The sequence below is a fragment of the Cupressus sempervirens genome, chromosome 8, assembly GCF_028749045.1.
Source record: "Cupressus sempervirens isolate cs-2001-9-10 chromosome 8, ASM2874904v1, whole genome shotgun sequence".
Taxonomy (NCBI): domain Eukaryota; kingdom Viridiplantae; phylum Streptophyta; class Pinopsida; order Cupressales; family Cupressaceae; genus Cupressus; species Cupressus sempervirens.
In genome coordinates this window covers 658263667-658335755 of record NC_143125.1, presented here as the reverse complement: position 1 = coordinate 658335755, position 72089 = coordinate 658263667, and the positions used below count along the sequence as shown (strand labels likewise).

Sequence of the window (72089 nt, the reverse complement as noted above, 5' to 3'; positions counted from 1 at the left end):
AGGATTGAAGAGGGATATGAGGAGGCTCTAAATTTTTGAGGAGTCTTGATGAAGTGTGGAAGGTATCTTAAAAGTGGGGACAACAGGCATCCAAGAAAACCCTACCAAACCCTCAATTTTGTTATTTTTGTTGTATGGCTTGTACGCACCTAAGACCTAAAAATCCTTGAGAATTATTCCTATGTATGAATTGTTCTTAAGGCCAGAGGTGTTGAAACTCTAAGACAAAGGAGCTATTGGCCTTCAAAATTTGGGTGGAGGCCTAATTAGGGACTCTCCTTATAGCCCTTTTGTGAATAAATCTTGAAATTGAGTACAAACCCATTGTTGTTATCCATTGAAGAATAGTAAAAGTGTTCCAATAACACCTTAGGACATCATGGAAAACTTGGTTGGACTAGGGAGTGATATGGTACCCTAGTAGACCTATAAAACCTTTGGAGGGATATTGTTCCTAGAAGAGTAAGGGAGTGATGTTGCAAGTTTAGATCAGTTAACTTGGTGAGGAGGTTGGGAAAGGTCAATGGATGTTCTAAGTAGAAAGAGATCCTATATAACACATAGGTGTAGAGAAAACACCAAGATCCACATATAATATACAAGGTTGCATGGAGACGAGGGTACTTGGGGTACCTGGGTATGGGTACGGGTATGAGTTTATCTATTTTTTATAATAGGGGATGGGATTACTTGGGTATGTCAAACTTTATTTTTAATTATACTTTTATATTTATAGAAAACCTAAATTTATGATTCATGACAATGATTTTTCAAATCAAGAACAGTGATAAAGTTTGCAAATGTAATGTATTGTTTTCAGTTTTAGATTTGTTATATGTTTGTAATAATAATTTATGATAAATGTTTAGATGCATAACATAGAAGGTAGGCTTTAAACATGAACAAGAAGATCATAAATCATATGACAATGACATATTGTAAATGATAAATTTCATTTATAGCTTTAACACTAATAAAGTTTATTGTTGATCAATATTGTATCATTGTTTCAAATTGATTAGGTATTGAATTAAGCTTGATAAACAAATAATATAGAAGGAAAAATTTAAACATGAACAAGATCATAAATCATATGATGATGACATATTGGAAATGATAAACTTATGCTTGAACAACAATAATGTTTATTGTTAATCAATATTCTATCAAATTTTTGAACTAATTAGGTATTGAATTAAGCTTGGTAAACAATGAGCTAATACACAAACAAAAAATCAAAAATCTCAATCAAGGTCCTTAGCTATGATGCTCTCCACCAAGTACCTGGTACTTGGGGTATGTGTACCTAGTACTTGGGTACGTGGGTACAAGTACCAGGGGTGTGGGTACAAGTACCCATGCAACCTCATAATATATTATGATAACCAATAATGTCATACATGAGCAAACATATAATATATTATGATAACCAATAATGTCATACATGAACGAACATATCATATATTATGTTGACCAATAATGCCATACATGAAGGAACATATAATATATTATGATAACCAATAATGTCATACATGAACAAACATATAATAGAAAATGGTAACCAATAATGTCATACATTAACAAACACAAAATATATTATGATAACCAATAATGTCGTACATAAACAAACATGTCATATATTAACCAATAATGTCATAATTCTAATAATGTCATGCATCAAATTAATGTCATACATCATATATAAAATGTCATATATACATCAAACGTATATCAAATATGTCCACTAACATAAAATCCAACATATATGTTTGCTGATGCCTATACATGTGCGTCTATCAACTATATCTTCTCCTTCCCACAAGGCAAAGGAAACACATCTCTCGAGGTCTTCGGTCATCATGTGGAGGGAGATGATGGGGATGATGGGGTCTTCCTCACATGCTTGCTCGTCCTCTTGTTGAGGCTCTTCTCTAACTTGAGTTGATACAAACAAAGTAGATATGAATCAATAATTATTATACATTGAAATCAAATATATGTACACAAAATTAATTATTTTCATACAACCATCAAATAGTCACTCTGTAACTCCACCTCAAAGGCTCATGGATGATCGGGTATAACAAGACCCTGAAACAATTCAATCAATATAATCACTTATAAATAAAATTAGAAATTTTGATACTAACTATTATAAACAACAACTAAAACCAAGAAAATTCTTTCATACCTTAGTCAATGACTATGAACTAGCCATAGTTGTAGCCACTTCACGATCGATGGACTGTCAAAGATGAGGAGGAGTCTTAGATGTCAAGAGTTGCATGTCATATAATACATGTTACATGTAACATGAAACAAATATAATCAAATGAATTAAATTAACATGAAAAATTGTACCTCTACGAAGTTCATATCACGTCTAGGCTTAGAGTCCCTAGTGAATGTCAATGCTCCTATAGAGGACTGATACACATGCATAAATTTTTTTTTCAATCATTCATATGATTAATTAATAAATATATGTATTAATTTAAATGATTAAATTAATACATACCTTTGGACTCATTGATGGGATGAAAAATGGGGTTGGGGGATCACTACTAGGGCCGCCAACACTCTGATCGTGAATTTTGAACAATGTCAATACATGCTAATTAATTAGTCATTCACTATACATATGAAATGTGATCAAATTAGTTTATTATAATTCTCATTTACTTGTGTGTCAATGCCAATTGTCTCATTTAGGAATTGATCAATAACTAGCCCATCATCCACACTATCTCCAACATGACTGCCAAATGTGCATAAGGATCCCATGATGTGCACATGTGACCGTGATGCACCGAAGGATCCTCCTCAACTAATGGACTCATGCAATGAGTGAGAGTGTACGTCAAAACATTAATAGTCCCTAGGGTGTTGGCCTCTGCATGTTCCTTCACAACTGAAGGAATGGTCACATGCTCACCCTATAGCTTGACAATAGGTTCCCTAGCTATATTTGGGTCATGGTGTGCCCCCAACCTCTCAAATGATGACCCCCAACCTCTACCCTGAGATTCTAATATATCAAAATAATTGGGGATCTTCCCAAAGACAAACTCACAATACAATTTCTTTAAGAAATACATTGGGACCTCATGATTATTTTAGGGAGGGGCATCAAAAACCATCCACCATCTATCCCAACAATTATTTCTAATACCATCATGTAGGCACCAATGGATGGGAAACCGTTTAGTTGTCTCTCTAATAGTATTTTGTTCACCAGGCTTTCTAAACAATGCACAAATGCTACCTTTCGGTATTTCTTTTTTTAGCATCTTTATATGATAATTTTTTTGCATAAAATATTTTTTGTTCATCCCTCTTGACCTACCAAATATCCAACTAACCACTAAAAGAAGCTATGTGGGTCATAATGGACTCAAGGGAGGATGTCAATTGAGCTCTCATTGGATTGGTTTGTCCACAAGCTTTCAACCCACCAATGAGTGCTTCTAATTCATATTTGCCTCTTTCTATTTCATTTATTATGTTGTCTTGTGTTCTAGGAGGATGCCTTCCAATTGGTGCAGGTTGTGGAATTTCTTGTTCTTATTGTGGAGGATTTTGATTCTCATCTTGTTGAGGGTTTTGGTTTGGATCTTGTTGAGGGTTTTGGTTTTGATCTTGTTGGGAATTTTCCAGTTCATTATTCACATTTCCTAATAAGAAATCAATTACAATCTAAATAAATAAACAAATTGAAAGCAAAATTGAAAAAAACTGACAAAATAATACAAAAACATATAAAAAAATGCAAAAAGAAGGCTAGACAACATACGACGTGATAACTATCTCAAACTTCAACGAGGATGAGGCATATTGACAAGGTGGGTGGAAAAAATCTTCAATTTACTGAATTCACATACACACCATGAGGAGAGGAAGTTGCAAAATGAGGAAAAAAGAAATGGGCTGAACGTTTCTAGCCCATTTATGAAATTTTTGGGTTTTAAAAATGCGTGTACGCACTATAACGCATGCACATTATAGCGCATACATGCTTTCTAAAGTTAGAAAAAAAAAGGGTGTCATCTTTTTGCCACCACAACTTGGTGCACTTACCCTATAGGAATCACAATAGTCAAAGTCATCCAATAGTGAGTATGAAGAGGAGCTAGAGGAACATACTGAATTATTTGTTTCTCATAATGATTCAACTATGATTCCAAAACCACAACAAGAAACTCTCCTTCAATTTGAACAAGTGAGAAACAATAATAATGAGGCTGTTTAACATGATGAACATTATATGCCCCAATTACAATGCTTCCTCGCAGAAAGAGGACTCCAAGGAAGAAAATGGATAAATGAAAATGACGAACTTGAAAACTAGGTATGTTGTAAGAATTTAGTAGAATATATTATACTTTGAAACTTATATGACTCCTTGAAGTTGAATAATTTTCTCTATGTTTATTGTTACAATATTCATGTCTTGATATTTTCCTCAGAACTATATTGAAGTCTACTTTACATGAAGTCGACTTTTCTATTTTACTTGTCTTTTGTTCATAAATGGATTGTTTCTCCTTTCAAATAGATATGTAAATTAATATATCTTCACTATTCTTGTAGTTTTCTTCACAAAATTCATTATTTTTTCAATTTGAAAAATATCGCCTCATCTTTCTTTCAAGATACTAGAGAAACGTGAAGAATACAAAATCTTCTTCTTTAGTTGGAAAATATTGTTGGGAAAATGCATCTAAAATAAGTCATTCCACACATGACATGCTGAAAACACTATACTTGAGCATGCAGAAAATGAAATAATTTCTTGTAGTTGTCTTCATAAAAATATGTACTTCAATAACAATGTTGCTAATTCACAAGAGATGATGGTTTTTTAACACATACTATTGATAATGCAAGCTTATGCAAAAGATACTTTTAACATTGAGAATAAAGCATTTCTTGCATAATTTTGAGTTTCAATGTTATAATGTCAAATTTTATCAAATTATTTACTATTATGCCCATCATTGTGTTTTTCTGAGTTCATTTCTGTATTCTCTTTCATTTAAAAATCCTATTTTTTCAGCTACCTATTATGGAATAGAGATCATATTTGTTGTCTAATGTTGGTTAAATAGTTTTTGGGAAGATGGTTATAGAAGAAGTCAAATGCATTTTTGAGAAACTTTAATGTCACACAAGTTGTAATGTTGATGTTTGATACTTTTAGTATTTTATTATGGATAGTATTATACAAAATATCAATGTTTTAGTTGTTTTATTCCAATTTTATAGATTGAAAGTATACAACAATAAAGATCATGATATAAGCTTCCTCAATGATTTCTATAAAATTCCCCTATATGCTCTTATAATAGCTTTACAGGTGTTCATGTATGCAGGCCACACATGTTATAAACAGAAAATCACTTGATGTGCTAGGAAGCTTTGGAAGTTCTCTTTCCATAATCTCTATGTCACTTGGAAATCATTTCAACATTTTGTTAGAAATGATTATACTATACATTAAAAAGTGGGAGAACAATCTTATTTGGATACCTTCAAACCTTAACAATGGGCCTATCCATCTTTTGTAATTCTATTGCTAGGGCTCACTTAATTGATTTCACTGCCTATACTTTATGTGCTACGTGACGATATAGATGTGTTGCATTTTAAAAATAGTGTACAAACAAAATGAAGAGTAAGATATCAATTGATCTATATATGAAATTTACAAGTTGTTTCAATTTGTGCTGGTTTAGAGTTAATTATTTCATGTTAAAAGTTAAGTTCTAACCAAATTGTTAAGGAAATGAAGGCAATTTTAAAATGATAATAATGTTGTTTGATGAGTTCAATAAAATTTTGATGTGTATTTTCATTTTATAGAGTGGATAATAATGTTGTTTGTTGTGTTATTTTAGTTTGAAATTTATTTTTCTTCTGAGCAACAACTCTATCTAATTGGATATTGTTGCAACATAATCAATATTAATGTTGTAACTGGAAACATTGTTTCCACTCTAGTTTATTGGTTTTTCTATGACTACAAAGAGGTTGGTTAAAGACAAAATTTGAGATGATTTTTAAATAAACTGTCTTCATTTGAGAGAAAAACAAAGTTGTCTTTTGTCTAAAATTGTATTTGATAGAGTGTCTTAATATACTATCTTAAAAAATTGTCTTGACAAGAGAAAATCCTTCTTTTCCATATTGTCTTCTCAAGACAATTTCTTAAGATAGTATATTAAAGACAAAGACACATTTGAGACAACATGTGCAACTTTCTATTTGTCTTAGAAGAAGACAATTTCTTTAAAATTCATCTTAATTTTTTTCTTTAATACCCCCCCTTTGTAGTAGTGAATCTTCCCAAACAAGATCAACCTTCCATCTTTGCAACCATAGACCCATCTACATGTCCTTCCAAGGTCTTGGTGAAAACTGCATCAAATTCAGTGATCTGTCAACACACTCAGGAACAACCTTGCTTTGATGCCACTTGATGTAGTGCAAGGTAGGAGAATCCCCAAAAGAGATGTCCTAGCCCCCAACAAATAACCATACAATAGAAACACAATAACAATGCAAGATCTGATATCAAATCACAACTCTTTGTTCATAAAATAACTAATTACATGCAATGTGTTAGGCTGTAAGGCCTTCTCAATTATGGCCAAGTACAAAGCAAGTAAAAGTTCTACAAGATCCCTCAAAATCCAATAGAAAACCTAGCTATTCTAGATCCACACTCTGGTAGAAACCTCCAAGGAAGATCCAACTTGTGCTCACAAGTGCACCAAGCAATCTCCTTATTTTCCTAGCCATGACTACTAGCTCTTCTAAAACTTCGCTCCTCTACCACCTCCTCTTCTCCAAGATGGATGAATAATCACAATCTTGCTATAAATTGCCTCATATTTGGAACTTTGTCCACAAACTCAAGGAAAAACTCACTATCTAGCTACTCTCCACACTCACTCCTCTTTCTCCTCCAAATGAATAATGGAAAGAGACTTTACAATACCCCCTACTTATACCCAACTAAGCCACAAGTCAGTCTAGTAAGCTACAAATTAAATATTAGTTACATTAAATACTTGAAGAACCACAAGTCAACTTCCAATATAAGAAATTAAATACCAAATAGCTTTAAAGGCTTACAATACTTATTAAATACATCAAACTTAATTATCCAAAACCCAAATAGGTCCACTCAACTCTACTAAAATCTATTAATCATGCAAGATAACCAACTTCCTTGGGATGCTCTACATCAATTTGATAGGTCGATGTGTCCTACTACTCAACATCTCTTACTTTCAAAAACTTCAAGGATGTATTTGATTCCTATAAAATGTAGTAATAGATAAAAAGAGGAAAAAAACAAGGTATTTTTTGGTGTTGTAATGCATGCCATGTAGAGAAGATCATATTAAAATAGAAAATACAACTAAGCTGCAAGAAAATTCTAAAATCAAAATAATAGAAAATAAAAACCAAAATAAAAAATACTAAAATCAATCTTATTTTTGTCACTTATCTTAAAATTTTCATAGTAATAGGGTATATTGGTGATCAACATTTAAAGAATATCCCAACAATATTTGACCCAATTGCAAACTAATCTGGACAAGCCATAAACTATAAAATGTTTAACAACTCAAAATGGGAAATAATATCTTCAATCCTATATCCTTCTTCACTTAACCTTACATTTTTACAACAACATGGTCCTTAAATGACTCAACATCTAAATAATTCCTCAATAAATTGTTTAGATAGAGCTTGTGGAAGTGCATATTGGTCTAAACAACAAACTAAATGTAGAATGTTTACAATCTCATGTACTTAAATATTAAATGAATTTAGTGAATTGTGTACCATTCTACAATTTTGGAGATTAAAATTTGGTAATCTTGGATGGGATTATGGCTGTGTCATTCTAAATTTGAAGCTGAACTATGAAGTCAATATTACTATTCAATAGCCCCCATTAAGCAAAGTTGATGTGGGCCTAAAGAAGATATTAATAAATATTTTTGGTTAAATGGTGCATTAAAATTCAAAACTCATGGGTAGATTTTGGCAAATACATGTGTCTCCTGTTAGAATATTAAATGCTATTGTTATTTGCCCCTAGAGCCAAATGCCCACCTACCACCTCTGATAACCTGCACAATAGATAGAAATTTGAATGCGGTAGGTGAGTTTCAAATTTGGAAAAGAGGGGGAAACATTTTTGGAAATGAGACAAAAAGGAATGTATTCAATCATTCATTTAGTTCAGTAGATCAAAGAGAGCAAATATTTTGCAGAGCTGAGCTGAGAAGGAAGAAGGAAAGAAAGTGATCAACAGATCCAGTCATGCAGAAGATAGAAGGAAATTTGTTTCATGCCTATAGTTTCCCGTGTTTCTTTTTTGATCATTCTGTAAGTTTATTGTTAGTTGGATTTGTCCTTTGAAGTAGTGATTGCTCTAGGAACTATTGTATGCTGCCATTAGAGCCGCAAGTTTAAAGTTTAAAGTTTGAAGTTTTACAAGTTTGAAGTTCTTAGGGTTATATTAGGGTTTTTTGGTTGAAGCTGAATGCTCCCAAATTTTGTAATAGTTTTAATCAAAGTTGAATAAAAGGCAAGCAGGCATACTTGAATCCATTGTTCTTCCTCTATTCATTGCATTTGAAAAGTTTATTGTTGAGAGTTTCAAGGTTTGACTCTCTAGTTTTAATAGTGAAAATATTCACATTATAAATCTATCACTTAGTCTTGTCTTATTTGAAGTTCTTCTCTTTGTAGTTTAAGCTGAGCTCAATCGGCATCCACATTGCCGAGCTCACTTGACATCGATTTGTGCCAAGTTTCCCTTCAAGTGTTGAGTTTACTCAGCTCCTTCATGTGCCGAGCTAACTCAGCACCTTCTCCTATCACTCGGAAACTATTGGTGTCGAGCAAAATTGGCACTTGGCAATAGTTAGTGCCGAGTGACAATTTTAAAGCTGCGATTTATTTTTTACATGGTCTCAGAGCTTTGAGGCCCCACATCCATAGTGAGTTAGGGCATATTTTTTTTGGGATATTTCGCATGGTAGGAGATGCAAGAAAGATATGGCAATAACCATTGTCCTTCAATGGACAAAATTATGATACATGGGCAAAGAAAATGAAAACTATTATGGTTGCAAATGATTTATGGGAGTTTGTGATAAATGGGTTCAATGATGTGATAGACCTAGCTTAGTATGTTTCTCTCACAAATCCACAAAAGACTTAGTTGAAAGAGTCATGGAGAAAGGATGCAAAGGCATTAAGTTTGATTGAGGCAACAATGACAGAGGCAATTTTTTCCAAAATTACAGCAGCAAATTATACAAAAAAAGCATGGGATATCCTTGAGATGAACTTCAAGGGAACTGATAAGGTTAGAATAGTGAAGCTATAGATGATCAGAAGAGAGTTTGAGAACCTTCAGATGAGGGACAATGAACCTATTGCACAGTTCAACTCACGAATCTCCACTTTGATAAACTAGCTCAAATCAAATGGAGAAGAATATAATGAGCAGAAGATTGTAGAGAAAATATTAAGGAGTTTACCTCATAAATATGACAATCTTGTCATGACCATAGAGGAGGCTAAAGACCTCACCACATTGACCTTGGATGAGTTGATGGGAACTCTTCAAACCCATGAGCACTGAATAAATAGGTCAGCTACTACTTCCCAAGAGCAATCTTTCAAGGCTCAAAAGAATTCAAGAGGTAGGGGAGAGGAAGAAATGGCTTTGGTAGAGGCTCAAGAAGTAGAGGTCATGGAAGGAATGGTCAAAGGAATGCTAGTGTAAAAAGCTTAGAAAGAGAAAGCAACCAAGTGGGAGCAAGCACCTATCAAAACAACTCTAGAGGAGGTAAGAAGGATTACAACGCCAATAAGAGTAATGTTGAATGCTACTACTATCATAAATATGGAAATTATGCAAGTGAATGTTGGAAGAAACATGGTGATTACTCAAAGCAAAATGCTAATGTGGCCAATACAAACATGGCAAATGCAATCAATCCCACTACCTTCATCATGTGTAACATTGGTGAAGAAGGAAGCCCTGAGGTATGGTACCTAGACAGTGGATGTAGCAACCACATGAGTGGTAATGAAAGTTTATTCTCTTTCATTGATAAGACTTTTATGTCTAAAATTAAAATTGGAAATAATAGAAGTATTCCCATAGTGGGAAAATGATCTATTATGCTCCAAACCAAGCAAGATGAGAAGAAGGAAATACAAAATGTGTATTTTTCCCTTGGTATGAAGCACAAGTTGATGAGTGTTGGACAACTCATTCAAAATGGATATAAAGTGCTAATGGAAAATGGCATGTTTGTCATTCATGAGAAGGATGGGAGTAATAGATTACTTGCAGCAATCCAAATGACAAAGAACTAGATGTTCCCATTGAGAATAGAGACATGTTTCTATTCTCAAGTGAGTGTTGCACCTCCCAAGCATGCATGTACAATAGTACACTAGCAATTAGCTCTTAGGAGTGTGATTGAAGACCCCTCCAAGCTTTGACATCTCAGGTATGGACATCTTCGTTTTGCTAGTTTAAATTTTTTGTCCAAGAAAAGGATGATAGATGGTTTGCCAAGCATTGTAAATTCATATGACAAGTGTGAGGCTTGCATATGGGTAAGCAACATAGGCTTCCTTTTAATTCTAGAAATTCTAGAAGGGTTAGAGCACCATTAGAATTGGTGCATTCTAATTTTGTAGGCCCTATCAAAATTGCTTCTATTGGGGGGAGTACTTATTTTATGACATTCATAGATAATTTTAGTCGTAGGACATGGGTGTATTTTTTGAAGAATAAATTTGAGGCATTTGATAAATTTTTAGAATTTAAAGCCCTAGCTGAAAAAGAATGTGGACACTATATTAAGGTCCTTAGATTAGATAGAGGAGGGGAGTATACCTCCAATATGTTTGTAAACTTTTGCAGGAAGAATGGCATCAAGAAAGAGTTGACAACTAGTTATACTTCGTAGAAAAATGGAGTGGCTGAGAGGAAAAATAGGACCATTGTTGAAATGGAAACGAGCATGATGAAAACAAAAGGGCTTCCAACTGAATATTGGGGAGAAACTATGGCAACAATAGGATATTTGATCAACAAGTGTCGTACAAAATTAGTTCATGACAAGATACCTCTTGAGGCTTGGTCAAGAGGCAGATGGATAGTTGAACACTTGAGAGTGTTCAAATGTGTAACATATGTAGATGTGCCTAAAGAACAAAGGAAAAACCTAGATGAAAAAGGTGTGAAGTGCATCTTCACAAGGTACAACTCAGAATCAAAGGCTTATAGGCTATATGATCCAATTGCCAAGAAGATCATCATTTCAAGAGATGTGGAGTTTTTTGAAAATCAATCATGGGATGGCTCGATAGATGAATCCTCAAGCATTTCAAGTAAAGTGCCTACTATTGAAGAGGAAGAAGATAACATTGATGATCAGCAAGAAGATGGAGCAGAAAACATAGATTGCAGACAAAGGCAAAAAGGAAAGCAACCCTTAACATGCCGAGCATCAACTCCAAGCACATCAAGACAACCACGTGCTAGTATGAAAATCAGTTGCAGTAGCAATACTAAAAATTCAGACCCTACTCTTGCCTCCCTATTGCCAAGAAAGACTAAAAGTCGAAGGAGATATACTAAGATGAAAGGTATGTGGAAGATTATGATGAGAGTGTAAATTTTGCATTATTTTCTCATAGTGACCCAATTTATTGAGGAAGCCATGAATGAGGAGAAATGGTGTAATGCCATGGATGAGGAAATAGATGCTATTGAAAGAAATGAGACATGGGAGTTAACCACATTGCCTCCCAAGAAACAAGTAATTGGAGTGAAATGGGTATACAAGGAAAACTAAATAGGCATAAGGCACATTTGGTGGTCAATGGGTACAAGCAGCAGTATGGCAGAGATTATGATGAGACATATGCCCCAATTGCAAGAATGGAAACCATGTGTGCTGTCATAGCAATTGCAGTCCAACACAAATGGAAGGTATATCAAATGGATGTAAAGAATGCCTTCCTAAATGGTGTATTAAAGAAAGATGCATATGTGGAGTAGCCATCTAGTTAGGAAGTTGTAGGTGAAGAACACAAAGTTTATAGATTGAAGAGAGCTCTATATGGGTTCAAACAAGCTCCACGGGCATGGTATAGTAGGATTGACTCATATTTGATGAGCAATGGCTTTAGCAAAAGTGATGGTGAGCCCACACTTTACATCAAGGAAACAAATGGTAATGTGTTGATTGTTGTCTTGTATGTAGATGATTTAATTTTCACTGAAAATGATAATTTCTTAATTGGTGAGTTCAAAGAGGCCATGAAAAATGAATTTGAAATGACAAATCTAGGTCTCTTGAAGTATTTTCTAGGAATAGAAGTAAAACAAATGCATGATGGCATCTTCATCTCTCAAGAAAAGTATGCAAGGCAGATCTTGGAGAGATTCAAAATGCAAAACAGTAAGGTAGCCCCAACACCAACAATAGTAGGCTTGAAGTTGAGTAAAGTAGATTGCAGCAGAAGTGTGAATCCAACACTATACAAGAGCATGGTTGGAATTTTAATGTATTTGACTACAACTCGGCTAGAAATAATATATGCAGTAAGTTTGATTTCTAGATTTATGGAAACACCAAAGGATTCTCATTGGCAAGAGGGAAGGAGGATCCTAAGGTATGTGAATGGTACCAATGGATTTGGAATTTTGTATACTGCAGAAAATGATTTCAAGTTGGTTGGTTACATGGATAGTGATTTGGCTGGAAGTCTAGATGATAGGAAGAGCACTTCCAAATACATGTTTCATATGGGATCGGGTGCAATTTCATGGGCATCCAAGAAGCAACCTATTGTTGCTCAATCTATAGTAGAGGTTGAATACATAGTAGCAAATGCAACAGCATGTCAAGCTATTTGGTTAAGGAGGATCTTGATAGATTTGAATGAAAGGAAAGAGGATGGAACCTCAATTTATTGTGACAACATCTCATTAATTGCATTGTCCAAGAATCCAGTCTTCCATGGTAGAAGCAAACACATAGAGATTAGATATCACTTCATTAGAGAACTGATGTAGAATGGGGCTATCAAGATAGAATGTTTTAAGTCTGAGCAATAGCTAGCGGACATATTAACTAAGCCATTAGGCATTGGAAGTTTTGTACACCTAAGAGAGTGTCTTGGTGTAGTTGATTTGGATTAGTAGTGATCCTTGATTGTTTGTCTTGGGACAAAGGGGGAGTATTGGAATGTTAAATGTTGTTGTCATTTTCCCTTGGAGCCAAATGCCCACCTACCACCTCTGATGACCTACACAATAGATAGAAATTTGAATGTGGTAGGTGAGTTTCAAATTTGGAAAAGAGGGGGAAACATGTTTGGAAATGAGACAAAAAGGAATGTATTGATTCATTCATTCACTTCAGTAGATTAGAGAGAGTAGAGATTTTGTAGAGTAGAGTTGAGAAGGAAGAAGGAAGGAAAGTGATCAGTAGATCTAGCCATGTAGAAGATAGAAGGAAATTTGTTTCATCCCTATAGTTGCACATGTTTCTTCTCTGATCATTCTATAAGTTTATTGTTTGTTGGATTTGTCCTATGAAGCAGTGATTGCTCCAAGCACTATTGTATGCAACCATTAGAGCTGCAAGTTTAAAGTTTAAAGTTTGAAGTTTTACGAGTTTTAAGTTCTTAAGGTTATATTAGGATTTTTTGGTTGAAGCTGAATGCTCCCAGATTTTGTAATAGTTTTAATCAAAGTTGAATAGAAGGCAAGCAGACGTACTTGAATCCATTGTTCTTCCTCTATGCATTGCATTTGAAAATTTTATTGTTGAGCTTTTCAAGGTTTGACTCTCTAGTTTTAATAGCAAAAATATTCATGCTATAAATTTGTCACTCGGTCTTGTCTTGTTTGAAGTTCTTCTCTTTGCAATTTAAGCCGAGCTCACTCGACATCCACACTGCCGAGCTCACTTGACATCCATTTGTGCCAAGTTGCCCTTCAAGTGTCAAGCTCACTCAACTCCTTCATGTGCCAAGCTCACTCGACACCTTCTCTTGTCACTCGACAACTATTGGTGTGGAGTAAAACTGCCACTCGACAATAGTTAGTGCCGAGTGAAAATTTTAAAGTTGTGATTTATTTTTTACATCTCCATCAATGGTTTCTTTAGAAATTTTTGAAAAAATTATGACTAAGCAATATTCATATTGAGTATGATCTCATGGTGAATAAATTATTTTTTAGTAAATATTGCTCAACCCCAAGGTGGAAAATAAACCAGCCATTATAGAAATCTTGCATGAAACTAGGCGATATGACCAACATTTTTAATAATTACATTCACCAATTTGTCGATGTTGTCAATATCTACAAATTGACAATTGGCAAAATTTTGCCACTTAAAAAACCACTCTCATACACCATATATGAAGCACACCATATAGGGAATGTTCCATATTATCAAATTTTGAGAAACATTAAGCCTTAGGCTGAGTGCTCTAATAGATTTGAGACGTTCTTTAGAAAACATACAAAACAATCTTATATTTTTATCTGTATTTCCTATTAGTTTTGTACATAGTTTGACATAGAAAAAATTAAACACCATGAGTGTGTTAAACTCTATTTTAGCTATCTAATCATAAAGGTTATTTTTATTTTTTATTTTCTGAAGTTTTGCATCTCTAATATCTTCAATAATTAGGTCTATTTTTTGTCAAAAACTAGTGTGTAGTATTTTAGGCATGGGTTTTGACTCTTCCACCAAATTTTAGATAAATAATGTTTAAAAAAAATTCCAATTTAAATATCTAGAGAAAATGAAGATTTTATTGTTTATTAGTTTTCAGCATTTTCTAGAATAAGGGCACTCAAATTTCACATCTTTAGGATTTCTCCACTTTGAAAATTTATTAAAAAAATTCATATTTTCAGACAACAGTTGAAAATCTGTGATAAAATTCTCAACGCTAACTAACTTCTCACTGTAGAAACAAAATATATTCTAGGAAAAAAGCTTAGTTTGTGGCTCAAGCACACCAAATGTTATGTTTTTTTTTTTTGTTGCAAAAATAGTAGGATCACTTTGTGTGCTCCTTTGTGAGGTCATTAATCTCAACCATTTTTTTAATATAATAGTTTAACAACTACAATTGGAGCACTAAACTTTATATTTTGTCACATCTTCAAATTTTGAAGATATATCTTCATTTTCTTGTCAAGGCTCATTATACTGACTTTTCGGTCACCCATAATTTTGCACTTACCCCTTATCTTCCTATCTCTCAATCTCCTCCTCTCCCATTATCTTTCTTATTCTACATTCATGTCTCCAAATTTCTCTTTCGGTCTGATATGTCTCTCCCTGTCTACATGATTATTTTAATAAAAACCCCTCTATCTTCCCCAAGATCTCTCTCTCTCTCTCTCTCTCTCTCTCTCTCTCTCTCTCTCTCTCTCTCCACACACCCACACACACACATATTCTGCAAAAAATGTGGACGAATAGAAAACACACTTCTATGAATCCTTAGACTTGAAATCCTTCAAAATAACACCATGAAAATGCAAGATCTCAAGAAATGACTCATAACCTCTTATGATCAATGTGCAAAGACCTTCAAAGCTTTAAAGTGGTAGCTCTCATATGAGCATCAATCTTTGTCTTCACAAGTACATCCAATAAAAAGAAGATTCAAAATGATCATAAAAAGGCAAGATATCTCCAAGTCTCCAAGAAAGGTTCAAAAATATCTATAATAACCATATCATAAGAAATCATCCTATCAAAATGAAGAAGGAGGTCTCCTTTATATATCAATCCAAAGAGGCATTCCCAAATTGGAGGCAAAATGAAAATTAAATGAAAGGGTATGACCCACTTAAGAGAATGTGCAATTAGCATTTAATTAAGAGATGTATAGTGTAACACTCCATAAAAATTATAAGGTGAGAGGCATTTTTATTTAATTTAAATTTAAAATAATCTCTTTTCTTATAAAATAAAGTGTGTGATAGTTATTTAATTATTTCTTTTAAAATAATAATTGTTTCACATAAAATTAAGTGAGGAGGGGTTTTATTAAAAGAGAGAAAAATCCTTTAAATAAATAATACAAAAATCAAGATGATCAAACCATTTATTTAAAGTAATTAAATTAATTAATTCCAATTTAATCAAGGAAATTGATGTAAAATAATAATGATTAATTAAATAATTCAAATAATTCAAATAAATTGAATAATTCAAATAATTTAATTTGATCAAAGGAAATGATGATGCAAATATTGATTCAAGTATGACATAAATTATGAAACTGGGGCACATACTCAAGGTGACAATTTTTGTGTGCTTACATTTGCCCCTCTTTCTCTAAGGTGTATCCACATACATGACAAGTGCATTAAGTAAAAGAACCATAAGATAAAGTATGTATAATGATTGATTTTTGAAAAATATATATAAAGATTAAGCATCCAACTCTTGTTCCCTCAACATGCCATTAGGGGTCTTACAGTGCTTGGAACACAATATGCCCCTATGGGTCTTATAATTGTAGGTCTGCCCAAAGAGTTTTTAAAAAATATAAAATTCATGAAATATATATAAAGTAAAAAGACAAATATCAACACCTAAGAAAATGAAAAATCACACATTGACTTGCCCCAAGTACAATAATCATCTGTCCCAAGCTAGGCAGAAAAAGATGGGTAGATTTCAAATCAGGTTTTCTAACAATGAAGCTCAATAGAGTGTTCTTGCCCCCTCGTGATCAAAATTGAAATTATGGAGAGGCTAAGAAAGAAAAAGATAGATATGATCAAATTATAAAAAGGTTCACGATGAGAGATAAGCAACATATAGATCAAGAAATAGGGGTTAAATCACCAAGCATGAAAAGAATGCCCCAACTAAGAAGAAAGAAGGAGGGTGAATGAAAGACAAGAAGATGGAAAGAAGAAAAGGGAAAATTGCCTCAAAAACAATCAACTCTGCAAGATAGGAAATTTTGATTGAGATCATGAACAAGTGACGTGTACTAAAAAGGGCACAATCATGATCACAACTTATAGTAAAGAAAAGATGAAGGAGACCTCCAAAAGGTTAAAAAACAAATCAAAACCTCCAAAAAGACAAGGGGATAAGATGCATGTTCATGTCCATATGAAACTTCTCTCCATTCTATGTAATTAATCATTTCAGCCAAGATTAAGATCCTAGTTTTAATCATTGAGCTGAGCTACACAACCTTCACTAGTCAGAACTGTGAATATATGAATGTAACTCTATCAGAAAGATCACACAATCATCACTAATCACTGAAGTAATATGAAGATATGAATATGATCATAAGCCTCCCACAATAATTAGTAGTCACCAAGGCAACTATGATGATATGAATAAGATCTTGTAGTGTTGAAAAATACTATGAGTCTTGAGATCAAAACCACACAAGCAAGAAATCAACCAAAAACATGTCTCATGGTCCATAGTTCTCTCAATATGAATCCAAAGATAACCATAGAGAAACTCATCGAAAATCAATACTAATCAAATCAGTTATAAAAATAATAAACCACATGCTCCTCTAGTGCAAAAATGACTAGGGAGAGAATACAAAAACATGCAGATATAGTGCAATAAACATGTATATATAGAAATGAATAGTCAGCATACGAAGAGAGATCAAAGCATAGCTCAACATTAATTATAAACTAAAGTGTGATAATCAAAACTGAGTCTCAAGGAAAAGGTCAAAATCTCACAAGTAGGCAAGGATCACAAAACAAGACTCTAAGGGTAGTGTTGAGAAAAAATATTTTGGTGTTAAAGATATTTAAGGAACACCATTGTTGATATTGGAAAATACCATTTTCTTTTATTTATTTATTTTTGTACTTTTGGAATATATCACTTTTTTTGAATTTTTTTTAGGACCCATAAATATGTACAGATGCTCCTAGTAAGAATGGACATCAAGGATAGAAATTTTTCAAATGAAGCACATTGATAGGATCAGGGAGTTGATCTCCCTCAAGTGTAGACAACAAATATAGGCACCCAATCCAAAAGTAGCTATAATAATTAAAGGACCCAACCAATTAGGCTCAAATTTTCCTTTTTGAGCTCTATTTTTGTGATTCTTAGGACTGTCATGTAAAACAAGATCTCCCAGTAAAAAATCTCTAGGGAAAACTTTCTTTTTATAAGCCTTGGACAATATTTTCTTATAAACTCTCATGTGATCAAAAACATCTTTTATCTTCTCATCAAGTAACTTGAGTTCTTGTAATCTCATAACTCTATAATTTTCATTTGTCACTAATTCATTAAGAGTAACCCTCAATGATAGAATCTCAACCTCTAAAGGCTCAAGATTGTAAATAAGAATAACATCCTCGTTGGCAACTGATGAATCAAAGTCCATCAAGTTCCTCTTAATTTCTCTTGAATCATAAAGTTGTCCAATAATTGGAGAATTTGACTCATGAGGAATATGTGAGTTCAAAGTCTCATTAATTGTACTAGGTTGAGCATCATAAGCATGAATCACATTGATACCCAAATCAATTGTACAAGGCTCTAAAAATAAATCCATTTCATACTTATTTGATTATGTTCTTTCATCATTGTTTTCTACATCTGAATCATTTTGAATTTTTGAAGTAGAAGCTTCATTAACCAAACATGTCTGTCTCCCTCAAGAAGATTGTAAAGAGGATCAAATCATCACATATATCACATTGATTGAGTATATACACTTCCTCATCATCATCATCATCATAAACATAAAAGATGGGTCCATCATCATTTTCTTCTTTGTAAATCCAAATTTTAACAACAATTCTTCTTCCTCTTCTTCCATAACAAGTAAAGGTTCAACCAAAGTATCACACTCAATCTTAGTAGAAGAAGAAGGTTTCATCTCATGTGAAGGTAACTCATAGGAATAAGGTAAAAATGGAAGAGTACCAATAGAATCCATCCTATATTCTCCCTTTCTTGTGTCAAGGTATTTAATTTCATTTTCACAAAGTTTGAAATTGGTATATATCTTATCTAAATTTTTTGAAGAAACAACCTCACATCCCTTTGTTTCACTGTTAAGTGTCTCGAATTCTATCACATATTCTATGGATTCTTCATCTGTCTCAATTGAAACTCTATCCAAATGTATATGTGATTCTATTAAAATATTATCAATAGCCAAAATATTAAATCTTGAAATACACATTTGAATCCCATTATATGGAAATGTAACACATTGATGATATGTGTAAGGAATGACTTTCATTTCATGTATCTTGGGTCTACCCAATAAAATCTTATAAGCAATGGTACTAGTGTCCACCACATGAAAAAAAAATCTCTTTCAAATGACTCAATCGAAATAGGTAAAACAACCAATCCTTTAGAATGTCTTTCACTACCATCATAAGCTATGATAGTAACCTTCTATATAGTATTAATATGTTGTTCTGAATATCCCAACTTTTCAAGTATGTTGAAAGGACAAAAATTCAACCCAGCACCCCCATCTATCAACATGCATCTAACAAGAGTTATATGAATTATGACTTCAATATGTAAGGCAAGATTATGTGGATGATTAAAATCCTTATCATTTTCCTTAATTTCAACCATGTTGACAACATTGTCTACATTAGAATATCCATAATTTTGATTGGAATAAGTATAGTTCACTTGAGCTTTCCCATTCTTAGACTTTTCACCCTTTTCATACTTAGGAAATGGATCTTTATAAGCTTGATGATCATTATTAGTAACATGAATAACAACATCAATTGTTAACTTTCCATTATCAATCAAATTCTGAATATCATGTTTTAACCTTTGACAATTTTCTGTAGTATGACCATTTTTTTGTTGATGATATTTACAATAGGCATTATCATCCCAACATGGACCCTGTTAGTGTAGTTTTTTTATTTCCTAGTGGGTTATTTATTTTTCCCATTAGTGCTAGGTTTTTCATACACTTTTAATAATCTTGCTTAGGTTAGTAAAGCATGTCTTATTTGGTAAGTCGTTGTGAGGTGTCACCTTCCTACATGTGAGCATCCATTAGCTATCTTAGGAAGATACCTTTTAATCTTTAGTCTGATAGATGGTTGCTCTTCATTGGTCGGTGTTGCCACCTCCTTCCTCTTCCTAGTCTATATAAGCATGTTGTCTAGCTTGTATTTGGAATTGATTTCATTTGCATCTTATTAATGCTATTTTGCTTCTAGTATTTGCATTACTATCTTGGCGACTAACTCTATTAATAAGTAGAAGATGATTTCCACAGCTAGTCAAATTGTGATGTGAATATCAGGATTTAACTATGTGATTTTGAGTCAAACTCGATGACCCATGTTTCATGAGTAGTGATTCAACATGAATCCATCTCTCATGAGAATAAATGGAACACTTAGAACTCATTGGATCTAGGTGATGCTCACAGGGGTGAAGCACCGGGACTTCCCGGGAGGTCACCCATCCTAGTACTACTCCAGCCTAAGCGCGCTTAACTACGGAGTTTCCTCCACAGTTAAACCCAAAGCTTGCAACCACATTTGCAAAACCTTCACCAAGTGTTGTGCCTTATGAACCATTCATTAGAAAGCCCCTTAAGCTCATCAATTGATAAGTAGGAGATGATTTCCACAGCTAGTCAAATTATGATGTGAATATCAGGATTTAACTATGTGATTTTGAGTCAAACTCGATGACCCATGTTTCATGAGTAGTGATTCAACATGAATCCATCTCTCATGAGAATAAATGGAACACTTAGCACTCATTGGATCTAGGTGATGCTCACAAGGGTGAAGCACTGGGACTTCCCAAGAGGTCACCCATCCCAGTACTACTCCATCTTGAGCGTACTTAACTACGGAGTTTCCTCCACAGTTAAACCCAAAGCTTGCAACCCCATTTGCAAAACCTTCACCAAGTGTTGTGCCTTATGAAGCATTCATTAGAAAGACTAACTCTATGTTTCTATTTTTATTTTGTGTCATTTGCATTCATATTTTAGATATCTATTCTTTGCACTAGTTTTCTAGGTTATCAACCTTTTTAGATTCTAACATGGTATCAGAGCTTTTCTATGTGCAAGAGTAGATTTTAGTTTCCTTATTTGAGAGATTCGGGAGGGGGGGTGGGGGTCACTAATAAATCTTATTGTAGTTTTTTTTGAAAAAAAGAGTATGCTCTTCTCTTGCATCTTTTGATGATCTTGAGAATCAAAAAAGTTTGACAAAAAAAATATTTTTTGAATCTCTAGGGTTTCAATCTCAAATCCGACAACTAACTTGCATATTTAGTGTTTTCAATCCATATTGCAGGTTCCAAAGTGCCATTGATTGACTTAGGTAGCTGATTCAACATTTGCATGCCATATTTTAGTTTTTGGGGTCGTTTCTTGGTTGTTGGGGCCATTTTTTGTTGTTAAAGGTGTCTAATGTACACTACACCTACATCTTTTGTACATCAGCAAGAAAAATGCTTTCTGGGTTTTGTATGCAACACTGAAAAACTATCTCACTATTGTTTAGTTTTTGCATGTAATCTTTATATTTTAAAAAATTGACCACGGAAAGCTATAGGTGTACCCCTCTCTATTAGCAGTTGCAAATTTGAACATAGTTTTCAAATGCCTCATTCTTGCTCATATGGACTTCGATTTCAATGATTCTTGTTATGACTTTGGTTTTTTTTGTGTTCTATCCACTAGTGGAGTTGTTGTTTGATTTTCATGCAAAAATGATTTAGAAATTGCGGATTCTTGGCCATGACTGTGTATAGTTCTCATTTTGGAAACTTTAGAGGATCATAACTTCCTCATACGACCTCGTATTAAGGTGAATTTTTTTGAAACTGCATGATTTTTTGAGTCGATCACGGTGGTGCTATTTGTTTCCTTGACTATTTTGCCCAAGTTTTACTTTTAGCATATGCTCTTCATGAGTGTTTTGTAATGCATTGAAATCAAGACCACTTAGTATTTCTTACTAGTGGTAGTTGTAAACACACTAAAATAAAGTGGACAATAATATTTCTTTGGGGGGGTTGTTCTTTGATTGAGTAAAAAGGGGGTACATTGTCATGGCTAGATTTTCTTTTTTAACATTTCTTCTCTGCATTTGTTCATCATGTATCAAACAAATATGCCCATCCTAACTCCATATAATTACTTTGAGTGGAAATCACGCATGACAATTCACTTAAAGAAAGTTGGATTAAATAGGATAACTATCGGACTTGAAACTAAACTTGATAAAGATGAAGATAAGCCTAAGTGGTTCAACAAATATGATGGGGCATATGGAACATTATGTTTGTCTATTTCTCCTGATTTGTTATTTCACATTGAATCTTTGGATACACCAAATGAAATATGGACAAAGCTAGAAACACTATTTGGCACACAAGATTCAATGAGGGGTCATATGTTGGAAAAAGAACTAATTAGTTTAAATCCAGGAAATTTCAACACAATCTAGGATTTCTTCACTAAATTGAAGTCACTAAGGCTATGGTTAAAACAATGTGGACTTGAAAAGAAAGATAAAATTTTGATTCTTAGTATTCTCTCTAAGATGAGTTCCAAATATTTTGTGTTTGTCTCTACCTTCTATGCTACTAAGGGTGCACTTGGTACTCAATTCACCATGCCATCTTTAGATGATTTTTCTATCAATCTCACTCAACAATAAGACAAGCTAATCCAGATGGGCACTCTTAAGTCCTCTAAGTCACATGCCTTGGCTACCAACCAAGGCAAAAAAGAACAAAAAGGAAAAAGTAGTAACAACAATAGTAAGGACAAGAAACAAAAGAATAGCAAAGAGAAGAAGGATTAGATACCTATTTCTTCAAAAGCAACTATTGATACACCGTCTTCCAAGGGCGATAAGCCTAAGAAAGAAAAGGTCTAATGTGCTTATTGTAAAAGACCTAGTCATGATGAACATAAATATTTGAAGAAACAAATTGATCACTTAACACACATTCTTGAGAAGAATAATATCAGTGTTCCTGAGTCTATCACACAAAGTTTGAATGAAGGGTCTAACAAGGAAAAATAAAATAACAAGGGGAAAGGAAAGGGCAAGACCCTTGTTGTAGTTGCTTCCTCATCATCCACTTGGGTTCTTAATTTAGGTGCTTTGCACCACATGGCTTCATTTGAGGAATAACTTGCATCCTTGGAGCCATGTACTATGCATTCTATTTTGATGGGTGATGACACTCCTATTGAGGTGTGTGGGAAAGGGTCTATAAATGTGGGGGATGACACATCTCATGATATTATTTGTGTACCCTCATTTTCAAATAATCTCCTAACGGTATACCAAATCGCTCACACAGCTTTAGGAAAGTGGTTTGAGTTCACTCCTGATTCAGTGGTTATACGTGAGTTGCACAATGATTCTAAAGTTGTAGTTGAGAGAGTAGATCATCAGTCATGACTCTATCTATTTTCTCACATTGTTCTTGATCCTCCTTTGACTATTTTTCTCACTCACTCTAATGATGTGAGTAAATTATGGCATGAGCGATTTGGCCATCTTAACTTTTGCTACTTGCATTAGCCTAACCAGTAGAGCATGGTCATAGGGTTGCCTTCAATTCAGTTCTTAGGAAATGTTTTCCAAGGTTACATTCTTGGTAAGCATCCTAAGGAAAATTTTGACAAAAGTAAGGCATGGAGAGCTTCACAGATACTAGAGTTAGTTCACATTGATTTGGCTAGTCCATTTTAGCATCCTTTTAGTAGTGCTCGATATGTCCTCACATTAATTGATGAATTTTCTTGATATACTTGGGTGTACTTTCTCAAATAGAAGTTAGAGATATTTGATCATTTTCAAGACTTCAAAATTTTTGTAGAGAAGCAATCCGAGAAAGCCATCAAAGTTTTGGACACAAACAATGGTGGTGAGTATGTCAACAATTTGTTTGAAAGATTTTGCACTTTAGAGGGGGTTAATTTATAACATTCAATTCCATACAGTCCTTAGCAGAATGGTGTTGTAGAATGGAAGAATAGATCCTTGAAGGAAATGGAAAACTATATGATTCACTCTAGATCTCTTGCACGACAGTATTGGGCAAAGGCCATTAATTGTGCTTGTTATATCCAGAATCATGTTCCTTACCGAGCCTTGAAGGGAGTTACTCCTTTTGAAGCTTGGAGCGGTTAGAAAATATTAGTTAAGAACTTTTGAGTTTTTGGCTCTCCTACATGGGCCCACATTCCTGTAGAGAAATACAAGGCCTTGGATCCACAAAGTAGACATTGCATATTTGTAGGTTATCCTGATGGTGTGAAGGGTTATCGGTTGCTCCACCTTACAACACATGAGTTGTTGATTGAGAGGAGTGTTCAGTTTGAGGAGGGATCTTCAAGCTCCCTTTCTATCACTTCTCCAACTCCTACTTTGACATTGGAGTCACTTGGAATACATGACAGATCTTCTGATGAGTCAGATTCACCTGAGCAGTCTTCTACCTCCACTTCTGATGCAGAGAGTGATTCAGAGGAATCACCTCCTTCCTTTACTCATCATCATTTATAGGTTGATGATTCTCCTCTAGATTCTCCATCTTTCGGTCCACTTTGGGCTAGACAGACCTTGCAGTCTGCAGGTGATTGGATTGGGGATCCATCAGACACCAGGCAAACTCGTTCATGATTCCAGAATGCTCCACATGTCTTCATTGCTACTGCCTTTGATTTATAGTCATTTCATGAGGCTTCTGGTATTTATGAGTGGGATAAAGCTATGCAGGATGAGTATAGTTCCTTGATGAACCACACTTGGGATCTTGTCCCTCTTTCTAAGAGAATAAAACTTGTTCAATTTAAGTGGATCTATCAGGAAAAATTTGTAGCAGATGGGTCAGTTGAAAAACACAAGGCATGCTTGGTCACAAAAGGGTTCTCCCAGGTTCTTGGGATTAAATACTCTAAAATTTTTGTGCCAGTTGCCTGAGTGAATTCCATTTGACTTTTTCTTTCCATTTCTATAGCTAATCATTGGGAAGTGCATCAAATGGATGTTAAGAGTACTTATTTTCATGGTGACCTTTATGACAAGATCTACATAGAGCAGCCACAGGGATTCCTTCAAGGTTCTTCACTTGTGTGGGCCATCTACAAAAGTCTCTCTATGGCCTTAAATAGGCTCCTTAGGCGTGGTATGCCAAGATGGACACCGTCCTTCTATCAGTGGGCTCACTCGGTGCCATTTTGATCCTAATATCTACATTCTACAATAGGGTGATTCACTCTTATTTTTGGTTTTGTATGTTCATGACTTGCTAATCACAAGAAGTTCTTCACTTGCAAGCTTTGCTAGGGGTGCGGGATGCTTCATATTTTGGGGGGGGGGGGGGGGACTCTTCCTCTCACTTGGAGTCCTAACTTTTTTGGGAGTCTCTTTTCTATCTCTTTTGGGGGACTTTTATGTACATGGGTACCTCATCTAGCCTGACTTTCTGAGACCCATTTCTACATCCACCTAAATCATTCTTATGGGGGGTGTTAGTGTAGTTTTTTTAATTTCCTAGTGAGTTATTTATTTTTCCCCTTAGTGCTAGGTTTTTCCTACACTTTTAATAATCTTTCATATTTTAATAAAGCATGTCTTATTGAGTAAGTGGTTGCAAAGTGTCACCTTCCTACATGTGAGCATCCATTAGCTATCTTTAGTCTGGTAGATGGTTGCTCCTCATTGGTTAGTGTTTCCACCTCCTCCCTCTTCCTATTCTATATAAGCATATTGTCTGGCTTGTATTTGGAATTGATTTATTTTGCATCCTCTTAATGTTATTTTGCTTCTAGCATTTTCATTACTCTCTTGGATACTAACTCTATGTTTCTATTTTGATTTTGTATCATTTGCATTCATAGTTTAGATATCTATTCTTTGCACTGGTTTTCTGGGTTATCAATATTTTCATATTCTAACAAACCCTTTATAGGAGGTGGTTGCCAATTCTCAATCAAAGTTAATATCTTGATAAAACCAACTCTTTAAAAACATCCTCATAAGTTCTAGTAATCTTTGTAAAAGTTCTTCTCTCTTGAGGATTTCTATAATTGTATCTTGAATTTTCTTTGGAATTTTTTCTATTATTTTGCTAAGAAGGTGCTTGAAGTTTCATAGCATGAACACCATATGATAATCTAAAAGCAACTTGACCACTAGACTTGGAGGTGTCAACTACACCATCATTAACCACATATTGATTTCCTTTATAAGAAGTACTCCTATTCTTAAATTTCCATTGCTGTGGTTACTCTTGCTGCTAATATGCTTGATAATTCCTTGATTCTTCAAAACATTTTCAATATGGAGAGTTGTTTCTACAATATTATGAAAAGTCCCAAACACCCATTTCCCAATTTCATTTCTCAATTTAGCAACCAAAATACTTACAAGCATATCAATTTTCTTTTTTTTCTAGAATTTCTCTATAGTAATGAGAACATAACTTTCTCCATCTTTGTGAAAAGGTAAGAAAAGGTTCTCCTAGATCTTGTTTGAGGCTGCATAAATCCAACATAGAAACTGCTTTTTGAACATTGTAAGAGAAGTGTTGGATACATTTTTTAACAATGTCCTCAAAATTCTTAAGTGGGGGAGTAATCTTAGTGAACAGTTCCATAGCTTAGCCCTTTAAACTCCCAGGGAACAATCTCATAAGATAATCATATTTATGTGCAAATTCCAATCTTAAATCCTTAAACTATCAAACATGATCACTAGGGTCTCATTTGCCATCATACTTATCATAATGTGGAAATTTTATTTTCTTAGGGAATCCGACTTCTAGAATACTCCTCTCAAAAGGTAAAGGACACACATTTTGTAAGAAAACAGATTCTTAAGTGTAAGTTTATCCATTAACATCTTCATATTTTTCTCACTTTGTTCTTGAAATGAAGGATCTAGGAAGTATTTATTCTTATTAATATGAATATATTGATCATTGTATTTGTGAAATTTTGGGTCTTAGTCTAATAAATCATAATCCACACCAAAACCATGCGTAGTAAATTGAGAATGTTGTTATGAATTCCTCGGAGGAGACATTTTCCTTTGCTGATATCTAGGAGGAGGAGATGTTTGTCTCCTATTTCCCTTAGGAGATTGTGAAGGCGACATATGTCTAGTAACTCTTGGAGGAGGAGAAGGAGGTGGAGAACCACTATCACCACCTAGTAAAAGTACATGATTATGTTTTTGATGGGCTATTTCACGAGCTTTCTTTTCTACCTCATGTTATATGAATGGATCCATGTAAGCTTTTTTTTCTTGCAAAAGACATCTCTCTTCATCACCTCTAGGAGATGTAGGAGGTCGAGAAACATTACCCATCTGAGAAAGAATATCATTAACCATTTGTTGAGCCATGCCTTTAGCCATATTTTTAGCCATTTCTTTAGCTTGTACTTCCATATACATCTTACTTTACTAAACTAACCATTAGGGATTCTTGGAGTTTTGCTAAGAAATTCTTGAGATTTAGCCAAAGTTTCATTGATTTTTTGTGCTACTTGTTTCTCTTGTTTCTCCAAGTATGTTGTCTTTGCCAATTCATCTTGTTGGATTTTATCATCCATTGGTTGAAAATATTTAGGTGAAAATCTAGGAGGAGTAAGAAATGTAGAGTAGTGTTATTTTCCTCTATGTAAATCTCTATCAAAATCATTTATTCAAGTAGTTCCATTGATATCTTCATGAGTTATGTGAAGTCCCAAAGGTTCAACTCTATGTTGCCTCAATAATCTATCATTCATCGTGTCATCCATGCTTTTATCTTTTTTTCCAGTGAATATCATGTCTTGCTCAAAAAGTGAAGAGGCCCTAGGTATGTATAATTCACTAAGATGACTAGGAAGAGTAAACTCAATTTTTGTTTCTCCCTTAGGTGATTGATCAAAGATAGTTTTTTTCCTTTACATTTTTGATGAGTTGAAACTAAGGGTAATTGATCAAATTTAACTTGAGGTTGTTTACTGTGACTCAGTTGAAACCTAGTCATAACTAGCATGAGAGGGAAAACACTAGTAAATAGGAAGACTCCAAGAATCATTGGTATTACTCTCGAGTAGTAAAGTAATCACTTCTCAAATTAATAAGGTGTAATAATGAAATTGTCTATCACTCTCGTTAACTGAATTAGCCAATAGAGGGCTCATGATTGGTTAATACACTATGCAACTATTGGTCTTACAAATGTGGAATTATCCAAGATTTCTAATGTTCTGTAACAAAAATGTAATAATATGAGACAAATTGGTATGTTTAGACAAGTGAATACCCACAATCCAAGGATGAGATCAAAGAACCCCAAAGAAAACCTTCTCCACTAGGGAAATCTCTAACTTAGCAAGTTTTGATGTTGAAAACAAGATAAGACAATATTTACTAATTGAAAGATAACTATGGTGCAAGGATCCAAAGTGACAACAAGTTTAGACACTCAAGATTAGGTCTGAAATGGTCAAATTAACTCAAAAATGACAAAAACAAGGTTACCCTAGAGTCACATTGATGAATTGAACTCTCCAAATGATGAATGTTGACTAGGAAATTGGTTCAAAATAAGCAAGGTGGTAGCTAGATAGTAAACTAGAAAGTTGGATTTGGGGAACACAGTTTTGATTGTTCTTTTTAACCAACTAAAAACAATTTCAGATTTATAAATAATAATAATCAGGCACATAGAACAATAATTAGGGATTCCTAGAAAATGTCTATGTTCTTTCTTTCCTTTAGAGAAAAAATTGAAATGTAATCTATGAAAGCAAGAAATCACTCAAGTAAGACACATGAGAGGTTCATTTTAATGAAAGGGAACCAACTATTATAGAGCTTTAAACAAAATACTTGGTAATCCATGCAACACAGTTAGTGTATTTTACCTTATTTTTTATTTTTGTTGAGATTTTCATACAAGCAAGCCACAAACTCTCCAACAAGCAAGACAAACAAACAAATAAGTAAGCAAACATGATATGCAATGTATATTCAAATTATGCAAACCCTAGGGTTAGATCTGTAAATAAATTGCGAGGAGAAATAATAACAAAAAAAAATCCAAATGACAACTCATATCATGCATTGAACTATGAGAAAAATAAGTGCAAGCTAATCATTACATGCCCATTTATTTAATTTTTATTTTTGACCTCGTCAACAAGAATGGACCTATATGACATGAATTCGGATCCAAAACCCTGAGTGTAGAAAAGAGATCCTTGTTAAAAAATAGAGAGCTTTCCAAAAATGTCATAATTTCAAAAAAAAAAATTCATTTGTGCCCTAGGGATCCATTTTGTTAAAATAGACAATTTTTGTAAATTGAGTATTTGAGTCCTCATATGATCTCTAAAATTAAAACATAAAGAAACAACCCTATTTAGAATTCAGAGACCTTTCCAAAAATGTAGGCTTTCTAAATATTTTGAAAATCAGAATCCAAAAATGATTTTTCATGAAAAGTAAAGAAAAAAAATTTTAAAATTACGAACTACCTTAGAAAACTCTGAAATTTTAATTGAAGCCTCTTTGATATTTCACTAACCTACAAGAAAACTTTCAAACCAAAACACCAAGCTATTCAAGAGATATGATCAAATCTTTAAAAATCTAGGGTTTTCTCCTCCAACCACATTTGCACAAGGGGTTAGCTCCAAAAATATCTAAAACCAACATGTAAAGGCGGGTTGCCCCATGGTGGGTGCCAAAAATTTGTGTGAAAAATGAGGACAAATAGCAAACACACTTTTATGAATCTTTACACTTGAAAATGCAAGATCTCAAGAATCGACTCATAGCTTCCTATCATTAATGTGCAAAGACCTTCAAAGGTTTGAAGTGGTGGCTCTCATATGAACGTTAGTCTTGGTCTTTGCAAGTACATCCAATGAACAAAAGATTGAAAACAATCATAAACATGCAAGATATCTCCAAGTCTCCAAAAAAGCTTCAAAATTGTCTATAGTAACTGTAGCGTAAGAAATCATCCTGTCAAAATGATGAAAGAGGTCTCCTTTATATATCAATCCAAAGAAACATTCCCAAATTGGAGTGAAAATGAAAATGAAATGGAAGGGTATGACCCACATAAGAGAATGTGCACTTAGCAATTAATTAAGAGATGTGGAGTGTAACACTCCATAAAAATTATAAGATGAGGGGTGTTTTTATTTAATTTAAATGTTATTTTGACCAAAATCATTGTTAATTCATAATAAAATCATTGTTAATTCATAATAAAATCATTGTTTTCAATTAAAGATTAATACAGAGTTTTCAACATAACCCTAAATCCCAATAGTTTTAATAAAGGAATTAACAATGAAGTACCAACATGAAACAATGTTGAAAAGAACATCACACCCCCTACAACAGCTAAAACAATGAACACATAAAATAGCTTAAAAAATTACCAAAATTTAAAAATTAGTGTACTAAAATGTTGATTACGAGAAATTAGCAACGTTAGATTACTACCAAATATTTAAAATAGTGGTTCTCCACATTAGAGTGGAAATTGCATTGAATAGTAGGCTGAGAGAATCCACAATGTACAAAAAAATTATGGCAATGTCGAATTGCATAAAAAGTGGACCTGATGGAGCCACGTATCGCCTGCCATAATGTCATTTGTTTAAGTGATGGGATAAAATGGCTTGTCAAGAAACTTCCTAAAATGGAGAATCTCATGTTGATATATTCCCCACAGATATTAAAGTAGTGAGTGATGTGACACGACAACATCCGTGTCACCTGGTAGATGTTGTTTCAAAAGGTGCATAAAAATTGTGGAAAAGACATTGTTACATGACTAGTGGTCCAATAGAATCTGGATGCTTCTACGCTTCTTCCAGGTAGACCTGGGATTTCCCAATCACCCCTACCTATCATATGATTTTTCTATGATGGTTTGATCATTTTGATGTCTTTCATTTTACATTCTATGAAAAAAAATCATTGTCATTTTTTAATTTTTGAATAATCAATATCAAATTTCTTAATTCAAAAAATTATACATTGATAATAATGTATAATAAATTATATAGAAACTTTCTATTTCTGAAGAAAAAACTAAAACTAAAAAATAACTATACAATAATGGTACATGCAAAAATTAAAGATTCTAAGTTAATATAAATAAATAACAAACAATATAGAAACATTACATTACATATTCTATTGTAAACATAAATAACATAATAATTAGTGATTAGTAAGTTTCTATAGTATATAAAAATAGAATATTCATATTTATCACTTTGAAATATATATACAAACAAATAAAAAATATTTATTTTATAAAGTAAATTACTATATTATTTATAATAAATTTATACAGTTTATTAATCACTTAAATTGCCATATTGACAATTTTAGAATAATATGACATGTGAGCCTATACGGTCTAAAGAAAATTTAGATTGTCATATATGATTAAAAAATGCAAAAATAACCATTATGGCCATCAAATTCTAGACCTGCTTCTAGGCCACAGTTTCTAATGATTTAGTCAAATTTTCCTATGTTGCTTACTTGGTAAAGAGAAGGCCAAAAGAAATTCAATGGAAATGAGACATCCTTGGGCTTAGTCAACTATGTCTTACCTCATAAATCCCTCCCTTGCCATTTCATGGGGAGCAACTAACTATGAAGAGGATCCTCAAACTAATGAAGTTTCTCATTTAATTAGAAGAAATCTATATTAATGATGTTTATTGAAATGAATATTGAATGATCTAGATGATGCTAGTTAAAATCTATTTTCAAATAAATATAATTAAGGTTAATTTCTTATTATGTTAATCGTTGGTGTGCATGGACAAGGAAAAGGAGCATTTGAGGAAGAGAGGTGACTCTATGTTAGTGAAAGTGTTCATATATCATGACATCTATCATCCTTCATTATAATTACCATGGATTCTAGTACAAAGGATTGTGTTGGTGGAAATACTACTTATTTTTATTATTGTTTAATCACTATCAATATTGAACTTGAGTGTTATGTATATTCTAAATAGGCTATTTTATATGGTTCAACTTGTTCTTGAAAGATCAACATTTTAAATGCACATGCACTAGAATTTTTTAGTATAATTAAAAAATTTAAATACTTCAACTTCTAGAAAAAATTAAACCTCAAAATAAAATAATTTAATTTAATTTAAATAAGTTCTTTTTAGATATTATCACTCTTGTAATTAGAAGGGTCCAACACATTATGCACACTCTTTTATGTAATTCACAATGAGTTAAATTAGTAAATATAAAAATAGTTATGGATTTGATTGTTTGTGTTTTTAGTATCTAGAAAACACACACAATTGAATCTAGAAATACATTGATATTTACTAATGGCTTGTGGAAATATGATATTGTTAAGTTAAAATACAATATCCTTATTATGATCTATGATTGTAGGTTATGCAAGTTAATCCCCTCATTTTCTCCAAATTCACTTGACCTTATCAACAATTGTTTTTCTTAACACCCTTCATCCTCAATCATATGAAATCTACTTTTTCTTTGTTCCTATCATGCAAGCTAAATTTCTCTTTGTTTTCTAAGTTCAACTTGGACAATATGTATGACACATATGTCATATATTTACATGATGACACATTGTATGTTGTGTTGAATTTATATGCACACAATAATGATATCCTTTGATATTTAAAATCATATGTTACACATACATTTTGTGTCAATGCTATAATTTTTAGATGTAGAATCAATCTAGGATTCACATGCATTTTAAATGTAATATAATCAACTTATAAATTTTGTACACCAATCATATTTCAAATTTATTTGTGTGCTTTATTCTAAGGACAATCCATTGATAAATAGATACACTAAAAAATGAAATATGTGCTCAAACTTTACAGATATTTCCTATTCAGTTAACCCCTAACATTCTTCTTAAGCGCACACATCTCAAGAAAGTAGCACTAATTATGCATTTATCAAATGATTATATGCACACATATAATTTAAAATGATCCATTTTTGATGTTGTCATTGAAGGACTAGCCTTAGATTTATAGACTTGACCCAATAATATTGAAAATAAAATGTTTGAAATTATATCCGCTCATACAAGTTGATTTCCAAAGAGAGTGACTAATATAAATACATATAATATAATTCATTTTCTGATTTAATAACATTATGCACCCAAAAAATTTCATTCCTTTTTAGCATTCTAATTAATATAATAGAATGAATATGACTTTGAATAATCATACTAAAAACATTTCCATAAGAATGATGTTCTTGATTGTTCGTCTAAGAGAAAATTCCTTCACATGAAGCAATAATAACAATATAATACACCTGAATACAATTTAAAGTACATATAGTTAAATTTTCAATAACAATGAAAGTAATTTGAAAATAGAGTTCCCTTTATTCTGAGTATTCAATAGCCCTTCATTTAGTCTTAGAAATCCTTTACATAAAAAAGTTATATTTTATAGCATCATATCCTCATCTCTGCACATATATAACAAAAAAATAGAAAAATAAACATTATCTTTAATAGGTGTGATTATTCTTAATAGGAAATACAAGAAAAAAATCAAACAACTAAAATTTATCTTATAAAATGTAAGGACTAACATCCTACTAAGCATTCCACATCATCCATTTCAATAAAGCTCAAAAAGGTCAAAGAGAGTCAAGGTCAAAACACACATTTGACTAATCAATGAAAAATAAATTCCACAAAATAGCTAATCTATTTATGAAATTCATCCATATTGCTCAAGTAATCCAAAATGTCATGTACCATAATATTTGAATAATTAATCAAGTACAATGATATCAACATACTAGTGAAACAATTCCAACATCAAAATAAGTTATCATTACATAAAAGTGAAATGCATCATGGAGAAAATTACATCAAGATAAATGTACACAATATTACCCTTGGATGACAATCCATTTGCAACTCCCAGTCTCATAGCCCTCAGACACAAGTCCATTTGCATCTCAAGATGAGATTGTGGCCTAGGTGATTTTACCACCCAACCATGGAGTGGTTAGCTCCCCTGGGGTTCTTTCTAATATGAAGAACTCCCCGACCCTACTAGAAAAGCCTAGCAACTTGGAATGATAGGATCATATGGATTTGGTGCAGTCATGAAACTAATTACAATAGCACATATCCAAACATGCATAACATAATCAAAGATGTGGTAGGGAGATGAAACAATAACCAAGAATTATTAAAAATGCACAAAGTGGCTTCGGCCAAAACACTTATGTAATATCAGCAATTGGTTATAACTATGTTAAACACCAAATTCTTTTATAATTCAGTTGTTTGACATTTTTTCAAACACTTTTCAAGCAAGCTCTGATACCAATGTAATATCCCTTGCCCAAAGTTAGCTCAAGAAATATTGTTAAACACTTTTATTGCTGCATTTCAATGGTAAGAAATTTAGAATGTTCACAAATTATATTATAATGCCTCTAATAATTAACTAATATGAAAGTGTAGTTCTTTTGATATTTTCAATGCATATACATGGAAACTAAATATGGAACACATACCTACAACCAACTGAAATTTTTACAAACAATAAACATACAACTATTATGCTAATAATATATGCTATTAGATGGACATTTCATCAAACAAATGGTATGCAACATGTATCTCCTTTATTGAATTTATTCTCATATACAATGTTGCTATGAGTTTTCCAAGACAAAATGGCTTACAATAATGACTACAGTAATACCAAAATCTGATTTTGAATTATTAGAGAAAAATCATATGCCCTAAAAAAATTACAATGTTAACTACTAATAGCTGCAAGAGGAACTTGATAATAGTATTTCCCAAAGATGGAGATGAATCAAGCATAAGTACTGTAGCACAACATTGTTCTTTTGTACTATAGTAGCCAACAATAAATGTATGCTTCAATTTAACAACAAATATAACTCCTAAATTGAAGCTCTCCTAAATACCAAATTTATTTAATATCTCACCACCTCAAATGGTTGCAACATTGAAGAGTTGACATTCTCCAATGGTTGACTGAAATCGGAAACCTTAGTTTCTTCTTTCAATTTTATATAAAATGCAATTCATAATAATCAGATGATTAACAATGAAGCTCTCACCTCTTTTTATTCTTTTCCTTCACCCTTCTAGAAGGAAATGAAATATTATTTAATTGCATTCTCTACAAGCTTCCCCCTTTCCAATACAATAATTAATTGTATTTCTAGAAAATGCACACTCTAGAAGCTTCTCCTTTGCAATACAATAATTAATTGTACTTCTAGAAAATTAAATTAATTAAATATAAAGTCACCTTTTAATTTTAATTTTTTTAATGACTTTATAAGAAATTAATTTAATCCATTTCTCCTTATTACTTCACTTAGCCTTCGGAGAATGTAAAGGCTAAGAACTGCATTGAGTTGCTAAAAGATGGGGACATTATAGTCTGCCCTCCCTAAAATTTCTTTTCCTTAAGCAACTTTGAGTCTAGATGCTACCAAATCTCCTCATTCTCCCACGGCACATCCTCTACTAGAAAGTCCTTTCATTTCACTGAATAATCACTTACAGTATGTTACCTCAAGTTTCTTTCCTTGAAATCAATGATAGCCTCAAGCACCAATACCAATTTTCCTTCATCATCCATGGGTGGAAGCATTGTAGAAGAAACAATATGATGTGCTAGCACCTTCTTGAGACGTGACACATGAAAAACATTGTGCACCTTGCTCTGTGCCAAAAAATCTAACTCATAAGCCACCTCTACCACTTTTCTAATAATCCTGAATGGACCATAGTATTGTGGCTTAAGTTTTTTGGCACCACTCTTCTTGAGAGTGGATTGATCGTAAGAATACAACATAAGTTACACCATATCTCCAACCTTAAAAGTTCACTTAGTCTTCTTCCGGTCTACATACTACTTCTACTAATTTTGTGCCTTGGTTATAGTAACCTTGAGAGTCTAACAATGTCTTGACTCTCCTATAACAAATCATCTATACTAGGCACTCTACTATCACTAAAAAGTAGATCCATTAAATTGGGTGCCTCATACCCATACAGGTCCATAAAGGGTGACATTTGAATAAACATGTGATAAGTAGTATTGTAGCAATAATCACAGAGATAAATCAACTTTACTCATGCCTTATGTTGGCTTGCTATATAATTTCTAAGATATTCCTCCACCCATTTATTCACTATCTCCATCTGACCATTTGTCTAAAGGTGCTAGCTAGTACTCAGAGTGAGCAATGTTGCACAAAATTTGAATAGCTCCTGCCTAAAGTGGCTCATAAAGCTCTTGTCTTTGTCACTCACAATGCTTTGAGGTAGGCCATGCAATCTAAATATCTCCTTGAAGAACAACTCTGCCAGTTGTGTAGTTGTGTATGTAGAAGTGATCAGAAAGAAGTGTGAAAAATTTGTAAGGTGATCCACAACCACATATATGCAGTCCCTAGTTTGGGCTCTAGGAAGTCCTATGATGAAGTCCATAGATAAACACTCCCACTTCTTATCAAGAATTAGAAGTGACTGAAGTAAATCGGATGGATAGGAGTGTTCTTGCTTATTCTGCTAGTAGGTGGGACACTCCTTAACATACTAAACTACTTCTACTTTAAGCCCTTTCCATGTGAAGCGCTCTCTAATCTATTAGTATGTCTTGTAGAAACCAGGATGTCTTGCCATAGGTGAATCATGAAAAGATTTTATAATCATCCTCCTCACTATTGAGGCTGGGGCCAAAAATATTTTCCCTTTGTAATTAATGAGCTCATTCACAAGGGTGTATCTACTATCCTAAATAATTCCATTTGTAAATCTAGTTTTCCATGCATCCTTTACATACTCTTGAAGAATCAAGTGTCTCTAATCTTTTGATATGTCCGTCAATAAGCTCAAATGGGGCCTACATGATAAAGCATCAACAACTACATTCTGTGTCCCCTTAAAATATGTAATATCAAACTCATAGCACTATAATTTGCTCACCCACTTGTGCTTCCTATCATTGAGACCTCACTGCCCCAAAAAGTGTTTTAGGCTATTATGGTCAATTTTGATACAAAATTTGCTACCTACCAAATATTGCCTGAATTTAGCCAAAGCATGCATAATGGCTAACATCTTCAAGTTATCATATATGCGGAAGCTCCACTCTAGCCCTCTTAATTTCCTTCTCTCATAAGCAATAGGGTGCTTCTCCTACATAAGCATCACTAGAATGCCCTCTCTGGAAGCATCATAATGTAGCTAAAAAGATTTGCTGAAATCTGGTAATGCTAACATTGGACAAGAAGTCATCAACTCCTTAAATTTCTAAAAACACTCCTGTGCCTCAAGAGTCCACAAGAAAGCTCCCTTTCTCATCAAATCTATCAAGGGTGCTACATGCTTGGAATATCCATCCATAAACCTCCTATAGAAATCGCATAATCCCAAAAAGCCCCTTAACTATGTAAGTTTCAGCAATGAAGGCCACAATGCAATGAATCTTTTTAGGATCCATGTGTATGCCTTTAGTTGTTTGACATATCCTCAACTTGTTATAGCTACATCAAATAGAAAATTCTTTTATAATTTAGTTGTTTGACATTTCACCAAACACTTTGCAAGCAAGCTCTAATACCAATGTAATATCCCTTGCCCAATTTGACTAATTTTAGCTGAAGGAATATTGTCAAACACTTGTATTGCTTCCTTTCACCACTAATAAATTTAGAATGTTCATAAATGATATTACAATGCCTCTTACAATGAACTAATATGCAAGTGTAGTTCTTTTGATATTTTCAATGCATATACAAACTAGAATTGGAATGCATACCTATAGCCAACTAACATTTTGACAAACAATTGGCATACAACTATTATGCTGATAATATATGCTATTAGATGGATATTTCATCAAACAAATGGTATGCAACATGTATCTCCTTTATTGAATTCATTCTCATGTACAATGTTGCTATGAGTTTGCCAAGACAAATGGCTTACAATAATGACTACAATAGTGCCAAAATCTGATTCTTAATTATCACAACAAAATCATATGCCCTAAAACAAATTACAATGTTAACTACCAATAGCTACAAGAGGAACTTGGTAATAGTGATGCCCAAGGATGGGAGATGAATCAAGCATAAGTACTGTAGTGTGACATCATTCTTGCATACTATAGTAGCCAACAATAATTGTATGCTCTAATATAAGCACAAATAGAACTCCTAAACTGAAGCTCTCCTAAATACCAAATTCAGTGGATATTTCACCACCTCAAATGGTTGCAACACTGAAGAGTTAATGTTCTCCATGGCTGACTGAAATTGGAAACCTTAGTTTCTTCTCCCAATTATACATCAAATGCAATTTACAATAATTAGATGATTAACAATGAAGCTCTCACCTCTATTTATTCTTTTCCTTCACCCTTCTAGAAGGAAATAAAATATTATTTAATTACATTCTCTAGAAGCTTTCCCCTATCCAATACAATAATTAACTATATTTCTACAAAATGCACTATCTAGAAGCTCCTCCATTTCAATACAATAATTAATTATTCTTCTAGAAAATTAAATTAATTAACTATAAAGTCATCTTTTAATTTTTAATTTTTAATGACTTTATAAGAAATTAATTTAATCAATTTCTCCTTATTTATTCACTTAGCCTTTGAAGAATGTAAAGGCCAAGAACTCCAGTGAGTTGCTAAAAAGATGTGGACATTACAGCTTAATCCCATAATTTAAAACTGGTAGATAGAATGGAATGCTCATCATTTCCAATTCTACCCTTCCTTGTTATTCTACATTCAACACCCCTCCCATATAATCACTAGCACGAAAAAAAAGTAACTATGAACCAACTCTAATCGATTCTTGACATTTGGAGTTTTTAAAATAATAATTATAATTATTATCTTTAAAAAAATATAACCAAAAAAAATCCCTAAAGGTATGTCATAAGAAACCATTTTAGCACTTTTGACATCAAGCAATTAATAGAATGCTTTCTAATTTTTTTGCAAAAAACTTTGTATTCTAATTCATTTCTACTTCTAATTAGATTATAATACATATTATCTACAATATTTATTTTTACTATTTTCTTTTAATTTTTTTTTATAGAGATGATCTACCATCTTACAATAATTAAATAAAGTCACTTTTCCATTTAGTCTAGTAAGATAGAATTAAGTTGACATCTTCCTTCTAGTTCATTGAATATCAATAAATAACCAGCATTGAAATAGAACTTAAGAAAAACAAAAAACTACTTTTCAAAGAATAAATATAATAAGTTTTATATAAATCTAGCTTTATCATTGAATACTCACATTCTAATTTTCTCATTCCTGTCATTTTAAATTACAATTTAATTAGCTGAATTAAAATAAAAAATACAATAATTACCAATTCAACATGCATTTCACATTCCTTATTTTTCTATAAAACTATTATAACCTATATCCCTTCAGTTATCCATCTATTAAACAATGAACTCTAATAAATAGTACTACTTATAAACCATCACTTATGTTGGCTAAAGAACAATCACAAGCTAAATGTTTATTTAAAAATTTATTTAGCCAAACAAAGGACTTAATCAAGTGCACAACAAAGGTATAATTTCATGGACAAAGTGTCCTTAAGTTTAGTTGCAATAATTATAAAAAAGGATTGCAAATGAAGTTTATATGACACATTTGAGTAAGTTTTGGTTGGCTAAGACTTATTTTGTTGAACTATCCTAAATTAAACGTGTCATGTAAAATAGTTACAATTGTCCTCTATTTAAAATGTACTTCTTATCGCAGAAATTGTATGAATCAAATAAATTTGTGTTTACCTCACTATGATCCATTTATCACAATTCATTTCGGACTGACTCTAATTATAAATTCATGAGCGTGAGCTCTAACTTACTGTAATCCCTAAAATAATATTAACTGCCTCAAAATATAGCAAATAAAATTTTTGCAATTTTTAGAAGGTAGTTTATTCAAATTCTTCCACTTTATTCTAATCATTTCAAATTCAATAGAAATATAGTCGAATTAATTCTTGTAGTTAAATTCTTATTGTATGAACAATTGAAAAAAAATTAAAAAAATCTTATACATACATATAGTTAGAATTTATTCAATTGAATTTTAAAGAAAAAAATTTCTTTTATTTTCTGAGAAGTGGTAGAAGTAAAAGAGTCATTTAAATGTCTATGAAAAAAATTAAGTAGAGAAATGAAGTTGGGTTGAAGCTCTCAGCTCTCTGAATTTCCCAAAAAATTTGTTGGACCAATTTCAATGTGTGTGCTCTCTTTGTGTCATTTTTTATCATTTCTCTCTCCCCTTGGCCCCCAATTTAAAATAAAAGCCCCTAACACCATTAAAAGAAGTAAATATAAAATATAAGAAAATGGTTGAGATTGGTAGTTTGGGCGGTTGAAGGAAATGATTTCCCATGTTTTAATAAATGAAGGAAATGGCTACCCATGTTTAATAAATAGAAAAAATGGTTGCCATTTTTTGTGATGAATAGACCTTTTCTATTAATTAAATATTAAATATACATATGCAAAAAAAATGGGTCAAGGGATACAAGATCACTCTATGAGTTCACTTGGCATGCAGCTGAATAAGACAACTATTCATGAAAAATCATTAACATAATAAAGAAAGCCCTCAAGTTGCAAGAGTAGTTCCAGCCAAGGGAGGGTCATTATCATTAGATGCTCAAAAGATTTTAGGGTTGGTAGGTGGCTCGGGTGGAGCCCAGCCATCAACAGGGGTGGCAAGAACATCATTTGTTTCTTCCACTTCCTCCAGCCTAGGAAGAGAGATAGCTAAATCTAGTCAAGGAAAATCCCATTTAGGGTCTCTGTGTGCAGAAGGCCAGCCCACATTTGGCACAATAGGAGGAGCCATTGGGGACAAACCTGAACTCGTCCTCCATTGAAGTGACCATTGAAACCACCACTAGGAGAGTAGTGAGAAGGCTGCAATCTAGGAGTATATGAACCATGCACTAAATTTCTTTAGCCTGTCCCACAATGACAAGGAGGAGTATGATCACTAGATAAAGTATTTGGTTGTACCTGAGCTATTATACATGAGGCATTACCTGAATGAGTTAAAAGCTCCTACAAGTGAGATACCTCTAGCATCACCTTATCTATTTGTATTTGAATCTACATCATGACATTATTACAAATAGATTCTTTAGAGTACATAGCAACATGTATATCAAGAAAGTTGTGAGAGAATAAAACAACATTGTGGTCTTTCCAAATAGTAAATAAAATCTCCATTTTGAAAGCATGCCATATCTAGGAGTACTTAAAAGGAAGTCTGGTTGAATCTCCTAACACAACCATAGGCCAGGTAAAGGCCTCTGGGTAGAAAGGATTAAAAAAATCATGAATCTAGAGCCAATAATTTTGGACTCACCTGTAGAACAAAAAAGTATATAGGAAACTCTCTAGTTGGCCACAAAATGAACATCTAGGGTCCAAGATGCCTAGATGTCAGAGTCAAGGGCCCAATGACAACCCTTGAAAAGGAGACACTAGGAAAAGTGAGCTATTTTAGGCTCCATGATAGTTTTCCAAACTGTGGAAAATATAAGACTCCAAGTCCTGTGGGAGGACTAAAAATGCCAACACTAGTTGAGAGTGTCAACCATTAGAAGGTGAGGAACCAACCACCGATAGCCCAACTTTGGTTTGTAACTAGTGGAAAGAGTGATAGGATATAATTTTCAATCTTTCCAACATGGGCAAGATGAATGAATAACAAGCTTGTGCAATAGATGGGGAGGCACCGTAGAAACTAGAAGATTAATTATTTGTTGACCTAGACAGATAAGCTTGAACCACACCTATAGGTCCACCAATGGGAAAAGACTCATAGTAAACCTAGAAAAGAGATCTTTGGGTGTCTTGATTCCCCTTCAAAATAAGTGCAACACTCTAGCTCCTTGAATTTTTTCCAATGGAACACCTTTAACAAAAAACAAGGGAGACCACCACAAATTTTGCTGGTTCATATAGAGCCCATCTCTGAACCCATTGATTTTCCAACTAAGCCACGACTTGATGGCTTCTCAAGCTTTCCAAATGATTTTGGAAACAAAGGTGCTCTGAATCTACACTAGTTCAGTAGTAATGAGAAGGGTTTGAAAGCCAATCCCCTTTTAGGCTGGTTGTTAACTAGAAAGCCCAAAGAAATGTAATAGCACAATAAGATTTTCAAGGCCCCATTGCTAGTGAGATCCCAAATGACCCACTTAGCATAGAGGGAAATCCCCTATTTGTGAGTGGAAAGTAGTCCAAGAGCATAGGATTCTTTGGGTAGACATAAAAGTCCTAGGCAGCTCCATGAAACTCATGATGCACAACATCAGAGGTCCAGATGAAATCCCTTAGGAGGCATTCAAGTTTGAGGTATGAAGCTCTAGAAGGAGCCAAATATGATGAATAATAGACATGTGTAGCAGCCAACACTTTAGAATAAATCTGAAATTTTCTTGCAAGAGAGAGAGGTTTGGTAATCCAATAGTCTAATTTCTTCTCAATTTGTGCCAAGAAAAAATTCCACAACTCCACAGGGGAAGCTTAAAAAGAGAAAGGAATGCCCAAAAATTGAAAGATTTTGCCATGCTAAACTCATTTCCACCCATAACCCTACAACCATTGAGGGCTTGACAAGAAGGATTGTCTATAGCAAAGGGTCTTGCTCAATTAAATAGTAGACCTAAAGGAAAGGAAAAAAGTATTGAAGTATTGTAAAGTGTTGGCAATATTATCTTCATCCTCCAGGAGGGTGAGAAAGGAGTCATCTGCAAAATGGGCATTCACAAGCTACATAGAGGAATTTGGGAGAGTTATGCCACACACAACACCCCGAGAGATAGTGTTGGCAAGAAGATAGCCTAACCCTTCGGTCGCCAAAACATAAATAGAATGCCCTAAAGGAAAACCTCGATGGATAGATTTGTAGATCCTGAAAGCTTCATATTGCTGGCCATTTATGGTAATACAAGTAGAGGCATCACCAAAATGCATCTAAACTGATTACAGAAAGACTGTACCAAACCCCAGGGCTTGAAGCATGGCCAAAATGAAGGGCCATTCAATCCAATCATAGGCTTTGGAAAAATCAATCTTAAGAAACAAGGCCTATAGTTTGGACAAATGAGCCTACTCCATACCTTCCCAAAAAAAAAAAATATTATCTAGAATATATCATAATTTAATGGAACTAATTTTTTCAAGATGAAAAATCTATGGGAGAAGATGCTAGATTTTAAGGGAGAGAGCCTTGGCAATGATCTTGTCAAAGACATTCAACAAAGTGATGGGCCTACAATTGCATATGTCTTCATGATCACTAGCTTTAGATATGAATTTGATATTACCCTTATTAATAATGTTTCCTAGGGAATGAGAATTGTATGCTTCTTCATATATACCTTATGCATATTAGGAAAAATGTTATCCCATAGAGCTTTGTAAAATTCACATGGGAAACCATCACATTGAGCTTTTTAGGGTTTTTTTTCCTACTATATCCTCTCACACAACTGCCTCAAGGTCTCCATCATCACTCTCCATAGACAACTTGATTCAACTCTGATTGTCACAATGTATCACAGTAGTCTCAACCTTTTGACCAAACAAGGCTACTAACAAATTTCGAAGCCATATAGCTTCAGATGTCGCCATGCTAGCTGCTATGTATTCTGCTTCTGCTAAACTTAGAGCCACAGACTTCTCATTCTTGCTGAACCAAGATACAACTCCTAATCGCAAGCTGAAACAACACCCTGAAGTGCTCCTTTTTTCTGTTGTATTTCCTGCCCAATCTGCGTCAGTATAGCCTATCAACCTGATACCTTCACCTCGAACATATCTGATCCCATAATCGGCTGTACCACACAAGTAACGTAGCACATGCTTAGCCACTATCCAATGCATTCTCTTTGGTTCAACCATGAACTGACTAAGAGAGTTTACTACAAATGCTATATCTGGTCTAGTGTTGACCAAATACATAAGCAAACCAATCAACTGTCTATATAAAGTGGGATCTAAATCCTTCTCCTTAGTTGTATCTACTTTCCTCCAATTCATGACCATGGGTGTAGACATGGCTTTGCAATCCTCCATCCTGAATTTCTTCAAGATTTCAATGCAATATTTCCCTTGACCAAGGAAAATCTCCCCATCTGTCTACCACACTTTCATGCCTAGAAATTAGTGCATAAGTCCTAAATCCTTCGTCTCGAACTCTTCTGCAAGGTTCCTCTTACAATCCACTATGAGCCCTAGTGAACCTATAAGAAATAGGTCATCCACATAAAGAACAAGAATGAGAATCTCACCCCTAACCATCAAGTAGTAGAGGTTAGCATCTGCTTCACTCTTCACAAAGCCCATTTTCTGCAAGTATGTATCAATGCGCTCATACCATGCTCTAGGAGCCTGCTTGAGTCCGTACAATGCTTTCTTCAATCTACACATGTCGGTGTCTTTGCTGTGTGCTACAAAGCCTTCTGGTTGTTCTATGTATACCTCCTCCTTCAACTCACCATTGAGGAATGCTGTCTTGACATCCATTTGATGGATTTTCCATCCCATCTGTGTTGCAAGTGAGATTACAACTCGTATAGAAGTATACCTGGCAACTGGAGCAAATGTCTCCTCATAGTCTATTCCCTCCTTCTAAGATAACCCCTTAGCCACAAACCTAGCCTTGTATTTCTCGATGCTACCATCTGCACCATGCTTTATCTTATAGATCTAGCATGATCCAACTACAACCCTATCTGTTGGTCTAGGTACTACCTCCCACACATCATTCTGCATTATTGAAGAATATTCCTCAACCATAGCATCTCACCATACCTGATGTTCTACAGCTTCCTGGTAGCTAGAAGGCTCACTATCTACCAACTGATTAACTAATGCCACATAGTCATTGAACTTGGTTGGTTGTCTTCGCTGTCTAGTACTCTTCCTAGGAGCTCCCACAAACTCCTGAGTATCCCTTTGTGTATTTGGAACCACATGGTTCCTGTTGTCAACTGTAGAGGATGAAATGTCAACCTCTAAGTCTTCTAGATGCATTTCCTGTTGCACCCGTTGCTCCATACTCTATGACTCTTCACTAACTGAGTCTACACTCGTACTGGTAACTGTACTTGAGCTTTGCTACCCTTGACTTGGTCTTGGAGCTTCTGTTGGCTGTTCACTTTGATCATCTGCTGGCAAATCTCTTGATCTCCTGAATGCCTTGTCCTCCATGAACTTGACATCCTGTCTGACAATAATTCTTTTAGTCCCTGGGATGAAAATCCTATATGCCTTTGAGGTCTCACTGTACCCAACAGAGTACCCCCTCTCTGCAGTCTGATCTAACTTTGTACGTGTATCTCCAAGAATATGACAATATGCCAAACTCCCAAATATCCTGAAGTGACTAACATCTGGCTTCTTCCCTGTGAAAGCCTCCTCTGGTGTCATCTTCCCTAGCACCTTGTGTGGAACTCTATTCTGAATGTAGACTGTTGTATTACACGCCTCTGCCCATAAGTAATGGGGCATGTCCTGGTCATGTAGCATAGCTCTTGCTGCCTCCGATATAGAATAGTTCTTCCTCTCAGCAACTCCATTCTACTGTGGATTGTAAGGAACAATCCATTCTCTCTTGATTCCTTCTCTGGTGCAGAACTCCTGGAAGACATTTCCTTTGTACTTGCCTCCATTGTCTGACCGAAGAACCTTTATCTTCTTTCTTGTCGAGTTCTCCACAAGAGCTTTGAACTCTTGGAATCAACTGAAAACCTCATCCTTAGTCTTCAAGAAGTATATCCAGGTCTTTATAGAGAAATTATCAATAAAAGTAACATAGTACTCATATCCTCTGAGAGATTTCGTCGACATTGGTTCATAAACATTTGAATGTACTAGATCAAGAACACCCTTAGATCTGGTGTCACTCCTTGGAAAAGATGCTTTCACAAAATTCCCCAACACACATCCCTTACATACATCGTCATGCTCTGTGCTCACCTTTGGAACACCTGTCACGGTCTCACGAAGCAATCTAAGTGCTCCATGATGAATATGGCCCATCCTCCTATGCCATAGCTCTCCAAGATCTCTAGGATTACTATTGCTCATAAGTGCCTTAGGAGTATCAAACTGCAATCTATAAAGGCGACCACTCCTAACTCCAATAGTTATGGGTGATTTCCAATCCTTGTGCTTAATCAACACATGTGTCCCTCTAAAGAGTACATTATACCCCCTATCCTGAAGAACAGATACAAAAATTAAATTCATACCTAAGCCTGACACATATAACACATTGTGAAGAAGAATTATCTTTCCATTCTCCCTCTGAAATTGAACAGTCCCTTTCCCAACAGGGTTGAGTTTGGACAAGTTTCCCATAGAAATTTGGAAGTTGGTGTCCTCCTCCTTGTAACTGGAGAAGTACTCTCTAACTCCTGGCATATGAAATGATGCTCCACTATCTATATACCAATAACATTGTGAGGTTGAGCTAACCATACAAGCTATGAGTGCAAACTCATCTTCCATTCTACTAGAGAGTTCTTCTGCACTTGCTGAAGCTGCCACCTGCTTCTTACCCTTTTTCCTCTTTGGGAAATCACTGACATAGTGGCCAAACTCGTGACATCTAAAGCACTTGACCTTAGAAAGGTCCTTCTTCTTCTTTTCACTTTGTGAATTTGATCCTTTGCTAGATCCCTTCTTTGCTTTCCATTTACCTGCTAGGGCAACGTTCTCTTGTTCCACCTCATTTTTCTAACTCTTGTTGGCCCCATTGACAAGACTTAGTCTAAACTCCTCCTGAGTGAAATCAGTCCATAGTCGATCCCAACTCGGTAAAGTATCTCATCCACTGACAACTTGAACAAAGACACTCCATTGTTTAGTAAACCCATTTAGGGCTATTCTCACTAGCTCGTCATCACTAGGGCTATATCCAACAGCTGTTAACTCATCCTTGACAAGTCTGAGCCTGGTGAGGTAACTTGTGACGTCTTCTCCCTGATTCATCCAAGTATTCTTTAGCTTCTCTCTAAGAATCAACTTCTTATTGGTGGTAGCATTTTGGTATAGATTTATAATGGCATCCCACATCTTCTTTTCTGTATCTAGCTCTGAGATATGTGGAACAATATGATCCTTGACACCATCAAGGATAATCCCTTTCGCTTTGGCATCGTCCTTCCTATATGTTGCAAGCTGTGTTGCCTCCGTTGGTACAGGTACACCACTGGTAGCATAATCCTTGATACCATTCTCTTCCAACAATAAAGAAATTATGGCCTTCCTGACACAAAAATTTGAGGCACCATCCAATCTATCCTGATCTCTCAAACCAACTGAAGCCATCTCAAGGGTTTAAAGCAATAATAAATCTAAAGAGATCAAAATTTCTTTCCTAGGGAAAAACTCTTCTACCCTTAACAATGCTCTGATATCATGTGAAAAATCAAACTATTGTAGTCACTGATTATTAATCTCCTATCATAAATGATTATTAAACTACTAAAAACAAATTTCTAGCTAATATTGAAAAATAACACAACTGCAACTTCACTTATAAAATACGGAAAGAAATGCGCAACACAATATTTTCGGACAAATTGTCCATGGAAAAACCCGTAAGGGAAAACTAGTTCTATAGATTTGGAATTATATTAAACTTCAGCAAATCAAGAGATACAAAAATTCCTTGCCTCTCACTGGTAGAACTCCGACAACCTCCTAATTTATCCCGCTGATATTCCTCACTGCTATCCCTGCGTTAACACTGCACCCTTGCTAATACTGCAAGACTGTTTGCTAACACTGCAAACTGCTTCTCCAAACTTCTTCCTCCAAATGACCCAATGACCCCTTTTTATACTACTCCTATTGGTAAACCAATGACCGAGATTAAATCAAACCAACGGCTGAGATTAAGACAACTCGACAGCCAATAATAGAATTGGTTGCAAAGTTTCCAAAAGGGAATCACTAAAATTAGTAAATAATAACCATTTACTAATTTTTGGCAAGTGGACAAACAGTTGTCCAAACCACCCATAAATACAACTGCTATTCATAGATAATGACAAACAGCTATCCAAGCTACCCATACATACTACTGCTATTTTCGGGTCAGAAATAACAGCTTTCCAACTAACAATAATGAACATTTCTTTGTGGTAAAATATACGCAAGGCCTATGAGAGATCTTCATTACGACGTACACATTAATCATGGCGGTCCTGATGTTAAGCGTTCATTGGCCCTAGCTATCCATAACAAGCCTAAGGACATGGGACTGAAGGTGTTTCTAGATTCAGAAGAGGTTAGATTTGGGGATCACATCGCTGGTGTAATAGAAGAAGCAATAAGGAGTGCTAAAATTCATATTGCTATATTTTCCATGAACTATGCAGAATCCCCTTGGTGTTTGTCAGAGCTGACACTTATGCTACAGACAGGAAATAGAATTGTTCCTACTTTCTACTATGTTGACCCCATGGATGTCTGATATGCTAAAGGGGTCTATGCTCACGCATTTTATAAGCATGTAGAGATGGGAAGATATGCCTCAAAAAAGATTTTGGAGTGGAAGAAGGCACTTTACAATGTGTCATTTAATGTTGGCCACATCGTTAAGAGCAAGGAGTGAGTACTAATTGCTTGACCTTTTATTTATCAATGTATCCTCTGCAATTTTCTTTTATATTTTACCAGAATAAAGTCAACTGTTATAGCCAGATTCTTATTCAATGTTGTGTTTGCATTTATAGGGACGAAAACATGATGCTCGAGCATATCTCTCATCGTGTGGGGATAGAGGTTAGAGAAGTACCACCGTGGCCATAGAACGCCTGGTGAGCGATGTAGATGGAGTTGTATAGGACTCTGAATTGAGGAAAAAATTCTAAATGTAAATAATTGTACAATAACTATTCAAGTAATTGATATATTCCACACAAAAATTAAAGTAGTGAGTAATGTGACACAATGAATTCCCCTCCACTCTCTAGATGTTCTTTCAAGAGGTGCACAAAAATTGTGGATAAGACATTGTTATTTGACTAGTGGTCCAGTAGATTCTGGATGCTTCTACGCTTCTTTAGGCTGTGGTTTCTGACAATTTAGTAAATTTTCAAGGCATTTCTGTGCCCAAATAAATGTAATACCACAATAAGATTTTCAAGGCCCCATTGCTAGTGAGATCCCAAATGACCCAGTTAGCATAGACGAAAATCCCCTATTTGCGAGTGGAAAGTAGTCCAAGAGCATAGGAGTCTTTGGGTAGACATAAAAGTCCTAGGCAGCTCCATGAAACTCATGATGCACAACATCAGAGGTCCAGATGAAATCCCTTAGGAGGCATTCAAGTTTGAGGTATGAAGCTGTGGAAGGAGCCAAACATGATGAATAATAGACATGTGTAGTAGCCAACACTTTAGAATAAATCTAAAATTTTCTTGCAAGAGAGAGAGGTTTGGTAATCCAATAGTCCAATTTCTTCTCAATTTGTGCCAAGAAAACATTCCATAACTCCACATGGCAAGCTTAAAAAGAGAAAGGAATGCCGAAAAATTGAAAGATTTTGCCATGCTAAACTCATTTCCACCCATAACCCTACAATAATTGAGGCCTTGACAAGAAGGATTGTCTATAGCAAAGGGTTTTGTTCAATTAAATAGTAGACCTAAAGGAAAGGCAAAAAGTATTGAAGTATTGTAAAGCATTGGCAATATTATCTCCATCCTCCAGGAGGGTGAGAAAGGAGGCATCTGCAAAATGGGCATTCACAAGCTACATAGAGGAATTTGGGAGAGTTATGCCACACACAAGACCCTGAGAGATAGTGTTGGCAAGAAGATAGCCTAACCCTTCGGTCGCCAAAACATAAATAGAATGCCCTAAAGGAAAACCTCGATGGATAGATTTGTAGATCCTGAAAGCTTCATATTGCTAGCCATTTATGGTAATACAAGTAGAGGCATCACCAAAAAGCATCTAAACTGATTACAGAAAGGGCTTGAAGCATGGCCAAAATGAAGGGCCATTCAGTCCAATCACAGGCTTTGGAAAAGTCAATCTTAAGAAACAAGGCCTATAGTTTGGACAAATGAGCCTACTCCATACCTTCCCAAACCAAAAATAATATTATCTAGAATATATCATAATTTAATGGAACTAATTTGTTCAAGATGAACAATCTATGGGAGCAGATGCTAGATTTTAAGGGAGAGAGCCTTGGCAATGATCTTGTCAGAGACATTCAACAAAGTGATGGGCCTACAATTGCATATGTCTTCATGATCACTAGCTTTAGATATGAATTTTATATTACCCTTATTAATAATATTGCCTAGGGAATGAGAATTGTATGCTTCTTCGTATATACATGATGCATATAAGGAAAAATGTTATCCCATAGAGCTTTGTAAAATTCACATGGGAAACCATCACATAGAGCTTTTTAGGGTTTTTTTCCTACTATATCCTCTCACACAACTGCCTCAAGGTCTCCATCATCACTCTCCATAGACTACACATCTTAACTAGAGCAAAAATCCTAGTTATACAAATCCCTCGTCCTCAAAACCAAATCGTACAGATAGAGCTAATAGAGAAAGGTATGAGCTTGTAGCATGATCACCTATAAAGTGGTGAAAATACACATTCCAAAATGATAAAGAAAGAAGGTAAGAATTAATGAACGTTGGAGATGACTTCAATGGTAGTCATTACTCCTACATTATTTCCAACCATTGGATGACAATTTTAGCCTCTCACTCTTCAAGTAAGGAAATGCCTACGATGTTAATTATAAATATTTTGAATTATTTGATGATATATAATCTAATGACTACATTTGTGCAGTTTTAATTAAGAAATAAAAGCTCAAATTTATTTTAAATAAATTGAAAGCATGCCTTGACCTTGTTATAAATGATCAAATTTTATATTCTCATTCAATTAGTATGTGATAAATTTAATTCTTAATTTTCAAAATAATAGAATTATCTGAAATATACATAAAATATAAGTAAATTCTAAGTCTTCCTTTATGAGTTTTATTTTAACTATTTTGTACATCGTTTCTATTTTGTGTTTATGTTTGTTAAATGGGTGTAAATTATTATTCATTCATGGGAGGTTAAAGACAATTCAATTTTAGGGACCAATAGTTAAATAGATATATGACTTGCTTATTTAGCCATTCCAAATTCACAAGTCAAATTTTCTCACAAGAGCACACATGTGAATTTTTTAGTAATATTTTTTAATCTATTATTTCATTTTAAGAAATCATTTTCATTCTAATATTTTGTTAAAAAATTATTCTACAAATTTATTAATTTTTAAATTTCACAAGAAATATCGACTTTATTTAAATAAAAAATAATTAATAACTAAATAAATAATAGATTAATAAAAATTGACAATCCAATTGGAAAATATATATTTTCAAAAAAAAAATTTTTTTATCATTGACAAGCTCAAAGGCATGAACTCCATCTCGCCAAGAGCTCTTGTTATTGAATGATCTAGACAATGTTAGTTAAATTTTATTTTCAAATAAATATAATTATGGTTAATTTCTTATCATGTTAATAGATGTGTGGGGAGAAAGAGAAGGAAGAGAGATGACTTTATATTAGTGAAAGTGCTCATATATTACACCATTCATATTCCTTCATTATAACTATCATATTCTAGGATAAAGGATGGTGTTGATGTGGATACTACTTATTTTTACTAATGTTTAATAACCATAAATATTGAACTTGAGTGTTGTGTACATTCTAAGTAGGCTATGTTATATACTGCAACTTGTTTGTCAAAATTTACATGCACATGTACTATAATTTTTTTAGTATAATTAAAAAATTTAGATGCTTCAGCTTCTAGAAAAAGTAAAGCTCACAATAAAATAATTTTGCTTAATTCAAATAAGTTCTTTTTAGATATTATCACTCTTTTAATTATAACGGTCCAAGACATTATGCACTCTCTTTTATGTAATTCATAACAGATTAAATTAGTAAATATCAATATATTTCTAGATTCGATTGGGTGTTCTGTTAGAATCCAATAAACACATACAATTGAATCCAAACATATATTGATATTTACTAATAGCTTGTGAAAATTTGATACTATTAAGTTAAATTAGAATATCCTTATTATGATCCATGATTGTATGTTATGGCGATTGATCCATCCGTTTTCTCCAAATTCACTCGACCTTATGAACATTTTTTTTTCTCAACACCCTTCATCCTCAATCATATGGAATCTACTTTTGCTTTGTTCCTATCATACAAGCTAACTTTCTCTTTGTTTTCTAAGTTCAACTTGGAGAATATGTATGACATATATGTTGTATATTTACATGACGACACATTGTAGGTTACGTTAAATTTATATGTATGCAATGATTATATCCTTTCATATCCAAATTCTTATGTTATGCATACATTTTGTGTCAATGCTACATATTTTTAGACATATAATCATTCTAGGATTCACATGCATCTAAGAGGTAAGATAAAAAAATTATAAATTTTGTATACCAATTATATTTTCAATTTATTTCTGTGTTTGTTCTAAGGAGAATCCCTTGATAAATAGATGTATTGACAAATGGAATATCTACCCAAATGTCACACATATTTCATATTTAATTAACCCCCAACATTTTCTTTATGTACTCATATCTCAATAAAGTAGCATTAATTATACATTTATCAAATGATTATATGCATGCATATAATTTAAATCGATCCATTTTCGATGTTGTCATTAAGGGACTGACCTTAGATTTATAGAATTGATCCACAAATATTGAAAGTTAAATGTTCAAAATAATGTGCACTCATGCCGATTTTTTTCTTTAGAGGATGACTAATATAAATACATTTAATGCAATTCATTTTCTCATTTGATATCATTATGCACTCAAAAACCATCATTTACATTTAGCATTTGAATTGATATAATAGAATAAATCTAAAATTGAATAATCATTCTAGAAACATTTCCATAAGAATGAAGTTCTTGATTGTTCATCAACAGAACATGCATTTGTATTGAGGAAAAAAGTAATAGGCCGCAACTATCCTCTTTACAAACTGTATAGTTGACCAAGTTTCAAAAAATTGAAAACATCATGGATTTTCAAAAAAAATCAGCATTTGATCTTCATGATCTGCATAGTTTGTAGCCGAAAACAACAAAAAATTTGAGAAAAAATTACTATAAATTTGTGAATCTGGAAAGGAAAAGTTTGGCTTTATTTTTTCTTTAATAAATTTTGTCTAGAGATTAACCTATCGCATAATAATATAATATAATAAATACAATTTAAAGTACATACATTTAAAAATTGAATAATGATGAAAGAAGTTTTAAAATAGAGCTCCCTTTATGCTGAGTAGTCTGCAACCTTTCATTTAGTTTTACAAATCCTGTACATATAGATGGAATATTCTTGAGCAGCATATCCTCATCTCTCCACATATATAACAAAAAAAAGTGAAAAAATAAACATTAGACTTTAAGAGTTTTGATTACACATAATACGAAATACAAGAAAAAAATCAAACAACTAAACATTATCTTATAAGAGTTTAACTATGTAATTGATAAGAAATGAATAATTAGGGACTGATGCTCAATCCTTGCTATGAAGGATTGGACTGAGATGCTGTGAAGTGCCAAAGAGTGTTTCCTTCGACTTCCAAAGCTTCTTTGAGGTGAATCTACCCTTCTCTTTAAGTCGTTGAAAGGCATCCCCAAAAACTCCTTTTGTATATCGAAAATGTTCAAGTTGTACACCATAGAAAATGGGAATAATCTGAGCACAAGTTTCGGATTTCATAAATGCCAGCTCTCACAAGCACCACTTTGATTCTACATAGTTCATTGAAAATAGGGCTATATGAACCTTTCCTCTTTTCATTACTGTTTCTAGTACACCAGGCACGTTATCTCCCCATATAATCTGAAACTCTAAAATTTACTTTCTTCCACTTGGAAAGCTTTTTTGAGTTGTATTTGCCTTCTCTTTTGTATCGCTCAAATGCGTTAAAATACTCTCCTTTCAAATATCGTACATCTTCAGGCTTAACTTGGTAGAAGATGGGAACAATTCTACTAATTTTCCTTCTTCTGTGTATGAATTCCAACTCTTCCAAACACCGGTGTGATTGAGCATGCTCCTTTGAAAATATGAAAAAATGCAGGGAAGCACAATCGATTGTTGTTTTTACTTGTTGATCCAGCAATTGATGCTCTTCTTAATTCAGAAAAACCTTCATTTGCATGGCTGCGTATTTAAGCTTTTCAGAGATCATGAGTCCAGCCAGCATATGTTTGGCGTGACTAATAAATACATCGGATGGTGCAGATTCTGCAACATGCAGAAAACTTCTGCTATTGTTTGAAGATGATGCCATGAAATTGGATTCGATGGTACAAAACAACAAAGGGAAAAAGATGGAAAAAGATTGGATTCCTCTTTCTCTAAATTCCCCTCCCTCTCCTATCCTCTCCATGTCCCTCTTCTTTATCTTAGCATCTCTCCTCCTCTCGATCATCATCCCTTTGGCCCCTTCAGCAATTATGTAGTTTTTGTCAACACCAACCCAAGTTTAGGAAGATGTATCATTTGATGCCAAGGTCAAAGCTTAGATTCATATAACCTTTCGGGCTAACTTCGTAGATAATAGTAATTGAATAATAAATAATAGTAAATATATAATAAATAATCTAGGCTTAGAACTCAAAAATTATTAACATGTCCAACTCAATTAAAAAATAAAACAATCAGCAACCAAGAAAGCTAAAAAATGATCAACTATTAGTAAATGAACATGCATTATCTACACGTCATCATTTTCTTGAATTTTTAAAAATAATAATTAAAAAGTATCTATGACAAAACTAGTAGTAGGGGGTCTCCTCTCTTCTCCTACTTAAGGTGCCCACTTCAAGGTTGCTTAGGAATTATGCAACGGTGTCGTCTATCCAGCCCCATCGTTCAGGATGGGTTGTATGTGTGCCCCTCCATGCCATGCCATGCAATTGCATCTACGGACCCCCGTTGCACTTTCTATAAGCGAGTGGCTATTAGATAGTAAAGCCATGAAGAGATGTGTGGAATGTTTTTTCAAATAAAGGTTCAAAATAGTTAATATTTTGTATATGTGCATGTGATTAGTTATAAATTTTAAATGTTTAGTTTTAATATTTATTATTTTATTATTTTATCGAACTAATAATGTTTATTATGTATATTTATTATTATTTTATATTGTTTACGTTTAATATATATCATTAAGATATTCAATACATAAGTAGATTTATTTGTTTAATACATATTATCATTTACATAATAAATCTATATTTTAATTTTCATGTTAATTAAATTTAATTTTCATTAATGCTAGTAAATTTAAATGAATATGTATTAGTTTAATATAATTTGACATAACTATAATATACAATATTAATTAGATAATAAGTTTTCAAATTAATCTAGTTAAAAATAAAAGTTTGCACTTGGTAAAATTTGAAAAAAAATATCATAAATTAAATAAAAATATAATTAAGTGTCTATGGTGAGAAATCTAATAAAAAAAAACTAAATGGACTTAAAAGAATTTTTTAGTGTTAATCATAAAATTTATCATTTATTTTCCTTTAACAAAGATTTTTTAAATGAAGTGATATAAATAAAGTAATATAATGAAGCGATAATAGAGTGATAGATGATGCCGCTCTATCCATAATCGTGGGGCTAGATAGATGACGTCACTCATCCATGGCATGGCATGGCAATTGTCGGCCCCATTTTCCAAGTGCATTTGCATTGGAAGGACAAACATTTATTTCTTTATTCATAGTGCTTGTTTCATATGTTTGATTCAATTTTGGTTAAGTTAAATTTATTAATAGTTTGATTTATTTATAACTAATCACATATATATATACAAAATATTATTCACTATTTTGACACTAAAAAGAGAATAAATTTATGAACCTTTATTTGAAAAAACATCCCACATGTCGACATCTCTTAATGCCTTTACCGTGTGACGACCACTTGCTTGGACAAAGTGCAACTGGGCCCCGCGGATGATACCATGGCATGGCATGGAGGGGCGTGCATCCAGCCCATCTCGAACGATCGGGCTGGGTAGACAACGCCGAAATTGAGTTCTTTTTTTCCCACTTCGATGAAATTTTTAATGTACCCAACGAATATGTAGTTATCTATAAAAGGTTGTCTATGAAGCAATGTATTTGCACTTGATTTGACTAAAGTTTAAAGATATTGAAATAATTATTTTCTTAAAATAAAAAAATCCACAATCAGAATAATTTAGCAAACGCGTTTTCATTTAGCCACTCGGTAATTAGATGTAATTAGATGTTTTCCCTAAATTCGGTGGAAAAACAAGCGAGACACCAACAACTACGAAATGGGAACTGGATAGATGACATCACTCATCCATGGCATGGCATGGCAACTGTTGGCCCCATCATCCAAGTGCATTTGCATTGGAAGCACAAACATTTATTTATTTATTCATAATGCTTGTTTTTATGTTTGATTCAATTTTGGTTAAGTTAAATTTATTAATAGTTCGATTTATTAATAGCTAGATTTATTTTTAATTAGAGTTATTAATATTTTAAATTAAATAGTGTTTAATAATACTATATTTAAAAGTTACATTTACATTTTAACTCTACATAAATATATTATATTTTTAGTTACTATAAATAATATTTTTTTTAGTATATCATAATAAAAATTAAGTTAGATTTATAGTTAAACTTATATAGATTTTTTTAGTGTATATATATATATAATCTCGATTTACTAATTAATATTTTTAAAATTGTTAGAATTATAAAAGATTAAAATATTAATATATAAATTAATTTAGTAAAAAATAAAATGCTTAGATTAATAAAATTTTAAAAAATATATCATAATAAAATATTTATCTAATTAGATGTATGTAGACTTTCATTTTTAACTAAACTAATTCAAAATCTTATTATCTTATTGTTTTTTATATATGTATTATTATTTATAACTTAAAGTGTTGTTTAGAATTGAATGTTAAATATTAAATTTTGTCAAATGATATTTCCTTCAATTTTTATGTTAAATATTATTTTCCTTATTAAATTTGTAACAAAATAATATTTTCTTATGAAATATTAAATATTTATTTTATTTCTTAGATTTTAATAATGAGTCTATTGAATTAGAATTTTAAAATTAATTAATTAATAAAGTTAATATCACTCTATAATTGTTTCATTATATTACTAACTCTATTATATTACTTCATTTAAAAAATCTTTGTTAAAGGAAAATAAATGATAAATTTTATGATTAACACTAAAAAAATTTATTTTAGGTCCATTTAGTTTTTTTTTTTAAATTAGATTTTTCACCATAGACAGTTAACTATATTTTTATTTAAGTTATGATCATTTTTATAAAATTTTACTAAGTGTGAACTTTTATTTTTAACCTTTATTTGAAAAAACATCCCACACGCCCACATCTCTTCATGCCTTTACCGTGTGACGGCCACTCACTTGGACAAAGTGCAACTGGAGCCCGTGGATGATGCAATGGCATGGCATGGAGGGTCACGCATCCAGCCCATCCCGAACAATCGGGCTAGGTAGACGACGCCAAAATTGAGTTCTTTTTTTCCCACTTCGATGAAATTTTTAATGTACCCAACGAATATGTAGTTATGTATAAAAGGTTGTCTATGAAGCAACGTATTTGCACTTGATTTAACTAAAGTTTAAAGATACTAAAATAATTATTTTCTTAAAATAAAAAAATACACAATCAGAATAATTTAGCAAACGCATTTTCATTTAGCCACTCGGTAATTAGATGTTTTCCCTAAATTCGGTGGAACAACAGGTGAGACACCAACAACTACGAAATTGGATTCCACAGACAAAAATTCTTCTGTGCCTTCTGCTTCTGTTCGGAGATGCTTCCGCGTTTCTCCCATGCGGTTTCCTTCCCAATTAAGGTTGGTAGCCACGCAATCGACGCGTTCGACTCCACATTACAACTAGAGCACTTCTTTCGCGCGTTTATTTTACCTCAAATTTTTTATTTGGTCCATCTTATCTCAACAAGAAGATGAACAACCCTTCTAGTTTTGTCCTTCACTTCTATTTCTATTGTCTTGTTTCATCAAATCTTATTCATGGCATCTACTTCCAACACTAGCAGTGGCCAAGAGCTCGAAGAAATTGCCCCATCTACATTTAATTCTGGTGGAACCACAATATCAAAGTTGGAAGAAGGCCAAAGGAGTACGAAAAGTCAAATAAAACTTCAGTTGTCCTCAACTAGTCACTCTAAAACTTCAGCTGTCCTCAACTAGTCACTCTAACTCTTTTAGTCAGTCTCTGTCATGCTTCTTCGTTTCTTCGTTTCTTCTGCGGGGTTACCTCAGCGAGTACACGCAGTCTACACGTTTAGTCCCACATTTACTTCTCATTACTTATCCCTCTTCTGCTCTTTTATATGCACCCACTCCTTTTCTCTTTGAATGCCCCTTTTTTCAACCTTTGTCATGTTCGCTTAAATCTAATTTCATGGCATCTTCTTCTAACTCGCACAGTGGTGTTCCGTTAAATTGCCAACACGCTGAAGAATTTCCATCATCCACATCTGCTTCTTGTGCATCCACGATGCCTGTGAAAGATTTCCCGCGTTATGATGTATTTGTCAATCATTTTAAACATCCTCTAGGCGTAGCAATTTATAAAGAGCTTGATGCATTGGGACTGAAGGTTTTTCTGAATTTGGAAGAGCTCGATTTGTGGGATGAAGAAGTAGAAGCAGCTTTTAAGAGTGTCTGGCTTTACATTCCAATATTTTCAGAGGGCTATGCACAATCCGACCGGTGCTTAGAAGAGCTGTCATCCATGCACAACAGGGGTAAATTAGGCACTAAAATTGTTCCTATTCTCTGGCGTGTTAAGACTGATGATGTACGCTATGTAAAAGGAGGCTACGCATTTGACCAAAACAAGCTTGAACGCGACTCTGAGAAATTGGAGGATTGGAGGAAAGGGCTTTACAGCGTTTCACATTATGTAGGTCCGGTCGTTGAGAGCAAGGAGTAAGTACTAAGTACCAATCTCTCGACCAGATGCACTCAGCGTTTACTAATCGATTCATTCTTTTATCTTGAGGCTCATAGACTTCAGTTATCCATATAACTTGTGACGTTTACTCTATTTTCTTTGTTGTGAAATGTGTCCAGGGATGAAGACATGCTGTTGAAGACAAGTACAGAGTGGGTAGCGAAAGAGGGAAAAATGTGTCAAGAATTTGTAGGATCAGCTAAGACTAGTTCAAGCATCCAAAAATAGGGAGAAGAATTTGCAACAACTACATCTAGTTCAGGTGGATCGATAATGCTTGTGAGAAAGGTTAAGTATGATGTATTTATTAACCATTGGGGTCCTGATGTCAGACGTACACTCGCCAAAACTATCTATAAAATGCTCACAGGAATGGGACTGAAGGTTTTTCTTGATTCAGAAGAGCTTAAGTGGGGGGGTCACTTTCCTAGTTTACTGGAACAAGTAATAAAGAGTACCTAGCTTAACATAGCTATATTTTTAGAGGACTATGCAACGTCCAAGTGGTGTTTGCGAGAGCTTTCATTGATTAGCGGAAGAGAAGGCCGTAAGTTTGTTCCCATTTATTACCATGTCTTTTTGTATGAATCAAGATATATTGGAAAGGGAAGCTATGGTAAGGCATTTGGGCGGCACCAAGACAAGGGTAGATATAACCCAGAGAATCTGGAGGAGTGGAAGGAAGCACTTCGCCATGCTTCATTTTGTGCGGGTCATATCATCAATAGCAAAGAGTAAGTACCGATTACACCAATCAAGGCAGTTAACCCAAGTTCTTGTTGATACATTCTTTGCATGTTTCCTTCGTCATTTTCAGGCTCACGGACTTTTTAAATCGATATCTTAAAATCTAAAGTTTATTATGTTTCCTTTACTGTTGGATATCTCAGTGACGAGGACATGCTCCTGAAGAAGATGACGGATTTGGTAACGAAGGAAGGTAAAGAGGCTCAAGAATTGAAATTAGGTAGCACTCATCCAATCATTCACCCATGGGGTAAATTGGCATTTCTTTGTGGGAAAATATACGCAAGGCCTACGCGAGATGTCCATTACGAAGTACACATTAATCATCGCGGTCCTGATGTTAAGCGTTCATTACCCCTAGCTATCCATAACAAGCTTAAGGACATGGGACTGAAGGTGTTTCTAGATTCAGAAGAGGTTAGATTGGGGGATCACATCGCTGATGTAAGAGAAGAAGCAATAAGCAGTGCTAAGATTCATATTGCTATATTTTCCATGAACTATGCAAAATCCCCTTGGTGTTTGTCAGAGCTGACACTTATGCTACAGACAGGCACTAGAATTGTTCCTATTGACCCTGTGGATGTCTGATATGCTAAAGGGGTCTATGCTCATGCATTTGATAAGCATGTAGAGATGGGAAGATATGCCTCGAAAAAGATTTTGGAGTGGAAGAAGGCGCTTTACAGTGTGTCATTTAATGTAGGCCACATCGTTAAGAGCAAGGAGTGAGTACTAATTGCTTGACCTTTTATTTATCAATGCATGCTCTGCAATTTTCTTTTATATTTTATCAGAATAAAGTCAACTGTTACAGCCTGATTCTTATTCAATGTTGTGTTTGCATTTATAGCGACAAAAATACGGTGCTCGAGCATATTGCTCATCGTGTGGGGACAGAGGTTAGAGAAGTACAACCAGTGGTCGCAAAATGTCCATTGAGCGACATAGATGGAGTTGTATAGGACTCTAAATTGAGGACAAAATTCTAAATGTAAATTATTGTACAATAACTATTCAAGTAATTGATATATTCCACACAGATATTAAAGTAGTGAGTAATGTGACACGATGACTTCCGCGTCACCCTGTAGATGTTCTTTCGAGAGGTGCATAAAAATTGTGGATAAGACATTGTTATTTGACTAGTGGTCCAATAGATTCTGGATGCTTCTACGCTTCTTGAGGCCGTGGTTTCTGACGGTTTAGTCAATTTTCAAGGCATTTCTGTGCCCAAACAAATGTAATAGCACAATAATATTTTCAAGGCCCCATTGCTAGTGAGATCCCAAATGACCCAGTTAGCATAGAGGGAAATCCCCTATTTGCAAGTGGAAAGCAGTCCAAGAGCATAGGAGTCTTTAGGTAGACATAAAAGTCCTAGGCAGCTCCATGAAACTCATGATGCACAACATCAGAGGTCTAGATGAAATCCCTTAGGAGGCATTCAAGTTTGAGGTATGGAGCTCTGGAAGGAGAAAAACATTATAAATAATAGACATGTGTACCAGCCAACACTTTAGAATAAATCTGAAATTTTCTTGCAAGAGACGGAGGTTTGCTAATCCAATAGTCCAATTTCTTCTCAATTTGTGCCAAGAAAGCATTCCACAACTCCATAGGGGAAGCTTAAAAAGAGAAAGGAATGCCGAAAAATTGAAATATTTTTCCATGCTAAACTCATTTCCACCCATAACCCTACAACCATTGAGGGCTTGACAAGAAGGATTGTCTATAGCAAAGGGTCTTGTTCAATTAAATAGTAGACCTAGAGGAAAGGCAAAAAGTATTGAAGTATTGTAAAGTGTTGGCAATATTATCTTCATCCTCCAGGAGGGTGAGAAAGGAGTCATCTGCAAAATGGGCATTCACAAGCTACATAGAGGAATTTGGGAGAGTTATGCCACACACAAGACCCCGAAAGATAGTGTTGGCAAGAAGATAGCCTAACCCTTTGGTCGCCAAAACATAAATAGAACGCCCTAAAGGAAAACCTCAATGGATAGATTTGTAGATCCTGAAAGCTTCATATTGCTGGCCATTTATGGTAATACAAGTAGAGGCATCACCAAAAAGCATTTAAACTGATTACAGAAAGACTGTGCCAAACCCCAAGGCTTGAAGCATGGCCAAAATGAAGGGCCATTCAATCCAATCATAGGCTTTGGAAAAATCAATCTTAAGAAACAAGGCCTATAGTTTGGACAAATGAGCCTACTCCATACCTTCACAAAAAACAATAATATTATCTAGAATATATCATAATTTAATGGAACTAATTTGTTCAAGATGAACAATCTATGGGAGCAGATGCTAGATTTAAAGAGAGAGAGCCTTGGCAATGACCTTGTCGGAGACATTCAACAAAGTGATGGGCCTACAATTGCATATGTCTTCATGATCACTAGCTTTAGATATGAATTTGAGATTACCCTTATTAATAATGTTGCCTAGGGAATGATAATTGTATGCTTCTTCATATATACCTGATACATATTAGGAAAAATGTTATCCCATAGAGCTTTGTAAAATTCACATGGGAAACCATCACATAGAGATTTTTAGGGTTTTTTTCCTACTATACCCTCTCACACAACTGCCTCAAGGTCTCCATCATCACTCTCCATAGACTACACATCTTAACCAGAGCAAAAATCCTAGTCATACAAAGCCCTCATCCTCAAAACCAAATCGTACAGATAGAGGCAATAGACAAAGGTATGAGCTTGAAGCATGATCATCTATTAAGTGGTGAAAATACACATTCCAAAATGATAAAGAAAGAAGGTAAGAATTAATGAACATTAATTATAAATATTTTGAATTATTTGATGATATATAATCTAATGAATACATCTGTGTAGTTTTAATTAAGAAAAAAAAGCTCAAATTTATTTTAAATAAATTGAAAGCATGCATTGACCTTGTTATAAATGTTCAAATTTTATATTCTCATTCAATTAGTATGTGATAAATTTAATTCTTAATTTTCAAAATAATAGAATTATCTGAAATATACATAAAATATAAGTAAATTCTAAGTCTTCCTTTATGAATTTTATTTTAACTATTTTGTACATCGTTTCTATTTTGTGTTTATGTTTGTTAAATGGGTGTAAATTATTATTCATTCATGGGAGCTTAAGAAAATTCAATTTTAGGGAGCAATAGGTAAATAGATATATGACTTGTTTATTTAGCCATTCCAAATTCACAAGTCAAATTTTCTCACAAGAGCACACAAATGGGAAGTTTTTAGTAATATTTTTTAAACATCTATTATTTCATTTAAAAAAAATCATTTTCATTCTAATATTTTTTTTTAAAATTATTTTATTAATTTATTAATTTCACAACAAATATTGACTTTATTTAAATAAAAATTAATTAATAACTAAATAAATAATAGATTAATAAAAATTGACAATCTAATTGGAAAATATATATTTTCAAAAAATATAATATTTTATCATTGACAAGCTCGAAGGCACGAACTCCATCTCGCCAAGAGCTCTTCTTATTGAATGATCTAGACAATGTTAGTTAAATTTTATTTTCAAATAAATATAATTATGGTTAATTTCTTATCATGTTAATAGATGTGTGGGGAGAAAGAGAAGGAAGAGAGATGACTTTACATTAGTGAAAGTGCTCATATAATACATCATTCATAATCCTTCGTTATAACTATCATATTCTAGCAGAAAGGATGGTGTTGATGCGGATACTACTTATTTTTATTAATGTTTAATAACCATCAATATTGAACTTGAGTGTTGTGTACATTATAAGTAGGCTATGTTATATACTTCAACTTGTTTGTCAAAATTTACATGCACATGTACTATAATTTTTTTAGTATAACTAAAATTTTTTGATGCTTCAACTTCTAGAAAACTTAAACCTCACAATAAAATAATTTTACTTAATTAAAATAAGTTCATTTTATATATTATCACTCTTTTAATTATAAGGGTCCAACACATTATGCACTCTCTTTTATGTAATTCATAACAGATTAAATTAGTAAATATCAATATATTTCTAGATTCGATTGGGTGTTCTGTTAGAATCCAATAAACACATACAATTGAATGCAAAAATATATTGATATTTACTAATAGCTTGTGAAAATTTGATACTATTAAGTTAAATTAGAATATCCTTATTATGATCCATGATTGTATGTTATGGCGATTGATCCATCCATTTTCTCCAAATTCACTGGACCTTATGATCATTTTTTTTTTCTCAACACCCTCCATCCTCAATTATATGGAATTTACTTTTCCTTTGTTCCTATCATACAAGGTAACTTTCTCTTTATTTTCTAAGTTCAACTTGGACAATATGTATGGCATATATGTTGTATATTTACATGATGACACATTGTAGGTTACGTTAAATTTATATGTATGCAATGATTATATCCCTTCATATCCAAATTCTTGTGTTATGCATACATTTTGTGTCAATGCTACATATTTTTAGACATATAATCATTCTAGGATTCACATGCATCTCAAAGGTAAGATAAAAAAATTATAAATTTTGTATACCAATTATATTTTCAATTTATTCTGGGTTTGTTCTAAGGAGAATCCCTTGATAAATAGATATATTGACAAATGGAATATCTACCCAAATGTCACACATATTTCATATTTAATTAACCCCCAACATTTTCTTTATGCACTCATATCTCAATAAAGTAGCATTAATTATACATTTATCAAATGATTATATGCATGCATATAATTTAAATCGATCCATTTTCGATGTTGTCATTAAGGGACCGACCTTAGATTTATAGAATTGATCCAAAAATATTGAAAATTAAATGTTCAAAATAATGTCCACTCATGCCAATTGTTTTCTTTAGAGGATGACTAATATAAATACATTTAATGCAATTCATTTTCTGATTCGATATCATTATGCACTCAAAACCCATCATTTATATTTAGCATTTGAATTGATATAATAGAATAAATCTAAAATTGAATAATCATTCTAGAAACATTTCCATAAGAATGAAGTTCTTGATTGTTCATGATCTGCATAGTTTGTAGCCAAAAACAACAAAAAATTTGAGAAAAAATTACTATAAATTTGTGAATCTGGAAAGGAAAAGTTTGGCTTTATTTTTTCTTTAATAAATTTTGTCTGGAGATTAACCTATCACATAATAATGTAATATACTGATTACAATTTAAAGTACATACATTTAAAAATTGAATAATGATGAAAGCAGTTTGAAAATAGAGCTCCCTTTATGTTGAGTATTCTGCAACCTTTCATTTAGTTTTACAAATCCTGTACATACAGATGGAATATTCTTGAGCAGCATATCCTCATCTCTCAACATATATAACAAAAAGATGGGAGAAAATAAACATTAGACTTTAAGAGTTTTGATTACACTTAATACGAAATACAAGAAAAAAATCAAACAACTAAACATTATCTTATAAGAGTTTAACTATGTAATTGATAAGAAATGAATAATTAGGGACTGATGCTCAATCCTTGCTATGAAGGATTGGACTAAGATGCCATGAAGCACCAAAGAGTGTTTCCTTCGACTTCTGAAGCTGCTATGAGGTGAATCTACCCTTCTCTTTAAGTCGTTGAAAGGCATCCCCAAAAACTCCTTTCATATATCGAAAATGTTTAGGTTGTACACCATAGAAAATGGGAATAATCTGAGCACAAGTTTTGGATTTCATTAATGCCAGCTCTCGCAAGCACCACTTTGATTCTGCATAGTTCATTGAGAATATGGCTATATGAACCTTTCCTCTTTTCATTACTGTTTCTAGTACACTGGGCACATTATATTCCCATATAATGTGAAACTCTAAAATGTACTTTCTTCCACTTGCGAAGCTTTTTTGAGTTGTATTTGCCTTCTCTTTTGTATCGCTCAAATGCGTCAAAATAGTCTCCTTTCAAATATCGTACATCTTTAGGCTTAACTTGGTAGAAGATGGGAACAATTCTACTGATTTTCCTTCTTCTGTGTATGAATGCCAGCTCTTCCACACAGTGGTTGGATTGAGCATGCCCCTTTGAAAATATGACAAAATGCAGGGATGCACAATCGATTGTTGTTTTTACTTGTTGATCCCCCAATGGACACTCTTCTGAATTCAGAAAAACCTTCACTTGCATGGCTACATATTTAAGCTTTTCAGAGGTCATGAGTCCAGCCAGTAGATGTTTTCCGTGACTAATAAATACATCAAATGGTGCAGATTCTGCAACATGCGAAAAACTACTGCTAGTGTTGGAAGATGATGCCATGAAATTTGATTCGACAGTACAAAACAACAAAGTGAAAAAGATGGAACTCTAAAAGAAGAAAGGAATTCTTGTTATTCATCAAGCGAAGGGAAATCCAAAACATATAAAAAGCTTAGAGGTGCAGGTAGCGCAACAGAGAAATGTGAAGGAAGCCAGGCGAAACTAACAGAGAAGCGTGAAGGGATACAATGTAATTAAATAAGAATAATAAAAGTGGCACATTGCAGACAAAGGAGAAAGGAAGTTAGCACACAGGAATTTCCAATCAATCTTTTTGAAATTGTCTCTTTTCCTTTCACTTTTCATGAAGCGAAGAAATGATAGTGATCCAAGACAAAGAGTGGCTGAAATCACTCATTGCTGACCAGTCTTTGCATAAGTAACAGTGCGAAAGACCTGCAGAAGTATCATCTGCTAAGCACTTCTAAATTTATAGACTTCCAGCTGATAATCTAGAATTGCTGACCATCTAGAACTTTGCGCCAAATCCACTTTCTTCATATATATATTATCGTCTGGAAAGGGCTTTTAATTCGAAGACTTCTAGGTGTAGAATTTCAGACCATCTAGAACTCTTTATATATATAATTCATTTTTTTGAGTGGTTGTATTGTTTCATATATTCAACTATCATATTTTGTACATGAAACTTTCAGCAATGTACCTTAGTGTGCAATGGGTACATGTGTAGATACGAGAGCTCAATTAAACAAAATTCAGACCTTACTTTTGTATATATACATGCAATATATTTAAATTTGTACATTTTCATATTTCTTTCTCCTACATCTTCCTCTATCTCATTAACTCTCCATCACTATGCATCCCTTAACTCTTCATCTCAACCTCCTTAAATATCACTTTCTATCTTTATCTTTACATCACTCCCTATCTCAATGTGCCTTCTTTATATATTTATATCTTCCATTCCTCTTTCTCTAAATTCCCCTCCCTCTCCTATCCTCTCCATGTCCCTCTTCTTTATCTTACCATCTCTCCTCCTCTCGATCATCATCCCTTTGGCCCCTTCAGCAATATTGTAGTTTTTGTCAACACCAGCTCAAGTTTAGGAAGATGTATCATTTGCTGACAAGGTCAAAGCTTAGATTCGTATAACCTTTCGGGCTAACTTCGTAGATAATAGTAATTGAATAATAAATAATAGTAAATAAATAATAAATAATCTAGGCCTAAAACTCAACAATTATTAACATGTCCAACTCAATTAAAAAATAAAACAATCAACAACCAAGAAAGCTAAAAAATGATCAACTATTAGTAAATGAACATGCATTATCTACAGGTCATCATTTTCTTGAATGTTTAAAAATAATAATTAAAAAGTATCTATGACAAAACTAGTAGTAGGGGGTCTCCTCTCTTCTCCTACTTAAGGTGCCCACTTCAAGGTTGCTTAGGAAGTATGCAACGGTGTCGTCTACCCAGCCCCATCATTCAGGATGGGTTGGATGTGCGCCCCTCCATGCCATGCCATGCAATTGCATCTGCGGGCCCCCATTGCACTTTCTATAAGCGAGTGGCTATTAGACAGTAACGGCATGAGGAGATGTGTGGGATGTTTTTTCAAATAAAGGTTCAAAATAGTGAATATTTTGTATATGTGCATGTGATTAGTTATAAATTTTAAATTTTTAGTTTTAATATTTATTATTTTATTATTTTATCGAACTAATAATGTTCATTATATATATTTATTATTATTTTATATTGTTTAAGTTTAATATATATCATTAAGATATTCAATATATAAGTAGATTTATTTGTTTAATACATTTTATCATTTACATAATAAATCTATATTTTAATTTTCATGTTAATTAAATTTAATTTTCATTAATGCTAGTAAATTTAAATGAATAGGTATTAGTTTAATATAATTTGACATAACTATAATATACAATATTAATTAGATAATAAGTTTTCAAATCAATCTAGTTAAAAATAAAAGTTTGCACTTGGTAAAATTTGAAAAAAAATATCATAACTTAAATAAAAATATAATTAAGTGTTTATGGTGAGAAATCTAAGAGAAAAAAACTAAATGGACCTAAAATAATTTTTTTAGTGTTAATCATAAAATTTATCATTTATTTTCCTTTAACAAAGATTTTTTAAATGAAGTGATATAAATGAAGTAATATAATGAAGTGATAATAGAGTGATAGATGATGCCGCTCTATCCATAACCGTGGGGCTGGATAGATGACATCACTCATCCATGGCATGGCATGGCAACTGTTGGCCCCGTCATCCAAGTGCATTTGCATTGGAAGCACAAACATTTATTTATTTATTCATAATGCTTGCTTTTATCTTTGATTCAATTTTGGTTAAGTTAAATTTATTAATAGTTCGATTTATTAATAGATAGATTTATTTTTAATTAGAGTTATTAATATTTTAAATTAAATAGTGTTTAATAATACTATATTTAAAAGTTACATTTACATTTTAACTCTACATAAATATATTATATTTTTAGTTACTATAAATAATATTTTCTTTAGTATATCATAATAAAAATTAAGTTAGATTTATAGTTAAACTTATATAGATTTTTTTATTGTATATATATATATATAATCTCGATTTACTAATTAATATTTTTAAAATTATTAGAATTATAAAATATTAAAATATTAATATATAAATTAATTTAGTAAAAAATAAAATGCTTAGATTAATAAAATTTTAAAAAATATATCATAATAAAATATTTATCTAATTAGATGTATGTAGACTTTCATTTTTAACTAAACTAATTCAAAATCTTATTATCTTATTGTTTTTTATATATGTATTATTATTTATAACTTAAAGTGTTGTTTAGAATTGAATGTTAAATATTAAATTTTGTCAAATGATATTTCCTTCAATTTTTATGTTAAATATTATTTTCCTTATTAAATTTGTAACAAAATAATATTTTCTTATGAAATATTAAATATTTATTTTATTTCTTAGATTTTAATAATGAGTCTATTGAATTAGAATTTTAAAATTAATTAATTAATAGAGTTAATATCACTCTATAATTGTTTCATTATATTACTAACTGTATTATATTACTTCATTTAAAAAATCTTTGTTAAAGGAAAATAAATGATAAATTTTATGATTAACACTAAAAAAAATTATTTTAGGTCCATTTAGTTTTTTTTTTTAAATTAGATTTTTCAACATAGACACTTAACTATATTTTTATTTAAGTAATGATCATTTTTATAAAATTTTACTAAGTGTGAACTTTTATTTTTAACCTTTATTTGAAAAAACATCCCACACGCCCACATCTCTTCATGCCTTTACCGTGTGATGGCCACTCACTTGGACAAAGTGCAATTGGAGCCCGTGGATGATGATATGGCATGGCATGGAGGGTCACGCATCCAGCCCATCCCGAACGATCGGGCTAGGTAGACGACGCTGAAATTGAGTTCTTTTTTTCCCACTTCGATGAAATTTCTAATGTACCCAACGAATACGTAGTTATCTCTAAAAGGTTGTCTATGAAGCAACGTATTTGCACTTGATTTAACTAAAGTTTAAAGATATTGAAATAATTATTTTCTTAAAATAAAAATATACACAATCAGAATAATTTAGCAAACACGTTTTCATTTAGCCACTCGATAATTAGATGTTTTCCCTAAATTCGGTGGAACAACAGGCGAGACACCAACAACTACGAAATTGGATTCCACAGACAAAAATTCTTCTGCGCCTTCTGCTTCTGTTCGGAGATGCTTCCGTGTTTCTCCCACGCGGTTTCCTTCCCAATTAAAGTTGGTAGCCGCGCAATCGACGCGTTCGACTCCACATTACAACTAGAGCACTTCTTTCGCACGTTTATTTTACCTCAAATTTTTTATTTGGTCCATCTTATCTCAACAAGAAGACGAACAACCCTTCTAGTTTTGTCCTTCAGTTCTGTTTCTGTTGTCTTGTTTCATGAAATCTGATTTCATGGCATCTACTTCCAACACTAGCAGTGGCTAAGAGCTCGAAGAAATTGCCCCATCTACATTTAATTCTGGTGGAACCACAATATCAAAGTACAATCTCTGTCATGCTTCTTCATTTCTTCATTTCTTCCGCGGCGTTACCTCAGCGAGTACACGCAGTCTACGCGTTTAGTCCCACATTTATTTCTCATTACTTATCCCTCTTCTGCTCTTTTATATGCACCCACTCCTTTTCTCTTTGAACGCCCATTTTTTCAACCTTTGTCATGTTCGCTTAAATCTAATTTCATGGCATCTTCTTCTAACCCGCACAGTGGTGTTTCGTTAAATTGCCAACATGCTGAAGAATTTCCATCATCCACATCTGCTTCTTGTGCATCCACGATGCCTGTGAAAGATTTCCCACGTTATGATGTATTTATCAATCATTTTAAACATCCTCTGGGCGTAGCAATTTATAAAGAGCTTGATGCGTTGGGACTGAAGGTTTTTTTGAATTTGGAAGAGCTCGATTTGCGGGATGAAGAAGTAGAAGCAGCTTTTAAGAGTGTCTGGCTTTACATTCCAATATTTTCAGAGGGCTATGCACAATCCGACCGGTGCTTAGAAGAGCTGTCATCCATGCACAACAGGGGTAAATTAGGCACTAAAATTGTTCCTATTCTCTGGCGTGTTAAGATTGATGATATACGCTATGTAAAAGGAGGCTACGCATTTGACCGAAACAAGCTTGAAAGCGACTCTGAGAAACTGGAGGATTGGAGGAAAGCGCTTTACAGCATTTCACATTATGTAGGTCCGGTCGTTGAGAGCAAGGAGTAAGTACTAAGTACCCATCTCTCGACCAGATGCACTCAGCATTTACTAATCGATTCATTCTTTTATCTTGAGGCTCATAGACTTCAGTTATCCATATAACTTGTGACAGTTACTCTATTTTCTTCATTGTCGAATGTGTCTAGGGATGAAGACATGCTGCTGAAGAAAATAACATAGTGGGTAGCGAAAGAGGGAAAAATGTGTCAAGAATTTGTAGGACTAGCTAAGACTAGTTCAAGAATTACAGAGTGGGTAGTGAAAGAGGGAAAAATGTGTCAAGAATTTGTAGGATCAGCTAAGACTAGTTCAAGCATCCAACAACAGGGAGAAGAATTTGCAACAACTACATCTACTTCAGGTGGATCGATAATGCTTGTGAGAAAGGTTAAGTATGATGTATTTATTAACCATCGGGGTCCTGATGTCAGACGTACACTCGCCACAGCTATCTATAAAATGCTCACAGGAATGGGACTGAAGTTTTTTCTGGATTCAGAAGAGCTTAAGTGGGGGGGTCACTTTCCTAGTCTACTGGAACAAGTAATAAAGAGTACCTGGCTTAACATAGCTATATTTTTAGAGGACTATGCAGCGTCCAAGTGGTGTTTGCGAGAGCTTTTGTTGATTAGCGGCAGGGAAGGTTGTAAGTTTGTTCCCATTTATTACCATGTCTTTTCGTATGAATCAAGATATATTGGAAAGGGAAGCTATGGTAAGGCATTTGGGCGGCACCAAGACAAGGGTAGATATAACCCAGAGAAGCTGGAGGAGTGGAAGGAAGCACTTCGCCATGCTTCGTTTT

The 72089-nt window shown here is 33.4% G+C and overlaps 1 pseudogene; it reads left to right on the top strand.

Moving 5' to 3' along the window:
- The first annotated feature begins 48426 nt into the window (after positions 1-48426).
- Positions 48427-48738, top strand: LOC149544164 (putative 2' cyclic ADP-D-ribose synthase BdTIR pseudogene; annotated as a pseudogene).
- The last annotated feature ends 23351 nt before the right edge of the window (positions 48739-72089 follow it).